The sequence below is a fragment of the Schistocerca cancellata genome, chromosome 9 (genome assembly GCF_023864275.1).
Source record: "Schistocerca cancellata isolate TAMUIC-IGC-003103 chromosome 9, iqSchCanc2.1, whole genome shotgun sequence".
Lineage (NCBI taxonomy): Eukaryota > Metazoa > Arthropoda > Insecta > Orthoptera > Acrididae > Schistocerca > Schistocerca cancellata.
In genome coordinates this window covers 436,748,771-436,820,859 of record NC_064634.1, presented here as the reverse complement: position 1 = coordinate 436,820,859, position 72,089 = coordinate 436,748,771, and the positions used below count along the sequence as shown (strand labels likewise).

Sequence of the window (72,089 nt, the reverse complement as noted above, 5' to 3'; positions counted from 1 at the left end):
GGAAGCCAGTGTGGGGGGTAAAAATCGTAGAGGGAGGCCAAGAGATGAATACACTAAACAGATTCAGAAGGATGTTGGTTGCAGTAGGTACTGGAAGATGAAGAAGCTTGCACAGGATAGAGTAGCATGGAGAGCTGCATCAAACCAGTCTCAGGACTGAAGACCACAACAACAACATGATCACAAGGATAAACTCCTCTTTTGGGTTACTAAATTCAATAGATCTTCAGGGAATATTTTTAATATCTTTTTTGTTTATTAAATTTGAATAAAGTCTATAAAGGCTTGAAGCTATAAATTTTAATATATCAATAAATCTTATTTTCACATTTTCTGTTTTTACTAAAACAAATATACCCATTTTCATTGTTTGGTATTAAATCTGTCTTTTTCATCATAACCAAGTATTTTTTACAAGTAAATGAGAAATATATTTCGATAAATTATGTAAATAAACTAGTACAAAAGTTGGATGTTTTATTTGTAAATTACAGTTATTACACAATGAACTTAAATATTTTTCTGTTAAATTACCATGCTGACAAATATTTTTATTACTTTATGTGTAATGTTTTCTACATAAAGAACAAATTTTAGATTTGGTATGTCTTGCTTTTTCTTCGGAATTTTTTAGTATACATATATATGAGCCTTTCTCTGGAAAATCTCTTTGTTATTTTATTTATGTAAAAGTTTATTTACGAGACATAGGCTCATTATAAATATGGTCTAAAAATTCCTTTTTGATATTTATGCAGTTATTTAAAGATTCTTATTAAAATTAATTAAATATAAATATTCATTAATGTATTAATTAAACAATGATTAAGCGATTGTCTAACTTTTCTCTATTAGTAAAATTTAATGAAGGTAAACCACAAATACATTTTGATTCTCTATGCTTTGATATCTGAGTTGAAACAAGTTTAAATAAATCTTCTACCCAGAACAGTGTGAGTTAACCCCTTCTTTGAAATATAACAAATTAATGTTTCCTTTTTAGATTTTGTTATTTCTTCTATACCTGATAATTTTCATCAAAGGAATAAACATTAATAGTTATATCAATTATAGACTCAATTTTTGAAATATCAATTGAAACAGGAATGAAAATGTTAGGTACATTTTCTTCAAGCTCTTGTTCTATCTCAACTTTACGTTTTTTTCGATCTACAAAATTTAATACTGAAGCTATAGAGTAGAGAAAGCATTTTTGGTTGTTTGTTTAATATTAGTGTTTGTCTTTTATTTTTCTGGTAGTTGAACATAAGAGGAAGTACATAATGGAACATATCTATCAATAGATAATTGTTTTCCAATAATTCTCTTTAATGTCCACCCTGATCTATGTGTCTGACAATTAGAAATTTGTGTTACAATATTTTGTTTATTAAAATTTTTAGATGCATATTTTTCTACAGTAACCCTGTAATTATGATTTTATGCCTCAGTTACATAACTTTATTGCTGGTCTGCATTCTCTACTCTCAGTAAAATAAAAATATATTTCTAGCCACTATAAACTTCTAATTTTTTTCACTACTTTTAAAATTTTTGGTTTCGATGCATTTAAGGAAAGATTAGGCTCAATTTAGTTTATCTTATTGTTTAAATTTTAGTTTGTAATATTTTTAATGCTTCATTAACTAAATATCGATTAACTGTTTTCTGTTTTTTGTTTCCCCAAATATATATTACTAGAAAAAGGAAATATTTGCTTTAATTATTTAGATTTATCAGTTTTTAAAAATCCCCATTTTCGATATTAGGATAAAGAAATTAGTTCCAATTTATTTTATTCTTCTCTGATTGATGATGATGTACATATATCACAAAGTTATGCCACAGAAATCCTTTTAAAATTGAAGAAACCGGTATAAATTTTTATATAGTTTGTGTATACTATATTTGGGGAGCTAATTTGCAAGATAAAAAAATGTAATGGATGCTTCAAAAAATAAAAAACGAGTTTATATTTTTTATTATATCTATAATTTTAGTTTCTTTTTTAAATGCATTAGTTTTATATTTTTAGAGTCAATACTTTTTAAATTATTTTGTCCATGAGATATTTAACTGATTTTCAGTCACTTTCAGTTATATTTATAATTTAAATTTATAATCGAACTGATTTTCAAATCATTTCATTTTTAGTTAAATTTCATCTCATTAAAAAGAAAAACAGACTATGAAGACTGTACAGTGATTATCACATGTTAAATACTTGCATCATACCAGACAGCTACCCCATACCCAATGTTAAAGATTGTACAAATGCACTAGCTGGAGCAACTATAGTTGGTGGTATGGACTTCACGTACACTTACTATCCAATTCCAGTGTAACCACAGGATGGAACAAAGACAGTGATAATAATGTCTTTTAACCTGATCAGATTCCTACAAAAGCCCTTTGGGCTTAAAAATTGGCGCATTCTTAGCTACAATTTGTAGACGAAGCATTGCATGTACAATCTTTTTGTTTTGCCTATCATGGCACTGTACTGCTGTTTCCACAAAGCGCTGTGAACAGGGTGGCTGGACTTTTTATGTAGTAGGCATCTGCCTCTTAATGAGAAAGGGCACTGTAACACATGCAGTGCAGACAGCAAGTTTGGCAGCTCACATCACTGGTCGGTGTCCACTGAGGAGGACTCCAGAAACGAAGCATATCTTTGAACCGGTAAAGGTCTAGTGCTTTTTTGGCACACACTATACAGATACCTCCTCTTGTTGTAACTCTAGACATTAATCAGCCAGCAATCGTTTGTTAGGCTATGAAAACTGATTGTGGCTTATCGACTAAATCTTGTTTAGTATGTCACACAACCAAAGTCGATTGCTACTTTCACGAACCAGCAGGCGAATTTTCTGAAACATCACACGGTTTTTCATTTGTCCAATTGACCTGGTGGACCCACTGCTATTTCCACTGCAACAACAGCAAGGGCACTCTTTGCTACAGTGGTCTACCAATTTGGCTGCAGGTGTATATGTTACGACAGATCAAGGACGACAGTTCGAATCTGCCCTACTTCCTGAACTCACTAAATTATGTGGATCACAACATCTTCACACCATTAGTTATCACCCAGCCAGCAACTAGATTGTAGAGCACTGGCTAAGGATGCACAAAGGTCCGCTTATGTGCCATAACACGACTGGACAGCAGCACTATCACAAGTGCTGCTTGGCCTCCACACTGTCGTCTAGCAAGGCATCGACATGTCAGTAGCTGAGTGGTCAATAGAGAGCCACTGAGGATTACATCAAAGCTTTTCGCATCGCAACAGTCCCTCTCCACACCCAATCCGCCGTTCCTACTGCAACAAGCTATCAGTTAAATCTGCAAGCTTCATCCTACACTGGCATCCAGCCAAGGAGCAGCCAACATTTTCATTAATAAAGGTTTAAAAAAGAGCTCACATATTAATGTCAGACATTGTCCACTCATTATTACTACCTCCATACTCTGGCCCTTACCTCGTTTAGAAGCGTAACAAAAATTCTAAGCTAGTGTTATACAACAGTAAACTTACGACAGTGTCACTTGAAAGGGTCACGCCAGCTTACCTGTTACTTGTCGACTACACACCAAACTGGCACCCTCCATCCCAAACGCGACGAGCGAGTTCAACTAGCCGACCATTTCAGGGATGCATACACAATCAGCGTACCATTTGCATCTATTTGACTACTCTCAATTCACAGTTAAGTGGCTGGCAGAGGCTTAACCGATCCACTTTCGAATTAGAGGAATCAGAGCTCACACAGAAATATTTAACTGTTCGTTTTTCTCGAGCGCTGTTCGAGAGTTAAACCGCACATCTAACGTTCATCTCTCGGACCGCATGTGGGAAGAATGAACACTTAAATCTTTCTGTACAAGCTCTGACTTCTCTTATTTTATCATTTCTCCCAATGTAGGTGGGCGCCAACAAGATATTTTGGCATTCTGAAGTTGATGATTGAAATTTCTTGAAAAAATCCTGCCATAACGGATAACTCCTTTGCTTTTATGACTATCACCCCAACTCGTGTAACATATCTGTGTGACACTCTCTCCCCTATTTTCCGATAGTACAAAATGAGTAGTCCTTCTTCGAATTTTTTTGATTTCCTCCATCCATTCTATCTGATGCAGTTCTGTAGCACACAGTAATACGTTACAAGAAGATGGACAAGCATACAGTAAGCAGTCTCTTTAGTAGAGTTGTTTCTTTTCCTAAGAGTACTGGCAATAAATCGCACTCTTTTGATAGCTTCCCTCACAACGTTATCTATGTGATTTTTCCAATGTATGTTATTCGTAATTGTAATCCCTAAGTATTTAACCAAATTTACAGCATTTGGACTCATGTGATTTATCGAGTAACCGAAATTTAGCGGATTCCTTTTAGTATTCATGTGAATGACTTCACATTTGCCATTGTTTAGAGTCAATTGCCCCTTTCGCACCTTACAGATATGTTGACTAAACCATTTTTCAATTGCTTTTGATCATCTGGTAAGTTAATAAGATGGTAAATTACAGCATCACCTGCAAACAATCAAGATGGCTGCTCAAACTGTTTCCTAAATCGTTTATATACACTGAAGAGCCAAAGAAACTGGTATACCTGTCTAATATCATGAACGGCCACTGCGAGCAAACAGAAATGCCACAACATTACATGGTATGGACTCGAACAATGTCTTAAGTAGTGCTGCAGGGAAGTGATACCATGAATTCTGCAGGTCTGTCCATAAATCCGTAAGAGTACGTGGGGGTGAATATCTCTTCATAACAGCACATTGCAAGGCATCCCAGATATGCTCAATAATGTTCATGTCTGGTGAGTTTGGTGGCCAGCAGAAGTGTTTAAACTCAGAAGAGTGTTCCTGGAGCCACTCTGCAGCATTTCTGGACGTGTGGGGTGTCACACTGTCCTGCTGGAATTGCCCAAGTCCGTCGGAATGCACAATGGACATGAATGGATGTAGGTGATCAGACAAGATGCTTGTGTACATGTCACTTGTCAGAGTCATATCTAGATGTATCAGGGGTCCCATATCACTCCAACTGCACACACCCCACACCATTACAGAGTCTCCCCCAGCTTGAATAATCCCCTGCTGACATGCAGGGTCCATGGATTCATGAGGTTGTCTCCATACCCGTACACGTCGATTCGCTCGATACAATTTGAAACGAGACTCGTTCGACCAGGCAACATGTCTCCAGTCATCAATAGCCCAATGTCAGTGTTGATGGACCAGGCGAGGCATAAAGCTTTGTGTCATGCAGTCATCAAAGGTACACGGGTGGGCCTGCCCGAAAGATCATATCGATGACGTTTCGCTGAATGGTTAGCATGCTGACACTTGTTGATGGCCCACCACTGAAATCTGCAGCAATTTGCAGAAGGTTTGCACTTATGTCCCGTTGGTCCCGTTCTTGCAGGAACCTTTTCCGGTCGCAGCTATGTCGGAGGTTTGATGTTATACCGGAATCCTTATATTCACGGTACACTCGTGAAATGGTCGTACGGGGAAATCCCCACATCGTCGCCACCTCGGAGATGCTGTGTCCCATCACCCATACGCCAGCTACCATACCACGTTTAAACTCACTTAAATCTTGATAACCTGCCATTGAAGCAGCAGTAAACGGTCTAACAACTGCGCCAGACACTTGTTGTCTTATAAAGGCGTTGCTGACCGCAGTGCCGTGTTCTGCCTGTTTTCGTATCTCTGTATTTGAATACGCATGCCTATACCAGTTTCTTTGGCGTTTCAGTATATATTAGGGACAGTAGAGGGCCTGGAACACGCCGTTCGGGAATACAAGATATTACTCAAATTTTACTCGATGACTTTCTGTTAATTACTACGAACTGTGGCGTATTGCTAATACATATAAGAGGTGCTCAATAAGTACTGCAACACTTCTTTTTCTGGAAGTAATTTGGGTTTATTCAAGATTCCAGAACACTATATTAATCCCCACTCTTTTGGCTACAAATCCTATTTTGCAACTAATCTCCATCCAGTGCGACCATCTTACGCCACCTTAGGACCAACATCTTGATGCATCAGTAACCTGCTCTCCACAGAGTGCATCCTTCATTGAGCAAAATGGATGGAAGTTGGAAGGTGCGATATCTGGGCTGTAGGGTGGATCAGGAAGAACAGTACAATGAAGATTTGTGAGCTCCTCTCCGCTGTATAGACTTGTGTGAGGCCTTGTCATGCTGAAGGAGAAATTCTTTTGCATTTTTGTGGTAATGAACACGCTGAAGTCGTTTCTTCAACGTCCTTAGTGTTGCACAATACTTAATTCTTGCACACTGAGGGAAAAGCGTCATGAAATTTGCACCCAGTGAAATTCGCACCCAGTGAATTCCCACCCAGAAAAGGTCGAGGAAAGGCCCTCTAATCTCCCCGTCCGATCTCCGCCCGGCTGGTAGAATCGCCGTCCGGCAGGTATGGGAGCTGAAGACCTTATTTTACGGCAACGTGTGGCCCAAATAGTGTTGTTAGTAACATTGCTGCAACGCATCAATGCCCAAGCCATATCCGTCTCAGTTTTTGTCTGTATGTGTTTGTCTTTCACTCTCAGCCTTGTCTCCTCGTCCTCAGCTGACAGTGCTGCAGTGTCTAGTCACTTGAAACAGCATTATTTCGTTCTTGGAGGTTAGGTTCGTCTAAAGGATTACACAAACCACTGCTCCAAGAATACAGAAGCAGCTACAGGTATGTAAAATTGGGCATACGAGACAACAAATAAGAAATCCGTGAAGGTGATAAATACATCTACAACTTGAGCTAAAGAAACAGAAAGTAATGTATACAAAGAGCGAATTCTGTAAGAGGACGTTCTCATTGCTAAGTTTTAGATGATTTGCAGTACTGAACAGAAATTTTATTCCACATCTGTTATTAAGAGGGCTGAACGTTTTTGAAGCTTCAGCACGCGTTATAAATGGGCATCAATTTTTTTAACTGTTATTTTTTTATTGCGACGGCTGTATACATTTCTTGTCATGCCCCATAATTCTGGCCAACTCGTGTCTACTACTTTAATAAATTCTTTGGTGAATAGTTATTTAGTGTTGGTTGACTAGTTTCGGACTTTGCCCGTTTTCACAACCCACTTCTTACAAAGAACAAAATCTGTTTGTTACAAGTAGATGCCTTGATTGTAGATAATAAAGGTGTCATAAATAATATGGTTCATTTGATAACTACTTACGTATTTTGTATTTAGGATGTGTTTGGTGCGGACAGTTCTATTTATGTCACAACACTTGAATGTATCTCAGATCTGCATTCGAAGATGTCACAATTGTATTTACACCTTACTGTACCGTACTATATATATATATATATATATATATATATATATAATTGTGGTACCTTCATTACCCAGCATGATGTGATCCACATGACAACGATATTTTATATACAGTCCAGAACTTGTTCCCATTGGATTACATTTGCTTATTGATTGCAGGCATTACCGCAATTTTGGCAGAAACATACTCGACACCAAGATCGTTTATAACGTAGTCAAGACATGACAATATAACTATTCTGGTGGTTAAAAAATAAATGCAATGAATATAACAAACCCTACGTTGGACAGATGCGCTTTAAATGGACCTGGACGTGAAATGATTGAAATTTTCGAAAACATATTTTTGTCACCATCTGAAAGACAAATTTCTCACGTTTCAAAAAACGTATTTTTATCTACTTTTCAATTGTTGATTTGGTCTTAAACAGGCGTTGAATATCACCAAAAACATTTCTTGCCTGCTACGGTCATGGAAACAATAAAGCCAATATACAGGGACCTTGCAGATACAAAATTATTTAGCAGATGTCTACATGGCCATGTACCAAACCCTAAAGAGATTTTTAACAGCTGCATGTGGCAAAGAGTACCAAAAACAGTATCTGTTTGATTGACAGTACTCAGGTGTAATGGGTGCTGTCATCTGTTTCAGTGATGGTGTAACTAGCAAGACAGAACTAATGGACAAACTAGTCATCCAGCCAGAAAATAATACGATAATGGTGTTGAATGCAAAAGATTGTTGGCAAGTAGCTGAAGCTTAATGGGTTGCAAAATTCAGCACTAAAAATCCAGAGTCAGGAAAAGATTCCTGAAAAAGTCTACAGAGGATGAAGAAGCATCTTGCTGACAAGAATAATGCTGCTGCAATGTTCTAAAAGAGTGAGAACAGTCTTTTCTCATTTTCTCGAAACTACATTTTCAGGTCATTAGGTGAATATATACCTTCACAATGATTTGAGCTATGTTCACCAAATTCCTCCAAAGTGAACCATCTATTGTATAGAATGTCGTATTTCTTAAACTATAACAGATAATTAATTAGCTTTCCTTGTACAGCATTCAGTGTTGTTACAAAACTGCAACTTTCTTCGCATTGTAGATCAAGAGTAACACATGATGAAACTGAGGCATAGATATGCAGCCTGTTGAACTATGGGTATTCTTAAAACGAGATATACAGGATGCATAACAGAAGCGTAAGTAACATTTCAATTTTCAGCACATACACTCAATTCTCGAACGAATTGCTTTTAAATGGTATATTCGAAATCGGATTTCAGCATTCTGGAAAAGAGATGTTCCCAGTTTTGGAAGCAGTTCACCTGCTTTGTTCTTGCTAATTTTTTTCCTTGTACAATACAAATGTAGGAGAACTCCACTCAGATCCATTATCTTGCTTTCATTCATTACGTGGCCATAGTGTGGCTCATGTGAACGCATTTGGCGCAGAAATGTTTTGTCACAAACATTGCCAGGCAACAGTGACCAGCAATGTTGCCATACATCTGACTGCAATTCGTGTGGCTGTGATATTACGAGACAACACTGCTAGCCTATATTGTCAGCAATAGCCAATTTTTACAGTCTGTGTAAATGCACTTTTTACATGTTGTACAAGTGAGGGGGACTAACGATGAAAGAATAAGATTCGTGATGCCACGTTACTTATTAAGAGAAGTGATCATTTTTTCTGTTAGATTATTTTTACTTAGTACTATATGCTCAGAGACCACAACCGAAAACAGAAAACCAATTTACAGACACAGAATTTAAAGACATAATCATTTCTACTTCACAAAGAATAGTTTAGACTAAACATAAAGTAAAATATGGTCCACAGCCATGGATCAGCGTACAGAACATGTAATGTATCTAACTAAAAGTCCAGGGTTAGGCGTGAATATAGGTGAAATTAGCCATACACGGCTTCTTGTTTCAGCCCTCATGCAGGATGCATTCATCTTCGCACACTATGCGACAATGCATGTTATGTAATTTACATTACATATACATGATATACCATCTGTAGTTATGAGCCATACTTTATTTTATGTTTATTTTAAAGTATGCTTTTGACAGGTAGAAGAGATACGATTTTTAAATTATACATTTGTAATTTTATATATGTGTTTTACATTGTTTCTGGAGATGAACAACATTGGCCAATATAGGCCATATGTGCAAATTTTGTGATAGTGTCAGAGAGAAAATAAAAAAAATATCAAACAGTCAGTCATGGTACTCCATACATGAAATGTTGTTTCTTATAGGAAGTGATAACGTTGAGGCTATGGATTTTTCGCAATAAACGGACTCCCATCACACTTTATGCAGGCTCTGGACTGGCTCAATGACAAGAGCAAACTGTCATTTTGGCGTGTTTAAAATCTTCTCTATTTTTTCATATTTTTCATTTTTTTGTATTTAAGTTAATATGAGTATTTACATTTTGTACATTCTTTTCATAGATATCGTCCAACACTAACATATGCCTTCATTCAAATTTTTGATATATGAGATTGCTTTCAAATAAACCGTGATGTGACCATCGTCCTCATACTTTTCTACTATTTTTTCCAGCCTTCCATCAAGTTTCGAGTAAGTTGTTTTCTTTAGTTTACCTTCCATACTTGTTTCTTCGTTTTCTCTGTATTCACAAGTAAGTCCCATGCCATTCACTTTCCTCCCGAGTTATTTCTTCATGTGGAAATAGTAGCCATGCACTTGAGCCGACGGGATCACAACTTTTAACGCAGAAATCGCAGCTGATTCGAAATCAACGGTGACATTATTAGGTTTCCATTCTGGTGCATTATCCACAACATTGCAGAAAAGACATATATATGTTTCTTTTCTTTTGTTTGGTAAGAATGCAAAAATCACTGGATAGACGTTTGTTTCGTACTTCCCAAGTCTGCATGAATTGTATATATTTGCGAAAATTGCTTGCTACAGCATTTGAAGATTCCATCCATAAAAAAGTATTGTTTAGTCTTTAGAGTCTCTCTTCTTGCCTTTCATCAAAAAATCTATGATCCTGTCTCCAAAGCTGTCATCACTTAAGAGAAAACTGCTGGCATCATTCGTGGTTAGTAACTCTGCTTGAAGATCAACTTCTTGTCATGTTTCTGGCTCTTTCTGATTGTGGTGTGATTTGGCCCAGTGTGTGTATAACATCCTCTTCATTGCTGGCTGTTCTGGGATTTCGGTAACAAGATCATATCCTCGATTGTGCAAGTCACCTAACTCTTTGGTATATATTTTAGAAATCGAAGTCTCTTCCTCTCGTAATCTTTTCTTCGCCTGACTCAACATCTTTCTTACTTCCAAGCGAGTGTCATCCGGTGGCCCACATTGATGCTCGTTTGAACTAAGCATGATACAGTCTTGGGTCTTAAGCATTCCTTGGCAATATGTTGTTCTATGTTTCGAACAGCGCCATATCACAGTCCCAACTGCTTTGGTTCTCTTTACGATGTACGAAACCATCATAGTGGGCACATGTTTTACCGAGGGTGGAGTTGTTGACAGTTCCATATCTAACATTTAAACACACAGATGCACCAGGCGAACGAGTTGAACCCTCTGAAAGCTAGACTCACACTGAAAGTGATTAGTCAAGCGGTCAGTCACTTGAGTGGACGAGGACGTCCCGAGTGATGGTAGGCTGTGCCACAAAGCTATCGTTGCCAGTGGATGACAACTCCCAGGGGTGCAAGTAGGTTGTGTGTGAAATCCTAGGGGACTTAACTAAAAATGGTTCAAATGGCTCTGAGCACTATGGGACTTAACATCTATGGTCATCAGTCCCCTAGAACTTAGAACTACTTAAACCTAACTAACCTAAGGACAGCACACAACACCCAGCCATCATGAGGCAGAGAAAATCCTTGACCCCGCCGGGAATCGAACCCGGGAACCCGGGCGTGGGAAGCGAGAACGCTACCGCACGACCACGAGATGCGGGCGGACTTAACTGCTAAGGTCATCAGTCCCTAAGCTTACACACTACTTAACCTAAATTATCCTAAGGACAAACACACACACCCATGTCCGAGGGAGGACTCGAACCTCCGCCGGGACCAGCCGCACAGTCCATGACTGCAGTGCGAGTAGGTTCTGCCCTTGAACACGTAGCTCCCAGCAAAACTGGGTGCGAATTTCATAGGTCTCTGGCTGGGTGCGATTTTCACATATCCGAGGTAGGACATCAAACAGAATTATTCCTTTAGAGTCCCAGAAGACTGTCACCAGACTGCACCGATTGAGGGCGCGGCTTTGAACCTTTTCTTTAGAGGATAGGTGATGTAGTGACACTCCATGAATTGCCATTTTGTTACTGGTTCGAACTGATGAATCCATGTTTCATTGCCACAAAAAATTGTCATGATCAGTCCTGTAACACGTAAGCAACTCCACACAGATGGTCATTCACTGTTCTTTATGGTCTTCTGTTAGACAGTGATGAACCCAGTGGGAACACACCTTTGAGCACATCAACTGGTGAACGAGTGTTCCAGCACTACCAAAAGGGACGTCCATTTGAGCAGCGAGGTGTTTGATTGTGATTCATTGATCACCTCAAGTGAGAATAGCCTAAACTTCCGGCTTTGCAGGAGTCAAAGTTGTGTGTGGCCGACCGGCCTAGGATATCGGACAGGTTTGTGCGACCTTGTTGCGATCATTATGGAGGTGTCGCCCAACGATAACCGTGCTTTTGTTCACTGCCATGTCTCCGTAGACATTCTGTAAGTGCTTATGAGTATCTGCGATACTCTGGATTTCCGCCAACGCACCTCTGCTACAGACGCTATTTTCAAGGCTATGTATAGTGCCAACTCCTATCGGAACTTCATGAAACTATGGGGACTGATGCGAAAATATTCCACAATGCCTCACAACAAATTACGCACTTTTTCAACCGAAACTGGCCGAGAAAAAAAGTGTTACGTTACTTATTGAACGCCCCTCGCAGGTATAGACCTCCACCACTGTATAACTACACTATTGATGAGAAATTTCTGGAAACAGTATTTACTGTAAAACATCTAGAAGTAACTATCCAGAACGATCTTAAGTGCAACGATCACATAAAACAAATAGTAGGAAAATCAGTTGGCAAACGGACGCATAGGAAGAATCTTAACGAAATTTAACTCACCCACAAAAGAAGTGCCTTACAAGGTGCTGTTCGTCCAATTCTTGCGATTGTTCATCAATCTAGAATCCTTACCAAGTAGTAATGAGATCAGAGATAGAAGATCCAACGAAGATCGGCACGTTTATCACGGGACCGTTCGAACGGTGGAGAGCGTAATAGAGAAAAGTCTAGTGGCAGACGTAACGAGAGGAGCGTTGTACTTCACGAAGGGGTTTACTACTGAAATTTCGAGAGAGTACTTTCCAAGAAGAGTCCGATAATATATTGCTTCCTTTCATACACATCTCGCTAGAGGACCATATCGAGAAACGAAATTTGAGGTAACACAGAGTCTTACCGACAATCATTCTTCCGGCTTACCATTCCTTAGTGGAATAGGAGGGAGGGAAGAGGGGGAATCAGACACTGGTACGAGAGGTACACTACGCCATACACCGTCAGGTGGATTAGGGAATCTTGATGTAAATATAGATGTAGATCTGGACCGGAGGACTTGCCTTTATCAAGTGATATAACCTGCTTCGCTACACCAAGATTATCTGCTTCTAAAGTTACTCACGTTGGCAGCTGTCCTTGATTTTAATTCTGGAACATTTACTTCTTCTTTGGTAAAGGAATATCGGAAGAAACATCGAAAAACAGTGTTTAGTAGCTCCGCTTTACTGGAATTATCATTGGTAACATTACCAATCCTGTCACACAGAAAAGGTATTGATGTAGCTTGCCACTGATGTACTATAACTACGACCAGAATTTCGTTGGATTTTCTGTCAGATTTCGAAACAGAGTTTCGTTGCGAAAACTGTTAAAAGAATCTCGCATTGAAGTTCGCGCGAAATTTCGAGCTTTAGTAAAACATCACCAGTCTTGGATATTTTGCTTTCTTTTAAATTTGGCATGCTTTTTTCGTTGCTTCACAACAGTGTTTTAGGCTCTTTGATTCATATAACATGGATGGTCAGTACTGTCTCTTAACAATTTATTTGGTAGAAATCTTTCTATTGCTGTCGATTCTATTTCTCTGAATTTGAGCCCAGCTGGTCTATGTCTACATAGTCTGTGTGGAACGAGTGGAGACCATCTCTTAGAAAGATATCACCTGAATTTATATATATATTACCTACCTTTGGTGGATCTGAATGTTATGGTATTGAGTCTTGCTACAACAACCTTGTGGTCACTAATTCCTGTATCTGTCATGATGCTCTCTACTTGCTCACGATTGGGCCTATTCGTTGCTAATAGGTCAAGTATGTTTTCGCTTTGAGTGGGCTCATAAACTAATATTGTTCAAAATTATTTTCGGGGAAAGCGATCAGTACAAAGTGCCCCCAGCATCACCACATAAGTACACTAACTAGGAATAATGATCACCACTGCCAGTCTATATGAGAGTCAGACGTTGGGTTTGACACCAGTTCCCTACATTGCTGATGCTCAACTCTACTGTGGCAAGAGGGAGGGAGGGCATGTGGAAGTAGAAAATCAACAAGTGCTTCAAGAGTAGAATGTTCTCTTAGGTTCACTTAGTGAATTGCTGTTCTTTCCAAGTCACACCACACAGTTTGGTTAGTCTTTGGTACCACTTATGATCATTTGTGTTTCTTCTGCACATTGAGGCTATGTAATTATTTGCAAGTTGTAAATAAATTGTCTTCTTACTCATCGGTGCTGAGTTCATGTTATTTATTTTGATTAACTTACCCCACAGACACAGAAACACACACACAAATGTATATATATATATATATATATATATATATATATATATATATATATATATATATATAAAACAAAACTGGTACTGTGGTTATTATATAATGTTTCATTTAACTTACAGTCTCCCAAAGAAATAATATCAATCATCTTCAAGAACTATCAGATTCAACCACTGCACAAAATTCTATTGCATTATGTATGTGTACTAATTATGTTACTGAATTTCCTGATAACCGATACTTCACCAAATAATATTCTCAGTATACACAAACACCTTCTTTCAGTATTTTCATATTAATGAATTGATTAATATTTCATTCTTCTTTATGATACCCAAATAGCACTCACAGGGTATTAATCACAGATTTTGATGAGTCTTGGGTATGTTGCAAAGGGACATATACTGAGTGTGCTTCCTTTGTCAGTAATAGAGCAACAAATCAGGGATTTCATTCAGGTACAGCTCACTCTGTATCAGGGTTCTGTTCAATAATTTTATTTAAGAATTTATATAGGTAATTTATTGTTCTTAAAAACAAAATTTCTTTATGTTATGATTTTTATCATACATCTGACTGAGTAATTATTCTTCTGAAGGCAGTATTTTTCATTAAGTGTGTGTAGTCTCTACGGATTTGTGTTTTGCTTGCTTCTACAATAAACAGCATCCAGAATTCTCTGTAACAAACTATACAAAAATATGTAGACAGTTTGATGCAATGATTGGTTTATTAATGAAATTCATATGTGAAGATGACATTTTTGAATAATTTTTTCTGACATATACTATTTAATGGTAGTCTGTACAATAACAGTGGGGGAAAAAACAAGTATATTGGCAGGATATGAACCTGTACCACTTGTGTAGTATTCCTGAATCTTAGCCGCTGTCCAACACCCACTACATCAAAATATGACTGACATTATGGGTGTAGCAGGTATGCACAAAACTCCAATGTCGATGTTCTTGGAAACAATGGGACACTGCATGGAGAGGCGCTATCCGTGTACTCAGGGTAGTTGTCTGTACAGAATACATGATTAACAGATCAGATTGTCGCCTTGTGAGTCTATTTTAGCACTTACACTGAAAAAACAAAAGAATAAGTGTGTTTAAATAACCTCCAAATCTGTCTGACATGTAATTTTCCTCATGATCAACTAATGATCACTGTTTCCTCCCAAAAATATTGTACTCCATTAACTGGGTTAAATATTACTGCTGTAAGCAATGGTTTTGTCTCTTCTCTCCTAAACATGCAGAAATAAAAAAAAAATGAGAACAACATTAATTGGAACTCAGCTACTGAATATGGCAAGATGTATCCAGTTTACTCCAAAGATAATGCATTCCTATTATAAATCAGATTCCCATGCTCCACCAACTAATACACCCAATCAAACTCAAACCCAGAACTTGGTTGCCCTAAAAAAATTTGTTCTCATCCTGAGTATGAATCTGGCACAGTGTTATTTGAACTTTTTTAAGAGGCTTCATTGTGTATTATGGCCATCTGTTGGTCATACACTAATCAGATTTTATGCAGTGGGCGTTCATTAGCATCCATGACGTGTACTTCAACATTATTCATCGTTTCTCCATCCAGACAAGCTGGGAGAACTTTGTTTTACTCATAAACCTCTATAACATTATAACAAAACTTTCACATTAATTCATAATAATATTATAATTATGTAAAAATCACAATAAAAGTAATTCAAATAACAAAATTTTCCTTGTAGTCAACCTACTGCTGTTAGCTGACACTTTGACAAACTGTCTCTATATAAGGTAGTGTCACACATTTCCTACATGACACATCCTTATTTTAGCTGTCATGCAGTTGCAGTATAAAAGTATGAGGAAGTCCACTTGGAATTCCCATACTTGCTGTTTAAGGCATATAAGACATCCAGGGAAACTTGTGTTTTGGTAACAATGTGATTAACCTGTTTGGTGCAAGATAGTTTGGTTTCCAGGTGAAACCCTAGTACCTTTGCTGATGTTCAGCGAACATTAAATCTAAATGGTCTCAAGGTTTTTGTATTTGTTGGGTACATTCATTATTTACATCTACAGGAAACCATCTAAGATTTTCTAGCCTGATATAATTCTGTTCTGGTCACCATATTTTACATAAATCTGAGGTCAAATGCGACCATATAATCTATTCCAGATCTATTACTTCATGTGAAAACTCCTGTGTTTGTCATAACCTAAATTCTGTGGAACAAAAATTGATTCTTATGTTAAAGAACACACACTTTCTGCCAATACATAAATTTTTTTGAAAGTTTCATAATACTGGTAGATCCATTTTACTTGTTTTTACTTTAACAACTTTCTTTAAGTGGTTCAAGTTTCCCTATTTGGTTTGTCTTCTAGAAATTATTCTCAGTTTCACTAACATCTATTGGACTGCAGTAGCATCTCCCATTCACAGTGACATTATAGGTTTTGTAGGAGATAGTTTCCATTAACTAATCCTGTAAAATATAATATCAGAACACTGCCTACCTTAATTTTGACACTTACTTAGAAGAGTCTTTTGAGTAATTGACGAGTTTCTATCGAAGCAGGAGGACACAATGTAGGGATTCCAACTGTTGATTTCACTTAAAAAGTGTTTAATTGTTGTTAATTGATTGAAATATCAATAAATGTCTATTAATAACTTTTTAATACTCTTTCTACACAAAATCCACTTTCAGTTTCATAGTCCTTTCATCAAATGGAATCATGTGATATGTATTACGAAAGAATTCTGTTTGACTATTGTTTTGGTATTTTTCTAGTGATTTTTGGTTTTGTCTGTTTTAATCCTCCCACCCTGGTTCAATCAGCATGCTATAAACGTGGTTTGTTCCTAGTGTCATTTGAATGTATTGAACATCTGTATAATTAGCGACCAACGTAATTTACATTTACACTGCACTTAATTTGATTTATACAACATGTTGTAATTCTGATTTCGGGTTTGCCTGACACCATGGAAATAATGTCATGACCTCTAGAGTACAAGCAGCAGCCTAAACTGAAAGAGAGTACTTTTGGCAGGGGCACTTGTGCAGTTGGCGAAACAGTCTTGACAGATGTAGACAAGTGTTAGCTGACACTTTGACAAACAACAAAGTGTGTATGTTTCCAAGATGGTGCTGTGTTGTTTTATCAAGGGTGAATGACTCATAGAGGTAGCAGTACATCAGTTTCATGTCATTATTTATCAACACAACAAAAATAAATCAAGATCATTTGGAGTATTTGTTGGTTATTTGTAAAGTTATAAAATCATCTCTCAAATGACAATAAGGTAAGGATATTAGTTAAGTCTGGTTTCATTTAGTTTATTTCTTGTCCATAGAAGATATTTCACAGTTATATTAGAGATGTCACGTTTACAGTTTTATACAGAAATAAAACAAATATCTCAGAAATTTGTCATTGACACGGAAAACCTATTTTTCTGTATGATATATGCTAATAGCCTGCATTAATATGTGCAACAGTTTTACATACTAAAGGAAAGTCTACAAAGTTATATTTGTACCATACTGCTGAAAATACTAATACATTTTGACAAAATGAAAACTAATTTTTTAGATCATATATTTTTACCATACTGCAGAAAATACTTAGACATATATACACAGAGGACGCTCATTTAAATCATATTTGCGTCAATACACTTATTCTATATGTTCTATTCAGTATTTTCAGCGACCACTTCGTTTTCTGTTTTCCTTCTTTCAGGAAACTTGTTTCCACATGAAAAAGGAAGCTTTTCACTCCATTTCCAACTTTACATTTACATCTGTCCTTTGGATTTGCCTGCAAGTACTTCTTCACCTTATACCAACATCTAGAGATGATATGTTCCTTGAGTTTTTTTAAAGTGCTCATTTTCTTTATGCTCTGTATGCTAAGTGGCAGTCTGTTATAAAATACGTTTTCTGCATTTATAGGGTCCCTGTCTGTCATTTCCAATATATCACTGTAATACTTTCTCTTTAAAAGAACTTTCAAAACATGTTTGAGAAGTATGAAGTCAGAAATAATTGTGAAGAAGAAGAAAGTTTCGTTGTTAGGTAATTCATATGGTAGAAGTGGTGACCAACTGCTGCAGGATGAACTAGGGTCAGGTGATAGAGTATGTAGGTTCACTTGTTTTTATCCCAGTGCAAATCTGGGTCAGGTGATAGAGTATGTAGGTTCACTTTGTAAAGACTTCACAAAGTAAGACACCAATGTAATAGTGCATGGTGCAGGCAACAGCATAGACAGGGACCCTAATAATTCAACTCAGCTGACCAGGTAAAGACAGCCTCAGCAAAGAGACATACTTGTGTTGGCCTTGTATCTGTTCTGAGTCGCCATGACCAGCCTCATTTAAACTCTTCTATGAGGAGACTTGATTTAGAGGAGGGGCAGCTGCTTGAATCAGGGATGAGGTCTTATATCAGTGTCATTCCTGTTGACTGTATCAAAAGGTGGGGCTATAATAGGCTCGCCCTTCAGCTAGCAGGAAAGGAAGGGAAAACCGTATGAACTAATAGCAAATAACTGAAGAGGGGGCACTATTACAAGTGGTAAAGTACCAGTAGTTACAAGTGGCAGACCAGTAGTTTTTAGGGTAGGGAGGGCAGAAACAAAATATGTTCAGAGACAGGCTGAAAATGACATTCACATTGATAAAACAGGCACCCAATTCATGCAGACAGCCTGTGATTGATATTGGAGATATTCAAAAATTGCCAGAAAAATTAGGCCGATCCAGCTGTAATTCAGCCAGTGCACAAAATCAGTGATTCTTATTGCATCAGAATATCGAAGGACTAAGGGGTAAGCTTAATGAGTTGCTTATTTGTGTTGAAAAATTAGAGTTGAACAAACTACTTGATATACTCTGCCTCTCTGAATATTGTGTGGCCACTGGTATAGATATGTTAAATGTTACAGGATTCAAGTTAGGTTTTTACTGTAGAAAATGTATGGAAAAAAGAAGATGTGCCACATTTTTCAGATACAGTTTTGATTTCAAGAGTATTGATATTAACAAATTTTGCTCAGAGCAGCACTTAGAATCTCATGCAACTGAAGTGATATTTCACAATAAGTCTTTTATAATGATAAATATATACGGTGCACTCTCAGGAAACTTTAAACACCTCATAAAAAAGTCTGGAAGCTCTGTTCTCCCATCTGAGCTCTGTTGTCGCATCTTATACTAAAAAGCAAGGAAATAGTGGTTTCTGGTTATTTTTGGTGTGAATTTATTGAAAAACTCTGTCAGTGAACAATTATTGCAATCAGTAAGATTGTCATTCAGTTTGGTTCCTACTGTGAACTTTACAGATGCTCTGAGACTCTTATTCATAATATATTTGTAGACAAATCTAGAAGGAAATGTCATATCACAAAACCAATAGTAAATGGATTGTGTGATCACGACATTCAACATCTTGTGTTAAATGTTGAAACTTCTCATGATAAAAAATCTATTAAATCTGAAGTTCCAAATTAGCATGGACATCATAATTCCCACAGAAAAACTTCATCTCGAAACCTGCCAGAAAATCTGAAGAGATTCTGATCAGACGTAAAGTGTGCTAGTGATAAGACACAGTCAATGCCTTCTCTGACAGATAGCAATGGAAATACTATCGACGACAGTGCACCAAAGACGACGAACTAAGTTAATCATTGGCTTCTTCTACCAACCCCCAGAATCTGATGATATAGTTGCTGAACAGTTCAGAGAAAATTTGAGTCTCGTAACAAATAAATACCCCATTCATACGGTTATAGTTGGTGGGGACTTCAACCTTCCCTCGATATGTTGGCAAAAATACTTGTTCAAAACCGGTGGTAGGCAGAAAACATCTTCTGAGATTGTCCTAAATGCTTTCTCCGGAAATTATTTTGAGCAGTTAGTCCACGAACCCACGCAAATTGTAAATGGTTGCGAAAACACACTTCACCTCTTAGCCACAAGCAATCCAGAGCTAATAGAGAGTATCATGACTGATACAGCGATTAGTGATCACAAGGTCGTTATAGCTAGGCTCAATACCGTTTCTTCCAAATCCACCAGAAACAAACGCAAAATAATTTTATTTAAAAACGCTGATAAAGTGTCACCAGAAGCCTTCCTAAGAGACAATCTCCATTCCTTCCGAACTGACTATGCAAATGTAGACGAGATGTGGCTCAAATTCAAAGATATAGTAGCAACAGCAATTGAGAGATTCATACCTCATAAATTGGTAAGAGATGGAACTGATCCCCCATGGTACACAAAACAGGTCTGAACGCTGTTGCAGAGGCAACGGAAAAAGCATGCGAAGTTCAGAAGGACACGAAATCCCGAGGATTGGCTAAAATTTACAGACGCGCGAAATTTGTCACGGACTTCAATGCGAGATGCCTTTAATAGGTTCCACAACGAAACATTGTCTCAAAATTTGGTAGAAAATCCGAAGAAATTCTGGTCATATGTAAAGTACACAAGCGGCAAGACGCAGTCAATAACTTCGCTGCGCAATGCCGATGGTACTGTTACCGACGACTGTGCCGCTAAAGCGGAGTTATTGAACGCAGTTTTCCGAAATTCCTTCACCAGAGAAGACGAATGGAATATTCCATAATTTGAAACGCGAACAGCTGCTAGCATGAGTTTCTTAGAAGTAGATACCTTAGGGGTTGCGAAGCAACTCGAATCGCTTGATACAGGCAAGTCTTCAGGTCCAGATTGTATACCAATTAGGTTCCTTTCAGATTACGCTGATACAATAGCTCCCTACTTAGCAATCATATACAACCGCTCGCTCACCTGCAGATTGGAAAATTGCGCCGGTCGTACCAGTGTTTAAGAAGGGTAGTAGGAGTAATCCATCGAACTACAGACCTATATCATTGACGTCAGTTTGCATTAGGGTTTTGGAGCATATACTGTATTCAAACATTATGCATCACCTCGAAGGGAACGATCTATTGATACGTAATCAGCATGGTTTCAGAAAACATCGCTCTTGTACAACGCAGCTAGCTCTTTATTCGCACGAAGTAATGGCCGCTATCGACAGGGGATCTCAAGTTGATTCCGTATTTCTAGATTTCCAGAAAACTTTTGACACCGTTCGTCACAAGCGACTTCTAATCAAGCTTCGGACCTATGAGGTATCGTCTCAGTTGTGCTACTGGCTTCGTGATTCCCTGTCAGGAAGGTTGCAGTTCGTAGTAATAGATGGCAAATCATCGAGTAAAACTGAAGTGATATCAGGTGTTCCCCAGGGAAGCGTCCTGGGACCTCTGCTGTTCCTGATCTATATAAATGACCTGGGTGACAATCTGAGCAGTTCTCTTAGGTTGTTCGCAGATAATGCTGTAATTTACCATCTAGTAAGGTCATCCGAAGACCAGTATCAGTTGCAAAGCGATTTAGAAAAGATTGCTGTATGGTGTGGTAGGTGGCAGTTGGCGCTAAATAACGAAAAGTGTGAGGTGATCCACATGAGTTCCAAAAGAAATCCGTTGGAATTCGATTACTCGATAAATAGTACAATTCTCAAGGCTGTCAATTCATCTAAGTACCTGGGTGTTAAAATTACGAACAACTTCGGTTGGAAAGACCACATAGATAATATTGTGGGGAAGGCGAGCCAAAGGTTGCGTTTCATTGGCAGGACACTTAGAAGATGCAACAAGTCCACTAAAGAGACAGCTTACGCTACACTCGTTCGTCCTCTGTTAGAATATTGCTGTACGGTGTGGGATCCTTACCAGGTGGGATTGACGGAGGACATCGAAAGGGTGCAAAAAAGGGCAGCTCGTTTTGTATTATCACGTAATAGGGGAAAGAGTGTGGCAGATATGATACGCGAGTTGGAATGGAAGTCATTAAAGCAAAGACGTTTTTCGTCGCGGGGAGATCTATTTACGAAATTTCAGTCACCAACTTTCTCTTCCGAATGCGAAAATATTTTGTTGAGCCCAACCTACATAGATAGGAATGATCATCTAAATAAAATAAGAGAAATCAGAGCTCGAACAGAAAGGTTTAGGTGTTCGTTTTTCCTGCGCGCTGTTCGGGAGTAGAATGGTAGGTAGATGGTATGATTGTGGTTCGATGAATCCTCTGCCAAGCAATTAAATGTGAATTGCAGAGTAATCATGTAGATGTAGATGTAGATGTGAAGTAAATACTCCAGAACTTAAACCGAGAACAGTTGTCAACATGAGTAATTTAAAAGTAGATATTCTCAGAGTAGTGAAGCAACTTAAATCACTTAATAAAAGAAAGTCTTCTGGTCCAGACTGTGTACCAAATACGTTCATTTGATGTGATAGCTTCATACTTAACAACCATCTACAACTGCTCGCTTGTTGAAAGATCTTTATACAAACACTGAAAAGTTGCAGGTCACTCCAATATTGAAGAAAGGTAGCAGGAGTAATTCACGAAATTACAGCCCCACATCATTAACGTCGATATCCAGTTATATTTTGGAACATATATTGTGTTTGAACATTATCAATTACCTCAAAGAGAACGGTCTATTGATACACAGTGAACACGAATTCAGAAAACATCCCTTTTATGAAACACAGTTAACTCTTTACTCACACGAAGCGTTGAGGGCTGTTGACAAGGGATTTCAAATTGATTCCGTATTTCTAGATTCCCAAAAGGCCTTTGACACTGTACCATGCAAGTGGCTCGTAGCGAAATTGCATGCTTATGAAATATCATCTCAGTTATGTGATTGGATTCATTATTTCCTGTGAGAGAGGCCACAGTTTGTAGTAACTGACAGAAAGTCATCGAGTAAAGCAGAAGTGATTTCTGGCGTTCGTGAAGGTAGTGTTATAGGCCCTCTGCTGTTCCTTATCTATATTAACGATTTAGGAGATAATCTGAGCAGCTGTCTTAGGTTGTTTGCAGACGATGTTATCGTTTACTGTCTAGTAAACTCCTCAGAAAATAAAAACAAATTGAAAAACAATATAGAAAAGATATCTAAATGGTGCAAAAATTGGCAATTGACGCTAAATGACGAAAAGTGTGAGGTCATCCATATGAGTGCTAAAAGGAATCCATTAAACTTCAGTTACACAATAAATCAGTCTAATCTGGAGACCATAAATTCAACTAAATTCCAATTACAAACAATTTAAATTGGAAAGAATACACAGGAAATGCTGTGAGGAAGGCCAACCAAAGACTGTGTTTTATTGTCAGAACACTTTCAAAATATAACAGGTCTACTAAAGAGACTGCCTACACTACACTTGTCCATCCTCTTTAGGAGTACTGAAGTATGGTCTGGGATCCTTACCAGATGTTGTTAATGTAGTACATTGAGAAAGTCCAAAGAAGAGTAGCACGTTTTGTATATTGCGAAATAGGGGAGAGAGTGTCATGGTGATGATACAGGATTTGTGATGGACGCCATTAAAATGAAAGAATTTTTTCGTTGCAGCAGAATTTTCTCACGAAACTTTCATCACCAACTTTCTCCTCCGAATGTGCCGACGGCGACCTACATAGGGAGAAACGATCATCATAATGAATTAAGGGGAATCAGAGCTCGCACAGAAAGATGAAAGTGTTCGTTTTCCCGTGCACTATTCGAGAGTGGAACAATGGTCCCGTGAACCCTTCGCCAGGCACTTAAGTTTGATTTGCAGAGTATCCGTGTAGATGCAGTAGACGTAGATGACTACAGGAGGGTAATAAATCACTAAAAAATTGAAAATTTTAGGAGAGTTCTCACAGACATTAACTGGAGAGACGTTTACAGAATTTCTCAGTGAAATGGAAAGTGCAAAGCATTCATCAATTCCTCATTACTTCTTCTTTTGAAAATTGTTTTTCCCTAAAGGTAACTCAAATCAAACAGAACCCTCGAAATAAACGATGGATTACACAAGGAATAAAGATATCATGTGGGACAAAAAGGAAACGGTATCTATCATCTAGGAACATATCTGATGTTAGCATTGTAATGAATCACAAAGAATACTGCAAAATACTGAAAGTAATCCAGAAATAGAAGCAGCTTTATTATGAAAAAAGATAATTACATCCAGCAACAAAACTACATGGCATATAGTGAAGATAGTGAGAGGTGGAGCCAAAAAGGAAGAGGAACAGATAGCGCTAAAACTAAATGAGACATTGGTAACAAGTGCATGTAGTGTTGCAAACCTCCTAAACAAGTACTTTGTTTCTGGTACTGACAGCTTGAGGTTATCAAATTCAGTAAACAGTGTAATAGGGTATCTCAGACCAGTATTTACAACTTCAGTGAAATGAAATGACACTCACATCTCCCAAAAAAGCAGTATTCCCCATAAAATCCTTATAATCGAAGTATTATAGTGGTTATGATAACATATCAATGATGTTAATCAAAGAGTGATCACGCAAATTAAGTTCTATCTTAAGTTATTTGTGTAATCAATCTCTTATCAGCAGAACATTTCCAGACTGGCTAAAATATGTACGTTGAAGTTAAGCCTCTTTATAAGGAGGGGTAAAGAGATACCATGAAATCGACCAATTTCACTTTTACCAGATTTTTCAAAAGTATTTGAAAGTGTCTGCTTAAGTATATGGTGGCACATAATATATCGTCCAATTCACAGTTTGGGTTTCTTGAGGCCTATGATACTTAGAAAGCTATTTACATGTACAATGGAAATGTACTTCATTCATTGGTTGACAAATTAGGGGCTACTGGCATTTTCTGTGTCCTGTCAAAAGCCTCTGAGTATATGAATTACAGAATTCTCTTAAGTAAATTAGAATATTACGGTGTCACTGGCAGTGATGGAAATGGTTTGGATCATATCTAACTACCAGCAAATAAAGAGTGCCATTGCGAAATACCTGGGCAGTAAGCAGACAGTGTTCATCTGATTGGGAATTAATTACATGTGGTGTTCCTCAACATTCCAGATTGGGTCTGTTGCTTTTTCTTGTGTACATTAATGACCTCTTGTCTGTTACACTGCCAGATGCTAAGTTTGTTTTGTTTGCAGATGATACAAACATTGCAATAAGTAGCAAGTCAAGTACAGATTTAGAAATACCTGCTAATCAAATTTTCAGTGACATTAATAAATACTTTAAAGCTAATTGACTGTCATTATACTTTCAAGGGATCCAAAATATGCAATTCAAAAATTGTAAGAGATTTACTTCATGTATGTGCATAATATATAAATACATGCAGATCGAAAAGGTTGACAGTGTTAAATTTGTGGGATTACAAGTTGATAATAAATTCAGTTGGGAAGGGCATATCACAGAATTGCTGAAGCGCCTAAACAACTCTGTATTTCCAGTGAGAATGATGTCAGATGTAGGAGATATAATATAAAAAAACTTGCATACTTTACTTACTTTCGTTCTATTGTTCCAGGGTAATTTGTTAAACTGGGGAAAAGTTTGCAGCTTGCAAAATCATGTAGTATGACTCATTTGTGGTGTAAATTTAAGAATATCATGTAGAAACCTGTTCAATGAATTTTGTTTCCTAACCACTATATTTATTCCTTAATGAAATTTGTTGCAAGTAATATATGTTTATTCCAACCAGTAGCTCAATGCATAGCATCAAACTATGAATGAGAATAATCTAAATGAAGTCCTAAAATCACTTACCTTAGTCCAAAAAGGGGTCCAATATTCAGGAATATACATTTTCAGAAAATTGCCAGTAACCATTAAAAATAGTTTCAGATAAAGCACAGCTTAAACATTGTTTGAAAGACTTTTTAATAGGCAACTCCTTCTACTGTATAGATCAATATCTTAACAAGGATTGATAGACCAGCTTAAATAAAAATGTCTGTTAGATATGAGTTTTGACAGCACTTGGTCACAACAGTAAAGATTAGGTATCCTGTGTATGATAAATTAATTAAAAGTGCATTGCATAACTGTGTCTCATTCTGACAGTGTATTAATTCTGTAAATATTTGCAGTTTCAGTTTACTGTAATTCAAAATTGTTAAGGCTTTTGTGGCCACTTGTTGACAAACTGCCTATTGGCTTCTGTCTCGGGTTCTTCGGCCGACGTTCATCTAATGATTTTTCTGACGTTTCGCCAGCACGAGTGGCTGGCATTGTCAAAGCTTCACCCACCATTGCCGGTGGTGAACAGGAGGCGAGCTCGCGGCCGCAGACTATATGTATCTGGCGCGCCAACGTCCGAGGGCTTCTCCGCGGTCATTGCTCTTGCTACCTGCGACGGTCGTTCGCTGCAGTACGGGAAGCCAGGATCCGTTTACATTAAGGCTTTCCTCTTTCTTGTTGAAACTGTTCGCGTGTTTTTGGATTTCTACAGCTTCTCTGAACAAGCGCGTGTGATAGTGCTTGTCTACAGCCAGAACTTCCGTGTCGGCGAATTTTATTACGTGGTCGGTCTCATTCAGTGCGTGCTCTGCCACGGCCGATTTCTCCACCTGCCCCAACCTGCAATATCGCTTATGCTCTTTGATCCTGGTGTTAATTGATCGTCCAGTCATTCCGACATAAACTTTTCCGCATGTGCATGGTATACAGTATATTCCCGACATTGCAAGTGGGTCTCTTTTCTCCTTCGCCGATCTAAGACACTCTTTGATCTTCCTTGTCGGTTTGAAAATCGTCTTTACGCCGTGTTTGCACGATATACGGCCGATTCTGTCCGTCACTCTGGGAATGTATGGCAGAAAGGCCATACCCGACATTTCTTTTTCTGGTTCCTTACTCCGCCGAGTGTTTGGCTCTGTTACACTTCTAATGTAATTTGTGGAGTACCCATTGCTCTTCAGAACAGTTTCCAGGTGTTGCATTTCTCGTTTGAGGTGTTGAGGCTCACATATTAGTCCTGCTCTCGTTACGAGCGTACTAATCATGCCTCTTTTCTGGCTCGGGTGGTGGTTTGACAGTTTGTGCAGGTATCGGTCCGTGTGTGTCGGTTTTCGATACATGCTGTGTCCCAAGTTTTCGCCGTCCCTTGTGACCAGCACATCTAGAAATGGCAGTTTCTTGTCCTTTTCTACTTCCATGGTAAATGTTATGTTGGCATGGAGCCTGTCACGTGTCTCAGGAATTCACCGAGCTGTTCTTCACCATGGCTCCACACCACGAAAGTATCATCGACGTACCTGTACCACACCTTAGGTTTGCAAGTCGCCGAGTCCAGTGCCTGTGCTTCGAATTGTTCCATGAAGAAGTTGGCCACCACTGGACTGAGAGGACTACCCATGGCGATGCCTTCCAGCTGTTCGTAGAAATCGCCATTCCACGTGAAATAGCTCGTGGTGAGACATGCATGGAAGAGCTTTTTGATGTCTTGCGGGAACATGGAACCGATGTGCTCCAGAGCGTCACTGAGTGGCACTTTCGTAAATAACGAAACAACATCAAAACTGACCAGGACGACGTTTGGCGCAAGTTTCAGTTTCTTCAGCTTCTCAATGAAATGTCCTGAGTCCTTAATGTATGTGTCGGTCTTCACCACGTGTGGCTGGAGCAGAGAGACCAAGTGTTTCGCCAGTTTATACGTTGGTGAGCCAGGAGCGCTAACGATCGGTCTCAGTGGAACGTTGTACTTATGGATCTTGGGTAATCCATACAGCCGAGGTGGTAGGGCTTCTGTGTTGCGCAGGTTTCTCTGTATGTCCGCCGGCAGAGAAGACGCCTTGATTAATCGATTCCTCTTCCGAGTGATACGCTGCGTCGGATCTGCGCTTAGTTTTCGGTACGTCGTCGGATCTAATAGGTCTCGGATCTTTTGCTCATAATCTTCGGTCTTCATTACGACGGTCGCATTCCCCTTATCGGCAGGCAGTACCAATATGCTCTTGTCGGCGTTGAGATTCTTAACGGCTTGTACCTCTTCTTTCTTCAGGTTGCAAGCTGGTGGTTTTGCTCGGCGCAGTATCCTGGCTGTTTCAGTGCGTATTTCCTCTGCCCTTTCACAAGGAAGGGTAATGGCTGCTTCGGTGTTGGCAATGATGTCCTCCATAGGTATAGTTCTCGGGATGATAGCGAAATTCCCTCCTTTTTGAAGAACAGACACTTCCTCTTCGGTCAATTGTCGTTCATTGAGGTTGACCACTGTGTGTGACATGTCGGGGATCGCCTTGTCGGTCTGTTTCCGGCATTTTACAAACTTTTTCTTTTGCCGCTCGGTGCAGCGCTCGAGTTCGTTCTGCATGCTCCTGTGAGTGATGCTGTCGATCTTGTCCCAGTCGTCTCGATGCATTCTGCCACACATTCCCAGAGTGACGGACAGAATCGGCCGTATATCGCGCAAACACGGCGTAAAGACGATTTTCAAACCGACAAGGAAGATCAAAGAGTGTCTTAGATCGGCGAAGGAGAAAAGAGACCCACTTGCAATGTCGGGAATATACCGTATACCATGCACATGCGGAAAAGTTTATGTCGGAATGACTGGACGATCAATTAACACCAGGATCAAAGAGCATAAGCGATATTGCAGGTTGGGACAGGTGGAGAAATCGGCCGTGGCAGAGCACGCACTGAATGAGACCGACCACGTAATAAAATTCGCCGACACGGAAGTTCTGGCTGTAGACAAGCACTATCACACGCGCTTGTTCAGAGAAGCTGTAGAAATCCAAAAACACGCGAACAGTTTCAACAAGAAAGAGGAAAGCCTTAATGTAAACGGATCCCGGCTTCCCGTACTGCAGCGAACGACCGTCGCAGGTAGCAAGAGGAGAACCGCACCGGAAATGACCGCGGAGAAGCCCTCGGACGTTGGCGCGCCAGGTACATATAGTCTGCGGCCGCGAGCTCGCCTCCAGTTCACCACCGGCAATGGAGGGTGAAGCTTTGACAATGCCAGCCACTCGTGCTGGCGAAACGTCAGAAAAATCATTAGATGAACGTCGGCCGAAGAACCCGAGACAGAAGCCAATAGGCAGTTTGTTACTGTAATTCATTCACTCATTTTGACAGTCTCCTGACAAATGATCAGGGTAGTGAGTATTATATTCAAATGCTTTGTGTTTATAATGTTATACTTTCTGACTTGTTAGACATCCACGAGAATCATCTCATTTTTGGGTCTTTGGAACGAAAAGGGAATATAATCTAATCTAACTGTGCACAAGACAGAACTTAAGAACAAGAAGCAGTCATAAAAAGTAGCCTGCTATTGTTTGGGGCATCTAACATAACGGCGACTGCTTCAAAGCAATATGTCAATCATAGAGGTAAAAGAAGAAGGGAGGAGTCATTACATCACAATCTTGAAGGCAATGTCCACTATCTTACTGACCCAAAACGTTCACCACATTGATACTTCCCCGTGATGTCACTCTGATGTCCCTGAGACCACTTTCGAGCGAGTTGGGTGCTTTTATTGTGTGGAGAAGTAGTTGTTTAATCAAAAACGCCAGCTTGAGTTGTTTATGTTTGTTCTAATCGGTCCAATCTCAATCTAAAATTGGAAGCAAAAATTTCAAGCAATATTTTCCTTCATATACATGAATTATTGTTGACTGTTTACTTTATTATAAGGGTATCATTTCTGTCAGTTGACTTTAGATTTGCCTTACATTGCCTCAGTGTCTGTTCTTTCGCTACTTTTCTGTGTTTTTCATTGACTTCAAAGTCAAACGCTCCTACATCCAAGCCACACAGTATCAACAGTCTCATTAGTGCACAACATATGGCTGTGTAACCACTGTTGGGACAGCATCTAATGCTCTAAATTCCTGTTGCCGAATCGTATTATTCATTTTTCGCATTTTCCCCCTCTTTAAAAAAGATTCTGACTAGAGCAGGCAGACAGCGGTCATGTGTGTATGAGTTTTGTGTGTCTAATTGTATAAATGTGTATCTGTGCTGTGCTTCCTTTCTGAAAAAGTCTTTGGCTGAAAATTATGTGAACTCTCTTTCTGTCATGCCTGCCTTGTGCCTGGCGTGTGAGTAGCAAGCTATCCATTTCACAGTATAATTAGTCCCTCATGAAGTTTTTTTGTAAATAATTCACTGCATTTCAAAAGGTACAATGATACACATACTTACAATACCAGAAGGAAAAAATGACATTGATTACTCCACATTAAGGTTGTGTGTAGCACAGACAGGGGTTTACAATGCTGAAACCAAAAGTTTGTATGCCTTACCCATTGATATAAAAAGCCTGATACACAAGAAAGCAAAATTTCAAATAAGACTGAAAACGTTTCTCTTTGATAACTCCTCCTATGCCACAGGCGATTATGTATTACTGTAACGTGTAAGTGGTTATTGGTAGGAATTACTATCACCTGCCTGTCTTTAATTAAGAAACGTAAAAACTTATAAATGATCAGCATGGAGGCATACTTGCAAAAAAAATTACTGTCAATGTATAATGAATCATTCCATATTATTACAATTTATCATGCAGATGATACATGGGACTTGAAACTAAGTAACTAACCAGTTGTGTATCACAAAGCATGGTATAGATTTATATACTTTGAAAACCTCAAAATGAAATTCAAAAATAAAATGAAGCAGATGATCAAAGTGGACCCATATTCCAATTGTGCTATGTTTGGTTATTCCTGAAAAACTGACAGAGTTACTGGCGAGAAATATATCGGTAAAATAATCAAACCGGTTACTATTGGAAAGGTAGTCCTGCATCTCACACAGATTAGGTTACCATTACTAAAACGTTAACTCACGTATGTGTTAAAACAAAATATCCATTTTAGGGGATCTTAAGCATTTGTGGTCATTCCTTTAATCACATTTATAGCATTCCAAAGTTCTGGAAGATGGTTAAAAGTTATATTGTTTCTTTTTACCCTGTGCATAGATTACTGGCCACACACTGAATGATGCATCATAGGTAAGATTTCAAAGTGGAAAGATGGGTAAACTACCATGAGACTAACGCACTGACAATCTAACAAAACAAGAAGTTTATTCTGCATGGAGGTATACCTCTATGCACTTCTGTTACTTTGACATTTCAATAATCATACATTTTGTTGGCTTGCACAAAATACCATAGAACGCCTTGCTTCTATCCTCATTGGACACGTTTATGGACTAGCAAATAACGCGTAGATAAGTTTTTTTTGCAAACGTGAACACTAAAAATGTTGTACATATGAGTTGAAAGCTGAAAATGTAATGAACAAGAAGTTGCACAGATTTCTGTAAGCAAACAAGCATTAGTTTCAGAGCTACAGTTTCATTTGATATCGATATAAATATACTAAAACTGGATTGCGAAAGCATGTCTTTCACACCACTTCCTTCTGTTTCTGGTTATTCGAATTATGGCAGCAAAAAAAAAGTTACGTTAACGACGCCGAATGTGTCGTATTAGTAGACTAAATACGCATTCAAGAGTAGAAAAGCGTTCGAAATTGCGTTCTGGGCACTATGTTATTCATGAAAGCTCTATGTATTTATGTGTATTGTAATATTATTGTGCTTTCCGTCGTATGAAAGCTGTGAGTACCTGTGGAAAGGCATTCACCTAGCTGTGTATTAAATGATCAACTTATGAGATGAGACCTATTCTTTGAAAGACATTTGTTTTATATATACTGTTATACTGTTCATAAGTAAGCCTTAATTGATTGTGAGAATTATTTGAATATATTTAGTGTTTACCAGATTTCTTATTCTATTCTTTCCCTTTATTTTCTTTTACCTCCATGTCATATTATTTTTATAAATGTCAAACAGCCTTTAATAGAGCAGAGAATACTGTGGCGTCCTGGTCGTAGACAGAAGACTGCTCCTTGCTTCATATGCAACTCATAGCCACCCCATTTATTAATGATTTCATTTGCAAATGCAATTTTTTTATTGTTGATTGTTAAAGGTCTCTTAGGTAATTATAAAATTCATACTGATTACGTAAAGGAATTCGAGTTGTTCTTTTCCAAGTAATAGAAGCCTTTGCATAATCAGAAACTAGCCTCCTTCTGACAACGATCAGGAGCCGACCAGAAGATGGACATCTTTGACCTCTTTCATGTTTCCTGTGGCAAAGCTGTGCCAAACTGGGAACATGACATTCTAGTACAAAACACAATACATATATAATTATCAGATCAAAATTGAAAAAATTGAAATACATTTCATTTAATTTTTTTCTTTTATCATATTAGAATATGTAAAATGATGATGTGAGTAAAATGTACAAATTACTAAATACTAAAAAGGTATATGTATATGTATGCATAATGTATAATGCAAACATTAGTAACAACTATACTTATATGAAATATGTAAAATGTATCTTGACAAAACCAACTGCATGGTAAACATTCTGAACGGCTAATAAATAAACATATAAGCATAAACATATAATGTTTACTATTTAAAACAGATATTGTGTACTCGTGGCAGAAATAATGAACCAGAAGCAGTGCTCTGCTAACCTTTATGTATACTTAAAATGGCGGCAGGCCCGGCCCATTCTGGCTTCAAAACAATGTACAGTGCATAGTCTAACATAACAGTCATGATACTTCGCCTCGATTTTGTTGCCTACTGCGCCAGCAGCCCGCAAACGGCCAGTAAGTTAAAAATCTTTGAGTTCGGCGCGATCGTGAAAGCGAAAGCGAATAGTATTTGTTTATATTGGTTTGTACAATGGTTTTATAAATGGGAGCGTAGCTTAGCGCAATAAATAGCAGCTTTTGGTAGCCTTGTCCAAATGACAGAATTCAAACTTTCATTTGGGTTTTGAGTTTTTCCATGGAGACACTTTTTCAAGAGCTCTTGTTGGCTAAGGTCTCTGAAAATGGGTTTCACAGCTAGCAGGATTTTTTCTGGAAATGAATGTTTGTGCTTATAGCTGGAAGATGTAGCTGGGTTGTTGAATTTGCACCAGCGTTCAGGTCCCCATGGGCAAAGGTTATGTTGTGGTTCCTCAACTGTTGAAATTTTATGAAAGAATATAGCCCAGATGGCTGTCCTCACTGCTTCTACATTGTTGGAGTTATTTCTAATGGCCATACCATAATAAGTCTGTATCCTGTCTATTTCAGCCTTTGTCAGGCCCCCTTTACCACCTAACTTTTTTTCCTTACATATCTTTAGAAGTCGTGATCCCATTCTTTTCTGTGTCCTATACATTCCAGTTTATTGATTTTGACTCTAGGCCCATAAGGTTTATCTTCTGCCACTTTCTGAAAAGCCTTACTGTCCCCGCCCCCAAGATAGTCTGTATAGAGGATACCTCTAGACTGCACAGACCTTTTGAAAATATTAGCAACACCAGCCACTTCCATGCCTCCACTAGAATCATCGTAGTCCTTTTTGCACACATGTTGTATAGTGGGATTTTTGCTACAGATGTCACAGAACTTAGTAATAATTTCAATATCCAGAACCTTCCCATTATCAAAAGAAGTTGCTGACACAATGCCATTTAGGGATGTATGCCCACGTTTCTGCCAACGGCCATCAAAACCAGCAGAAATTTACCTTGGATCAGATTTCGTATCATTCAGCTAAATTGCTTCTTTGGCTGCTTTCAGCATTGTAGATTCACTTACCTCAGCTAGAACTGCACCAGTAGTCTTGTTGTAAACATCAAACTTTCTTGGAGGTGGAGGAATGTTCATCACTGCACAAAGAACAGCACCTGCACTTCGCCCCTTTCCAATACATCTAAGTGCATACACTAATGTTATATTGTTTTCATACAATCTGCTTCTTGTTACATGGGATGACATTGTATTGGCAGCTACATTCCAAACATGTCAAAACTAAATTACAAACAATTCTCTTGGTTTTCACCACATCTTCGTACAAGGTAACGTTTCCACCACAGTTTTTACAATTTGTGTGTTTTTCGATAAGTTCACGTAATAACCTCATAGAGATCAGAATGTTTGTGTCAGTAACAACAGAAACACTGTTCACACCACATATTCCATTGTCACGCATTTGAGAGGCACTTGGAAAACCGGCAGCACCTAGAAGCTTCTTGCTTGAAGCACTGACACTCGCACTGACTTCACTTTCAATATTATTTTCTGCTCTCTGTTCAAAACTAGCAGTTTCGCGGTTTATTTTTACATATTTATTTCCACGAAACTTAGGCTTATATCCAAACTTCCTTATTCTGCCCATTGTGTTATAATGTTTGACAAAATCATTACATTTGTATCATCAAAACGTAAACAACTAGGATGAAGAAACTGACAAACGATAGTCGACAATGCAGACAGGCTGGCAAACATCAGAATAATAATTCTCTCTTGCAACCCAAATAAAGAGTATTTATATCTGTGGAACATAAATGATTGTTGTACTACAGTCAATGCTGACTACTGCGCAAGACACAGCAAAAATGGACGTGGCGCTGGTTACCATGCTTCACGAACAAATTAATACTCCGAATCTAATAATCAGATTTGTATGAAACAAACAGCATTTTGTAGCCAAATAATTGGAGCATAGATTAAGACTAAAAAAAATTTAGATTTCTTTGAGCCTGTTCGCGACTGTGTCCCCTTAATGCAGACAGTAACAAACTCATGTGGAATGCAGTTAACCACATTGTTTAACATTCTAAATACGCCACCTCAACTGACGATGAAGAGGAGACCGCCATAAAGGTTCAACAATCCGTCTAAAGGTGTAAAACACTCCTGTGGCACATAAGCAGCCAGTTCAACTCCCCATATATCAGTGTCTGATTTATCTGAATTGTCAACATAGACCTGCTTTGACAATGAAGTGGTAAAATTAAGTGCAGTTATTCCTGTTTAGAACAAGCGTGTGGAGTATCAGAATGTGCAGATCGCTAGACTTTGTACAAAACTGTTATGGGACAAGGAAAGTACCTATCATTTTAACTACAGACAGCAACAGAAACTGAATCAGAAGTATCACGTGAAGAAGGACAAACAAATTCTGAAGACTTCAAGATCCCAATATTTAAAAAAAAAAAAAGATGCCCTTGGCTTGTTGTTAAACCAGATTAGCATGCTATCTGCAAGATGTAAAGACAAACATAAGCTGTTTACTCTAAATTTATTACATTACAGCACTCAGGCATATAGGTTTTGTCAGAACGTTTTATATTTCCATCAGTGTGTGCATTACAGAGGTATGCAGAATGCATACAAATAAAATATGGGACAAGTAACAATATGTTCCACCTTTTAAAGCAGAATTACAGAATTTCTCCGATACTGATAAACTAGTGCATATGTCATTAGATGAAAAGTCTCTAATGGCAAATTTAACACATGATAGCACTTCAGACAGTGTTATTGGCTTTTAAGGACTTGGGATTTACACACACAATACATTTCTCCCACTGTTTGGCAGTTGCTTGTCCCACTTAGAATAGTATAAAGATGAAGGTTGTACTCGTGGCAACAGGCGACAATAACTAAAACGCAATAGGCCTATGGAACGACAAATGGGGTGTCGATTCCTTCTGCATGTAGAGGTACCTCTCTGTGCTTCTTATGTGTGAATCTAATATGTGATTATATTCCGTTGATATCAACGTGGTAAGTGTTTCTTCATGGATGTATTGTAAGTTGCCACTGGATGAGTTTTATCCCTATTTGCGTTTATTTTAGAATCATTTTTAGAAACATCTATGTCTTCTGATACTAAATAAACTCTTGAAGGCAAAATAATATTAATTCAGATATTTCGTAAATCACGTAGGAAAGGGATGCAAAACAAAGACTGTGCATACGACGCATGTGAAGTTCTCCTTTTTCACCGCTTTGAGTGCTAGTGTCGCTCCAGCTGTCAAACGGTAACAACTTTTACAGCAGTGAGTGTCTCGACTGATATTAGACTGTGGTACAGTGTATGTCTACAGTGCCAGCATCTTTAGTAGTGCCACCTCCCTTTATTTTTCACCTCCATTATGGCCATAAACAGTGTTAGATGTCTAGCGCCATCTCCACAAGAGATTAAATAGTTTTTAGTTTATGCAATGAGGGTACTACACAAAGTAACGGATTTAATGGTGAAGAAAACTATATATCACGCGTATTTCATAACACTTATAAGATATGAAATAATTTTTTGGGGTGCTGAAAAGACAAACCTCCTTCGAATCTTCAAACTACAAACAAAAATAATCAGAGCAATGACAGGAACGAATAGTAGACATTCTTGCAAACCACTTTTCGAAAGTCTGGACTTCATGACAATCCCTTCCATCTTCATATATGAAATACTTCTCTTTGAACAGAAAAACTCGCATCTGTTTGAAGGAAATACATTCACACATGCCTATGAAACTAGACATAAATTGAAATGTATGCTACCTTGTCACCAACTCACAGTATATGAACATACTCCATATTACATGGCTCTAAAAATCAGAAATAAGATAAGGTCAATATTTGAGGAAACCACATTGGAGACCATTGGCACATACCTAAAAAGCAAATGTTATTATAGTCTAGAAGAATTTCTAAATGAATAAAGAGCAAATATCATAGTTTAGAAGAATTTATAAATAGGAACAGGGAGTAAGGGTACAAGTAAAAATGATATACTTTCGAAGCCATATAGATACAAAGTATACATGGTCACTGTATATTCATTTTTATATATAGAATTATAGTTTGAATGGCAGTTTGTTTTCCGTTCAGTACAGCCATACTTCATATAGGTGTGTGAAGGCTATGGTAATGATTCAATGAGTTACGAAAAGATTTAAAATATAATGTTGTATTTATTATAATAAGCAATGTACGTATTTCATGTAATATGTAAAATACTGTAACAACTTAGGTTAAAGACTGACGAGTCACCAATGTTCTCAATCGAATGATTGTATAAAAACATGTTATGTGACAATAAAATATCTTATCTTGGAATGCTGAAGATTAGATGAGTAGATCACATAACTAATGAGGAGGTATTGAATAAATTGGGGAGAAGAGGAGTTTGTGGCACAACGTGACAAGAAGAAGGGACCGGTTAGTAGGTTATGTTCTGAGGCATCAAGGGATCACAAATTTAGCATTGGAGGGCAGCGTGGAGGGTAAAAATCGTAGAGGGAGACCAAGAGATGAATACACTAAGCAGATTCAGAAGGATGTAGGTTGCAGTAAGTACTGGGAGATAAAGAAGCTTGCACAGGATAGAGTAGCATGGAGAGCTGCATCAAACCAGTCTCAGGACTGAAGACCACAACAACAACAACATCTTATCTTATTTTATCTTAACACAAGTCTGCCAGTGGTGGTGTAGTGCTACATCTGTGGCACTGTGGCAGAGTAGGTTTTTCACTTGTTTTTTGCATAGATCACTAAGGTCTATGGTTTTTTGTGTGCATTAAGTAGTAATCTCTGGTAAATATGGCTGCGTTAAAGTTGTGGGAGGTGGGGAAAGCAGGTAATTTAAGAATTTACATGGTGTAGTTATATTTCTGTTAGACGTATGGATAAATAAACGAAATCAAATTTTATGGAAGAGATTCGTGTCACAAAGTCAATGTTTTTCTATTCAAGGTCGGTTGTTGAGACGTGTATATGGCATAACCTGTGTCACCCCATCCCGCAGTAATTATAAATATGTGAATGCAGAGGAAGAAAGTATGGAATTCAAGGATATAACAGACCGTGCAGCTCAGACTATGTTTTGGACTGAACTTTTCAGAGGTAATTTACTGTACTAGAATGAACTTCGTGGGTTCTGTGCCATGGTAGGCGCTAAACTTAACTCACTCATGACAGGGGCCGGCGTAACATTGGCACATATATTTAAGGAGCCAGCGACAATAAATTATCCTTTCGAGAAGGGCCCACTGAGTCCGAGGTTCCGCGGTGAACATGCCCTACGGAGGTATCCATCAGGTGAAGAACGCTGTATAGCGTGTAAACTCTGCGAGGCAATTTGCCCAGCACAGGTGAGACTTTTACTATTTACTTGTTTCATTGGTTGCTGAATCGTGAGGTAATTATCAGAAAGAATTCCATAGGCCATAATTAGCCTAGTGCACACACAGACTCACACCTTCCTATGTCCCTCAGACTTTTGGATTACTGACGTCAGTTCGAGCATTTTTTATGACAAGCAAAAATAACCTGGTTTACTATTAAATTTTTCCTCGGTGAGATTGTGTTTCATTCGAGCAGTATCAAAACTTTTAACCCATGAAGTTCTCCTGTACTTCAACTATTTCAGAACACAACGTAGCTAACTTTGCATTGCATTATATCTTATTAATGGAGATTACTAATAACCAGAAGTAGTGATTCATTGGTAAGACACTATTAGGTCAGAGTGTTTACTTAGTATGAGTTGTAGAAGTTAGTCCCTAAACATTTGTTACACAGAAGTCATTGTCAAATAGTGACATGGAGGAAATACCTATTCATTGAAAGTGTAACTTCACAAACTATAAAGAAGGTTGCTTTACATGTGATTATCATGAAACTGAGATTAAGGGTAATACATCAATTCATTTGGAGCTCTGAAAATAATAATATTCTATGGATCTTATGTATTCCCAAATGTGAATTACAGTATTAACTGTGAAAACGTAGTTTACACTCAGCATGCTGTCTGATGGGGGCAGCTGTAAATGGGAAATGCGTTTACAGTCACTCCCATCAGCCACTGTGCCAAATGTCAACTTTGTTTGCATGTACAATATGTCATTACATGTTAAAGAGGTAATTTCCATTGTAAACAATATTGTTCCATCTTGCAGCCATAATGATGTCATTTATAGTACAGAACACTTTAAGATATCCAATTGTTCAATTGGACTTCATATAGATGCTGAAATCAGCAGAGCAACATGCTTCCTCCTTTTTATGATAGAACTTGTGCTGTATTAGCAAATTTGTCATAGATTTTTTATTTGCTTTCAGAGTTTCTTAGCCTCAGTGGTGTTAAAGTTGACTTTTACAGCTGAAGTGCACTTAACGGTGTCGGTGGCTCTTCCATAGCGTGCTAAAGTTTGCAATTCCTTCTCATTATTCATAGGTAATCAGGTGATAGTATGCAATAGCCACTGAGAATCGATGAAGCTAATGACTTGTTTTGGCAGAAGATAAGAGTTGATTACTTTTGTGTTCAGTGTAGCATAAATTGACGATTATCGAGGTGTCTGTTGTGGATTGTGAAATTGCTTTCTGGTTTATGTATGTATTTGCTGTGTTGTATGTTGTTGTATGTTTCTTAGGCTATGTCAGGATGTTGTGGCGTATTGTTTTTTATTCCGTGTTATAGTTTGGTTGTGAGGTGGCAAAGCCAATAGATGTGACAGGCTGTGATAACCAACTGATCTTTAGCGTATCGTTCTGAAAAGTTTGAGTATTTGTGAAATGTCCCTATACCAAATGTTGTGGTTATGCAGGAACATAAGAGTACAGTTTAAATTTTATGGAATATTCTGTTTTACACATCATCCTGCAAGCAGGTGTGTAATTTGAAACACTCCACATCATGACATCATTTATCAATCATTGTTTTCTCATTGGTTCCTCCATCTTGTCTAATCATCTGTTGTTAATTTTCCACTGTTCAAACAGTTACGAATGGCAGCATGCAACATAAAAGCCACTGATGCAATAAGTGCACATTTACCAACTCCTACTTCTGGCAAACAGTAAGTTCTGTAACTTTCAGAATCCACACTAAACTGTAGGTAATCTGTAACTGGCTATAGTTTGTAAATTGAAAGTCGAGAAGAGGAAATTGTACCCTTCCTTATTAAACCACTATGTGTAAGATACTGAACCATTCAATACCAAGCTTCGGCTTTAACCTGTGATATCATCAAAGAGGCAAGCATAAGCAACTTGACTATGTCCAATATTGCAGCCATGTCACTTGTGCAACGGTAATGAAATCAGATTAATAGCAGTTTTATCATAATAAATATGACCTAAAGCACCTGAAAAGCAATAGTACCCAACACGATATAAACAGGAATTTTAAGGTTTTGGGTGGGCACTCCCTCCACATTTGAAATAAATTAAAAAATTCTTTAATCTCACATTATATAAATCCTCCAAAGAACATCATAGATTTGGTATTCTTATTTTCGCTTAACCTCTATAACAAAACTGGAATAAAGAGCATAGCTAACCACAGGGCAGTAATACTCTCAGGGAGGACTGGAGAACACATTACTGATGATTGATTCACTTCATATCTGTATGGCTAAAATGAAATTAATTCCTGCCAACTGTGAAATGAATGAAGATATTAGGAAGATAACATACCAGTTATGACAGAAGACTGGTATAGTTACATGCACTTAACTAACTACAGTACACAGCAATACCGAACAATTACAAAAATACCGTATTCACACTGAATCCAAATAACACTCCAGTATAAATTTACATTTGATATCATTAGCTTCAGTTTATGTGTATAGCTAAAATGAAATTCGCGATACCCACTAAACATGTATCAGTACATTCACAGTAAAATTCACATACTAAATAAACACATCTTAATAGTTTACATTTTAGATAGAACAATACGTGAAATAAAGAAAAGACAACCACTCACATAACAGACTGTGGGGTGCAATGATACACGTACGGCAATAGAAAACATTGTTGAGCAGCTTTTGAGCTGTGGCTCTTTTTTTTTTTTTTTTTTTTAGTAGAACATAAACACGTTCACACCCAGAAACACACTACTACAGTGACTGTGAATCGTAGTGAGTGTTTGGATGGCAGTGTAGTTCCATGTGTGAATTTGTGCTCTTTCTGGTCGATTACAGTGGTTCCCAACCCTCCTTAGACCATTACCCATGACTGCACTCATACATTAGGTAATAACCCTGCTCTCCTTAACACCCCTCCTCCTCCCCCCCCCCCCCCCACTCCCACCCCACCCAATGCCCATCACTGACTTTAGCACCTAACTAAACTGTAGAATGAATGACTTCTTGGAACACTTTTATTTTTAAAATGGTGAAAGACAAAGTATGTGTGTGTGTGTGTGTGTGGTGGAGGAGATTTTAGAATGAATGACAAAGGAATTCTTGGTATATTGCAAATGCTTCCCTCAGCTCTTCCTTAGATAAGAAAGCTAACTATCCGCAGTGAGGGTAGACACTTGTTACAAAACATACTTCCCCTGCATTACTCCTCTCCATTGCTGCAGTTGCTTCACCTGCACACTGCAACCACATTTAAAATCAGTCAAGTTAAAATGTGTGCACTGTACATACTGTTAGTAAATTACTTGATTGCTGCACTGCTTGCCTCTGAACTGGCAGAAATTAGAGGACTTCAGGCTGTTAATGCTTTGTCTGACCACAGCCACTAATAGCAGCAGTAATAATATCAATAATATTGAAACTGTGTATGGCACTATAGCAGCTGTGAGGTAGTTGCTGCTGTGTTGTGCTATCAGTTAATTCCTTTATCTGTTTCAAAGCAAGTGATGAAGCAATTTCTAGACTACTGCAGGTACTGTCTACCACTTCGAGGAGACATTTTCTTGAGACATTTTTCAATTGTTATATTTATTTTTCACTTTTATCATTAGCAATATACGGGACAAAGTACAACATTTGTATGTAGTGGGTGGACTATGTGAGGAATCTGTAACCTCCACTGCATTAATGCTACTAATTGAGAAAAATTAATTATTAGTAAGCTTATGTAATCACTATTTGAGTCTTACAAAACTGTAATAATAATGACAATGATCTTTTGATAATAATTTAGTTTTGTGACTGAAACAGAATCAAATCATTTAGTTTTTACCCCTCAGAAAATCTCATTTAACACCTCTGGGGGGGGGGGGTAATTACCCCAGGTTGGGAGCCACTGTACTAGAAGAGCCAGAACTGGAAAGCTAGTGAACACGGCATTCTGTTTGTGTGTGTGTATGCAATGCACACCAGTCTTCTATAGGTAAATGGTTTCATTTGGCTTACTTTACAAGTTGTTCTCTCTAGGAATTTTCATTATATGGCTTATTTCTTACCAAAAAAAAAAAAAAAAAAAAAATGCTGCAGTACGTAAATATCTGTAGCCTACTAAACAAAAACCAAAAATAAAGCATGATTCAGTATCAAACTAAACATCCCAAAAGTGAATACTATCAAATTAAATACCCATCCCACATTCCTTCCCCCAACCAACCACCTCCCCATCAATATGCAGGCACTGACAATCGTAGCAAACCTGTGTTTTGAGACAGACTGGTGCTTAGTGCAAAGGCTGGCCAGTTGCCGCAGCGCCAAGATTGCACTCTGTGTGACCAACACAATGCAACAGCATGCATTTCAGTGACACGGCTTGCCTCCCACGGCTCAAGGTCACAAACCATATTCTGTGTGGCCAGGTCTTAAGCTAATTTTTCTTCCAAAAATTCTGACACTTTGTCATTACTGGGACAATTTATGCGATGTTTGAGGATGTCAGTTTCCAGAGTCACATACAAGGAATTTTGTAACTTTTTTTTTGTTTTCTTCAAAGAGTTTTGCATCCAAAAGCAGTTTTACATTTTGTTGATTACTGCAGACCCACAGTACCAGCTAAAAGTAAAATATACCACTTTGGTCTTAGTGAACAAAAAAAAAAACCATGTATATATTCTTCCAAATGCTAACTTTGTCTTTTGCTGCTGGTAACATTTGAGTATATTCATCATTTCGGTAAAAATCGGTTACAAACTTTACAACTTCTTCAGCAATCATTTATTTACTTTTGAGTTAGGAATTGACAAAATAGCGATTTATGTTTTCAGTCTACATACTCATTAATGTTGAGTTATAACTTATCGTTCTTACATTAACAATATTGTATCAAAGTCTGCAGATTTCTCAATTTCAACATCTGCTTTATCCTCTTTACTGTCATAAACATCAACCTTATAATATATGCGGGGAACACTCCCCCCCCCCCCCCCCCCCTGCCGCCGAAGTATGCTTCACTTTTTCTAGCTGCAGTTTGCCACATGAAGTCTTGCTGTGATTTGAAATGGAATGAATGTTTAAGGGAGAACAGCTCAAATCATCCAAAGTTTTATTTGTGTCCTCATGCTTTGATGTTTTAGTGCGGACTCGTGAAATGTTGCCTCCGGGTCACCTGCATCGCTTTCATTTCCATCAGTGATTTCAGTTGTTCTTACAATATGTTGTAGAGTGTCTTTCTTTTCTTGGTTGTATATAGATTACCCTTGCATTAATTAGACAAAGTCAAGCTTACAGACCTCAAGGATTTTTTAATTGTGTGTCTGTATTTTGATATCACAGCAAGTTCTTTGATAGCTTTCAAAAACTTGTAAGTAATAGTATTTGTGAATCCATGTCTAGTAGTTCTTTCATCATCTTCTGGGAAGTTTGTATTGGACCATAGAATATCGACTCTTTCTGGTCTTCACTCATCTCTGAAAGTTTTTGAAGGGTTTTTATGAGGTGTGGATCGTCAAATGATAGTGTTTCAAGTAATTTTTCAACACTACATGAATTCGTAGTTTCCATTGTAATTATCTGAACACTACTTCATTTAAAACATACTTCATTACAAATATTGGGTTGGTGTGTAAGTTTGTAGTGTTTTTCCATAAGTTCAATAGACACAACAAATACACGTAACAGAGATTTAATGATTAATAATATATTCTCCTTCACTGCTTACAACAGCCTGCCGATGCTGGGGTAACTTTTCAAACCCGTCTGTAGAAATCACTTGGTTTTGAGGCGAAGAACCCATCGTGCCGTGCTTGGAGTGTATTTTCATTGTGGAAACCGTGAAGGTTGGTAAACAGAGCGGAACAAGTGAAAATCTGAGGATGGGTGATCATGTGAATAAGGTGGGAGCGGAATGACTACCAACCCAAATGCTGTATAGTGATTTTTGTCAGTCTAGTAGAATGCGGATAGGTGTTATCATGGAGTAGCATCTCTTCATACAATCTTCCTGGTCATCATTTTTGGATTGTTTCTTCAATATGTCTCAGTTGTTGACAGTAAATATGAGCCATGATGGTTACACATGGGGGGGAATCAATTTGTAGTACACCGTCACTATTCCACCAGATGCATAACATTATCTTTTGTGGATGCGTGCACTTCATTGTGCGGAGAGTTGCTGCTTTGTTTGGGCTCAGCCATTCCTTTCTTTTTCTTGTGTTAGCATAAAGATGTCATTTATCATCACCAGTAATGATGCAGGATAGGAATGTTCGATGTTGTTCACGAGTCAGTTGGTGATGATCACACAGAGATGCACAGTGGCCACCCACTGATTTTTGTGATTTTTGGCTTAGAGCATGCAGTACGTACACATGCAATTTTTGAACCTTCCTCATTGCATGCAAATGTCACACAACGGTATATGATCCCAGATCATCACATTTGCCAGATCGCGATCCACTTATGTGGATCTTTGCGGATTAATGTGCTTGAACAATCTTCATCAAATCCCAAAGGTCTTCCTGATTGTGGAGTTGCTAATGTCAAAGTGATCCTCCTTAAAACAAGTCCATGCTCTATCAGATGGCGTTATCACTGTAATGGTGCAGATTTTCCTGGTTGCTTCTGCTTACGTCACCCCACTATTGAACTCAAGCAAAAGAGTCTGATGGAAATGTTCAGGTTTCTCCACTTGGCACTCCATTTTCTAGCTTCCACAGTTCCACTCACTATCTCCAGTCAACAAAGCAATACAAAAATTCAAGAAGCGATAGAGAACTACAATTGAAAAATTACTGTCAGTAAATAAACTTTAGCAACGAGAATACCAATATTCAAAACAAAAATGCCACGAACTTATGCGCCAACTTAATATAATGATAAATGGTTGCATCACAGACAAACAGTCTCATAGGAAGACAAAGAGCAACTGAGGTCAACTGGACTGATTCTTGCATACTTTCCATGTCTATATAGGTTTCAAGCAAGCTCCTGCAGGCACAGAGAACATTTTCTTATCTATGGGTTCAGCAACACAGATAAATGCAATACATTATAGTCTTTCAGAAATTACTAGATAATTAGTAAAATGAAATAAATTTTTCACACTTACATTTAATTTGTCAGCCCATAATAATTATTTAAATATACTAATTTTGTACCCTTTCAGCAGAGGAAGTGGGTATTAGGCCTGGGTGAACTTACTTTGAATGACCCTTTTTTTATCACAGGAAAAAGTATTTTGGTTTCATATTTATTTGTGTGGCCATTCATAAAAACACACACACTTTTTTTTATTAGAAAGTCTACAAACTTGGGGAATTACTTAAGAGTAAAACTAGCTTCCCAGCAGGTTGCAGAAAAGCTATATAAGCTTTTTTCAACTTGTTTGTAATTTTTCCCAAAATGGGAAAGTGACATAGGTGGTCTGTTCAGAAAATTCCCTAACATTGTCCACAATTTTTTTTCTATACTTGTCTTTCACTTATTGAGCAAGGTCTCCTTCAAAATACTCTCCTCCACAATTGATACTCTGCTCTCAATGCCTTTTCCACTTCCGGAAACAGTATTGGTTCACTTGTTGCTGCATTGGATGAAGCGCCATCTGCAAATTTTCTTGTCTCTCATTTATTGTTGCAAATCTTTGTCCTTTCAATAGGGTTTTCAACTTTGGAAATAAAAAAAGTCAGCAGGGGCCAGGTCTGGAGAGTACGAAGGATGAGGCAGCTCACTAATTTCGCTTTTCGTGCAATAGTCGCATACCAACAGGGATGAATGTGTGGGAATGCTGATGTGATCCAAGAGCCACGAGCTATCTCACCACATTTCAGGCCATTTCCTTCTCACATTTTCTTACAGGTGTTGCAACACATCCTGATAGTCCCATCGACTAACAGTTTGTCCCTGTGGCACGAATTCATGATGAACTAATCATTCAGAGTTAAAGAAGACTATCAGCATGCCTTTCACATTTGACCTGATCTGAGGAGCTTTTGTTGGTGTTGGAGGACCTTTCCTGACCCATTGTGGAGGCTGAACCTTGGTCTCAACAGCGTAAACATAGACCCACATCTCATCAGCAGTTATGATTCTCTTAAGGTACATCTCTCTCATTTGTGAGACCCAAAAGCTCTTCAAAAACTGCAAGGAGAAGATCTTTTTGGCCTTTACTCATGAGCTGCGGGATGAACTTGGTTGTAACACTGCTTTACAAGATGCTGTGTCATGATTTTGTGACATGATCCAACTGAAATGTTACATTCTTCTACAATCTCTTGGACAGTCAGTCTTCAGTTGGCACACACAATTTCGTTGATGTGACATGAGCATCATCAGTAGACATCGAAAGGTGTCCTGAATGAACACCATCTTCAACTTCCATCTGGCTATTTTTAAACCTTGTGAACCATCCATAACACCGAGTATGGCTTAAGCACTCATCACCATAGGCTTCGTGCATCATTTGGGGTGTGTCTCTGCAAAGGTTTTCTCGAGTTTCCACGCAAAACTTAATGCAGATGAGTTGCTCCTCTAACTTTGCCATCTTGAAATTCACCAACTGTGCTACACTACATTCTACTCAATAAAGCACTGAATAATAACTAACAGAAATACAACAACGAAACTTCCGGTAGTTGTATACTAAATACAGGCGTGTGCAGGGATGCCAACCACATTTCGCTCCAATACACCATTGGCACGAAATCACGAATGTTCTGCAATTTTTTGAACAGAATCACACTTTAGGATTGTTTTGTAATTTTATTTGTGACTTTACTGCATGAATAATTATGTGACTCGTAACTATATGCTCCTAATCTTCTGAAGAAATTTCAAATCAAAAGCACCTCAAAGCTCTCAGTTATTATGAGTGTTTCTGTAGAAAAGTACCACTTTGCAAGTACATTCTCACAGAGCCAAATTGTCAAAACATCACTACGCTGAAAATTCAGGACAAAAGACGAAAAAAAAATTGCAGAAGGTCTTACGTTTTTTGGAAATCTGAGACGGGGGGGGGGGGGGGGGGGGGGGGTTAGAAGTCCTAGAATTCAACATGATCTGATAAATAGTTGTTGGTGTGCCAGTCGGACAATGAATGGACATCATTTAATTCCAATATGACAGACATAGAGGAATTGTGGACAAAGTTTAAACTAATTGTAAATCACATTGTGGAGGAGTGTGATCCAAGTAAGGGAACAAGGATGGAATAGACTAACCGTGGTTTTAATAACAAAATTCAGAAAGTGCTAAATAAGCAGTGACTATTGCACTTTTGGTTCAAAGCAGAATGTACCTATAATGACAGGTAAAAGGTAGTAGAAATAAGTGCATCTGTAAAAAGATGCAGAAAAAATAAAACTATTACCACTGCCATACCTTAGCAAAAGAGCCTGCTGAACCAGAGAAAATGCTGGTCCTACGTAAAATCACTAAGCGGGTTGAAGTCTCTTATCCAGTCACTCGTAGACCAATCTGGTGTGGCAGTAGAGGACAGTAAAAGGAAAAATGTAGTTCAAAATTCCACATTTAGGGAGTCATTCATGAAGAAGGATCATACAATCATGCCGTCATTTGACTATCGCACAGGGTCCCATATGGAGGGCATAGTAATAGGCATCCTTGACACAGAGGAACACAATGAAAAGAATTTGAAAACAAGTAAATCTCCAGGTCTCGAGGAAATTCCAGTTTAGTTTACACACAGCACTTTAAGGCGTTGGTCTCTTATTCAGCTTACATTTTCACGAATCTCGCCCAACACCAAGTCCCAAAGTGACTGGAAAAAAAGTGCAAGTGATTCCTGTATGTAAGAAAAGTAAAATAAAGAACCTTGAACATATGCTGAGTTTGAATATAATTAAGTAGTTCAAATTCCACATTTAGGGAGTCATTCATGAAGAAGGATCATACAATCATGCCGTCATTTGACTATCGCACAGGGTCCATATGGAGGGCATAGTAATAGGCATCCCTTGACACAGAGGAACAAATGAAAGAATTTGAAAACAAGTAAATCTCCAGGTCTGGAGGAAATTCCAGTTTAGTTTACACACAGCACTTTAAGGCGTTGGTCCTTATTCACGTTACATTTATCACAAATCTCGCCCAACACCAAGTCCAAAGTGACTGGAAAAAAAGTGCAAGTGATTCCTGAATGTAAGAAAAGTAAAATAAAGAACCTTGAACATATGCTGAGTTTGAATATAATTAAGTTTGTTGGGAGGGAAAAGCTTCAGTCCACCAGTGAGCATAGATTTAAAAATCACTGCTTGTGCAAAACTCAGCTTGACCTTTTATCACGTGATATCCTGTGAACTATGGATGGAGGGCAACAGGCAGATTCCAAATTCCTAGATTTCAGAAAACGATTTGACACCGTGTCCTGCTGCAGACTGCTAATGAAGTTACGAATATACGGAATAAGTTCCAGATATGTGAGTAGCTCAAACACTTCCTAAGTCATAGAACTTGTACGTTGTCCTCACTGTTAGTGTTCATTAGGGACAAGGGTATCAGCAGAAGTGCCCCAGGCAAGTGTGATATGACCTGTCTTATTCTTTATATTCATAAATTATCCAACAGACAGAGTGAGTATCAATTTATGGCTGTTTGCTGATGATGCTGAGGTGTAAAGGAAGATGTGATTGAGTGACTATAGGATTATGCAAGTTCATTTGGACAAAATTTGTACTTGATATGATGATGGCAGCATGCTCTAAAATGTAGAAAAATGTAAGTTAATACAGATGAGTAGGAAAAGCAATCCTGTAATGTTAGAACACCAGCATTGGTATGGTGAAATGGCCAGATTGATTAAATGTCTAGGTGTGACATTGCAAAGCAACATGAGATAGAATGAGCACGTAAGACAGGTAGTAGGGATGACAAATGGTAGACTGTATCGGTATCACAGAGGTACTTCAGGAACTCGAATGGGAATTCTAGAGGGAAAGCAAGATTCTTTTCAAGAAAAGCTATTGAGAAAATTTAAACAGTCTGCATTTGAAACTGACTGCAAAATTATATCTGTTGTATAAGGACCCTGAATATATGAGAAGCTAGGGCTTGTAAGTACGACAATCATTTTTTTTCCATCACTCTATTTGCAAGTGGAACAGGATAGGAAATGACTATTAGTGATACAAGGTACCCTCCATCATGCACCATACGTTGTGTACCGCATGTAGTATGTAGATGTATGTTGTGTAGTATGTATGTATGTAGATGTGGAATGAGTAAGCTGTATTCATAAAACCTGTAAGAAATTCATAATGCAATGGACCAATTTTTATAAGCAGAAAAAGAAATGCCTAGCAGCAGTCTTTGAATTCCTGTTTCTAATCACAAACAGTTTAACAGTTGATCAGGAGAATTAAAGGGAGATTAGAACTTTACTGTGATTTGGGCATAATTCCTACTTGTTGTGTAGCATTTCTATACTACCATTGTTCATGAGATATGGCTCGAAGTAATCTATTGAGGAACCTGAGTGTTTCAGTCTGACAAACTCATGTTATTGACATTTATGTTTTTAAAAAGAAAAAGATTTTTGCAATCTGTATTTATAGACTCTTCCAAAAAATTGGATTTCTTTGATACACCCTGCTGTCACTGATCCATCAGTCATAAGCTGCAATACTGTGGGAATTAATAAATACCACGGCAGATTGAATTCCCACATACATGTCCAGTTGCGGTGTCCTGTAATTGGATGAGGTCTAAAAACTACTTGTGAATATACAGTATTTCATTCACTTTCCTAATAATAATTAACAGGAAACTTATTTGCATGTTCCGTAGATCATAATCGCAACTTTTCCATACAGTAAGTAACAACTCGGTTTTAGTTATTAGTATAACTGTAAAACATCTTCTCACTATAAATATGGTAATATGCTGACCATTTACAGTGCATGATTTCCAGTGTTATTTTCATACATGCATTCAAATTGATTTACAGTTAACTACATTCAATCTAGCTCTCTCTCTCTCTCTCTCCTCTCTCTCTCTCTCTCTCTCTCTCTCTCTCTCTCTCTCTCTCTCCCCCCCCCCCCCACACTCTCTCTCTTTCTCTCTCTCTCTCTCTCTCTCTCTCTCTCTCTCCCTCTCCCTCTCCACACCACCACCTCCCCATTGTTCTTACCTTAAAACTGCAGCTCCACATCATGGCTGCAACTTTGTCCTGAGTGGACAATATCAGCCAGTAGTAAATGAATGACAAATTTCATAATTCTCATGTCAGGTGATGTAAGAACTGGAAGAATTTAATAAATCTAAAATGAAATGACATCATTATGAAGGCCACTTTCTGTAGTGGCCAAAATATTTGTTCATTTTAAAACATGACTCTCAGAAATTCCAATTAGCAGACTATTTGGAGGACCTGCAAACTGAAGCTTTCAGACACTCTTGGATCATAATAAGTGGAACATTACTGCTGAAAGGTATAGGTCTGTGTTGCGAGTCCCAGCTTAACCTATCAGGAATTTCTAAATAGGTTCATTTACAAATTACAGTAATAGGTGATTCAATTACACAAAAAACTTAAATTGTTTATTTGCTAGTTTGCTCAGGACACAGTTGCAGCCATGAATGTGGAGCTGCAGTTTAAGGTAAGAACAATGGGGAGGTGGTGGTGTGGACAGGGAGAGATAGAGGGGGAGGGGAAGAGAGAGAGAAAGAGAGAGAGCTAGTTCTTTATATTTCACTTATGCAGATGTTGTTATTTATTGTATAATTCCTTACTAAAATTTTATGTTCAAGGCTATCACTATTGAAGCAGAGGAACGAGAAGATGGAAGTCGCCGAACAACACGCTATGATATTGACATGACAAAATGTATATATTGTGGATTCTGCCAGGAAGCTTGTCCTGTTGATGCCATAGTGGAGGTTTGTTCAGATATAAAAGTATCCCTCATACGAATTTTAGATTCATTATAAGCCTGCATTGTTTTGATAGTTCCATTTTAAAAGTCACTGGTTCTGTGTGTTGCACAACTGAAGCATTTACAAACAAATGAATGTTATCTAGCAGAATGGCATATCACAGTTTGTGAGAACATCTGTGCAGTTTGCTCTAGGGTAACTAAAGAGAAGGTTACAGTGTACCTGGCTCTTCCATTTTTTGCTGCAGTTGGTAACTGTGTGATGAGTGATGGGAGGTGAATGATCACTAGACCACGGATTTTTAGGTCGTAAAAAAGTGTGTTTTAGGCACCTAAAATAGGCTCCTTATGTAGTTCATTTAGGCTATATAAAGCCTAAAACAGGCTCTAATAAAAATGATGCAGAGAAAATAAAAATAAATTAAAATACAGTGTTGACAGTATGAACATCTTATTAGTCATTAAAACAAGGAGAATGAATATTTACACAGTTACAGAGCACAGCAATCTACAACATTAATGTTGAACGTAACTCCAAATATTTTTGAGTTCCTGCAAGATAAAGATCTCTGTAAAAAAAGATGTGGCAATGGTTTAATTAATACATTCGTAGTTTCACATATTCTGACCATAGTTGGCTTCACAATAAATAACCAAAATCTTTTCTAGGTTTTCTAGTGAAAAACTGTGGCGCTTGTCAGTCAGAATCAATTTATACGCTGAAAAAGAACGTTTTACATCAACAGATGTGACAGGGGCATACTTCATTTTCGGTACATGTTTGACAGGAATGCTGCAGTCAGGAGTGCTGGATTTTCCACTATGTCGGCAGCTGCACACAATTCCTTCAGGCCAGTGTTCTTCTGCAAAACCGTTTGCATTTTTGCCCGCACTTTTTCCACTACTCCACCTGGGGCTTCATTAATTTTCATTTTGACTTCTTCAAGCAAAGAAATATTGTCGTAGATAGGTCTCCCTGAGCCTTCTAAATGTGAAATTATTCTTGCCATAAATGTGTAGTGGGCCCTAATATAAGATAAGTCCCATTTTAAAGAAGAATCTTTGAGTAACTCCATCGCTGCAGTTACGGATGCAGCATCCTCCAGTATATTTTCAACCACCTTCTGGACAGCTGAGAGATGCGTAGTATAGTATTCTGCTGCTATCAGCCACGTGCCCCAGCGGGTGACAACAGGCTTAGGGGGCAATGGGACATCTGGAAGCTGTTCTTTGAATGCCTGTATTCTTGATGGTGCCTTAACAAAAATTTTCTTCACCATAGATATTACTTACTTACTTTAGGAAATTGTAGCCTTACTTGCTCTGCTATGCGGTTGAGCACATGCACTACACAAGTTACGTGCAGCATCAGTGCGTAGAATACTTTTAATAGTTGAAATGCTCTAATCATACACTCCTGGAAATGGAAAAAAGAACACATTGACACCGGTGTGTCAGACCCACCATACTTGCTCCGGACACTGCGAGAGGGCTGTACAAGCAATGATCACACGCACGGCACAGCGGACACACCAGGAACTGCGGTGTTGGCCGTCGAATGGCGCTAGCTGCACAGCATTTGTGCACCGCCGCCATCAGTGTCAGCCAGTTTGCCGTGGCATACGGAGCTCCATCGCAGTTTTTAACACTGGTAGCATGCCGCGACAGCGTGGACGTGAACCATATGTGCAGTTGACGGACTTTGAGCGAGGGCGTATAGTGGGCATGCGGGAGGCCAGGTGGACGTACCGCCGAATTGCTCAACACGTGGGGCGTGAGGTCTCCACAGTACATCGATGTTGTCGCCAGTGGTCGGCGGAAGGTGCACGTGCCCGTCGGCCTGGGACCGGACCGCAGTGACGCACGGATGCACGCCAAGACCGTAGGATCCTACGCAGTGCTGTAGGGGACCGCACCGCCACTTCCCAGCAAATTAGGGACACTGTTGTTCCTGGGGTATCGGCGAGGACCATTCGCAACCGTCTCCATGAAGCTGGGCTACGGTCCCGCACACCGTTAGGCCGTCTTCCGCTCATGCCCCAACATTGTGCAGCCCGCCTCCAGTGGTGTCGCGACAGGCGTGAATGGAGGGACGAATGGAGACGTGTCGTCTTCAGCGATGAGAGTCGCTTCTGCCTTGGTGCCAATGATGGTCGTATGCGTGTTTGGCGCCGTGCAGGTGAGCGCCACAATCAGGACTGCATACGACCGAGGCACACAGGGCCAACACCCGGCATCATGGTGTGGGGAGCGATCTCCTACACTGGCCGTACACCACTGGTGATCGTCGAGGGTACACTGAATAGTGCACGGTACATCCAAACCGTCATCGAACCCATCGTTCTACCATTCCTAGACCGGCAAGGGAACTTGCTGTTCCAACAGGACAATGCACGTTTGCATGTATCCCGTGCCACCCAACGTGCTCTAGAAGGTGTAAGTCAACTACCCTGGCCAGCAAGATCTCCGGATCTGTCCCCCATTGAGCATGTTTGGGACTGGATGAAGCGTCGTCTCACGCGGTCTGCACGTCCAGCACGAACGCTGGTCCAACTGAGGCGCCAGGTGGAAATGGCATGGCAAGCCGTTCCACAGGACTACATCGAGCATCTCTACGATCGTCTCCATGGGAGAATAGCAGCCTGCATTGCTGCGAAAGGTGGATATACACTGTACTAGTGCCGACATTGTGTATGCTCTGTTGCCTGTGTCTATGTGCCTGTGGTTCTGTCAGTGTGATCATGTGATGTATCTGACCCCAGGAATGTGTCAATAAAGTTTCCCCTTCCTGGGACAATGATTTCACAGTGTTCTTATTTCAATTTCCAGGAGTGTATATGCAGCAGCATCAGTGACGGCCAGAAGCACCTTATTCTCATCCACTCCTTTTGGGTATAGCACCTTAAGCCCATTGTTCACCAACTATGCTATTGTTTGTTGGTTAGTTTTTGCAGGCTGTTTTGAGTAAATCAAATGAGCCCTGGATGGAGCATTTGGATCTAGCTTGCCCATAATCAAGTTTGCAATGTAACGGCCAAGACTGTCAGTAGTTTCATCCACAGAAATCCATACACAAGATTCTCCAACATTTTCTCCGATTCTGTGCAATGCAGCATTGTAAGCTGAATCCACATAATTCTTACGTAAAGTTGACTCTGCAGGAATAGACTGATGGCAGTACTTCTCAAGAAAACCTCTGAAAATAGGGTTTTCTAGTTTCCGAAAGGGGATGTTTGCTGCCACAAGTGCATGACACAAACCACTGCAGAACTTGTTTTTTTCGGAGGATTCACCAGATTTATTGGTTAAAGGAGTTTGCTTCAATTTTGACTTTCGTTCAACATTAGCTTTATGTGCGATTCCATCTGCATGCTGAGTTTAGTGAGATTTCTTAACACTCGAAACCTAATACGAGAGAAAAGGGAAATGCAGTTTAGAATCACATATATAAAGAGTATTTTGTATTACTGAAGGATAGCGATAAAAAAGAATCCTAAGTGACAGGAAAATAAGAAGTCTAAGAAAAACATCAACTAAGCTCCTTGTGGCATGCTTGGTAGAAAATAATTTTCCCATCTGTTGTATAATGCGGAAAATCTTGCAGCCACTGCCTTATATGAGTAGACTTTGAACTAGCTGTTTTCGGCATGGCGTAGTATTCTCACACAGAAACTAGAATTTATTTTGCACTTAGAACGTCAGTAACATAACACTTAACACGTCGGTCGCTACACAATGTACTGATTTGTTTTCGCTGGGAAAAAGTGAACGATGACTTTTTCTTCCTCCTGCGGTGCACTGGAGCCGTAGGGGTAGTACCGTACTCACTGCTGGACATATGGTACCTGACAGATGGCCGCCCCTTCTGAACAAACGAATGGAATCTACCGGTGCTTCAGATGAAAACATCTCACTACTGGCAAATTATTTTTCGAACCGGAAAATTCACGTATAATACCTTTCACGAAACAGAGTAGTTTGATAAGACTGCCTGTAGACAGCAGCGAGAAAATGCGCGAAGGGCAGTAATTTAGCTATAGAGGGCGTCTACGATTAACATTGTGATTTTTTAATCCGTGCTCAGCTTAAGGCCTATGAAACCGTTTCTTTGTGAAAACACACAGCTGGCCAGAATCCTATGAACGAAATATTTTCAAATATAACATTTAGTACTCCCACGTTTCATTCTAATGTGTAACTCAAATCTTTGACCGGTTCCCATTCGCTCACCGAAGTTGAGCACTGTCCCGCTCGGCACGTACTTGGATGGATGACCATTCAACTGTGCCGACTGCTGTTGGTAGTAAGGCAAGCAAAGGAATTGTAAATAGTCTGTAACGACCTTCGCCTTCTACGAGACGTAAAGCCCTAAGTTTACTTCATTTTTCTAATCTTTGAAAACACAAGAACCCTGTCAGATTAACGAAATAGTGACTTTTTAGGATTTTGATGCCGAAATAGGCAAAATTAGGCGTCAACGTCGAAATACACAATTTTAAGTCCTATAGAACTAACGGTATTCAGTTTAGTTAGTCATGAAACGCATAAGTACCAACTTGTATGCAAATTGGAGCTTAGGAAAAAAATAGGTTTTAATCTAAAGATCTGTGATCATATTTTTTACATATGAATAATAAAACACCTATAAAGAGTATTTGGTATTAACGGGGTTAGCGATATAAAAAAATAAAAAAGACCAAAGTGTTAGGCAAATATGAAGCATGAGCGCATATCAACTAACCACCTTGCTGCACGCTGGGCAGAAAATATTTTTTCCATCTGTCGTATAGTGTGGAAAAACTTGGAGCCACTGTCTTATATGATGAAATAGGCACTTTTTAGGATATTAAAGCCGTAATAGGCAAAAATAGGTACTAACGTCGAAATAGGCTTTTTTAGGTCCTATAGAATTAACGCTATTAAGTGTAAATAGTCATGAAACGCATAAGTACAAATTTTTATGCAAAAATGAACTCAGGAACAAAATAGGTTTTTACCTAAAATCCGCAATCTGATGATCACATTTGTTTTTGACACAGAGAGCAGGAAGGAAACTAAATATGGTGACACTAACCTGTAGTGAAGCCTGGGGTTAGGTTGGAATGTGACAATTGAGCTACAAATGGACGAAGCCAACGAATGTGACTGGAAGAAACGTAGACGTGCTGTCAGAATGACCTAAAGTGATTCTCAAAGCTGAAGTTAGGTTGGAATATGACAATTTGGTTGAGAGTTGGCAAAGCCGATGAATGTGAAGAAAGGAAACTATATGTACCAACAGACTGACCTGTAGCAAGCTCAAGACTTATGTTAAAGTGAAAACAGACAATTTCAATGCAAGTTGGCTAAGTTAACAAATCTTAATGCAAAAAATATAATTGCTGCAATAGATTTATATGTAGCATATATATTCATCTTTGCAATGACTGCTTCTGTGTTTTTATTTCTGATTTTACCGAAAATTCTGATGATACATTAAATTCTAATTAACGAAATAAAATAATACCTAAATTCATCTGCAAACCATAGGAAACTGACAGTCATTTTAATTGACTACTGACAACCAGCTCACCATTTGTCAGTTTCATTTTCCATCATTCATTGTGCAGTTATCAACACAGTGAGTTGCTTTTTAATCATTGGCTTCCTATCTTTAATTTACCTGCCTTGTAAATGAGAGACTCCATTCTACATCTTAAAGATTTAGTGGGGCTTGCAGGTTTCATAACATTTACAAAACTGTTGTGGTTTCCACACCTAAAGGCAATGTCCCTGAAATCATGGAACAATCTTAGTGTTTTAACCACAGGTTGGGGAGAGGACAGAATACATCTGCCCCAGTTTTATAAAGTAGTCATGTGATAAGGCTAGATTATGGGTACATAATGTGTGGACCAGCAACAGCTACTTACCTCAAGATCATAGATGCTATCAACCATGACACCAGGCTGGTCACATGTCTACAGGACTAACCCTATAACCAGTTTTTGTACTGAGGCTTGGGTGCTAACCTTGCTAGCTGGTAGCAGTTCATGGTGCATGAGGCATATAAGATTGTCATTGTACCAGCCTACTACACCATTGCTCGTTGTATAATGGAATAATTTTTTTGCAAATTGTCAGTGATCATCAAGCCCATTTGGAAACCATGTGAAGAATGGGATGAAAGAATTTGGTGTGCAGCAAACACCTTCAAAAATTGAAGTTTGATAATCAACTACTACACTGGTTACTGAAAAGACCCATGGTAATTTTAAATTTAATGAGATGCAGGAGTGACTGCACTCCTGCACATGTTTTATGAAATTTTAAATAAGAACCACAACTGTATTATCATATACACAGGCGAGACTATGCAATGAAACTCCCTTGAGTGCTCTGGTTTGCACTGATCGTATCTTCAAAATGTGACTACCTAAGGTATTTACTGTGTGTGGTGAAGAATTATATATGATTTTGAGGGCACTGATGCAGATTAAATGTGTTCAAACTGAGACTCCCTGAATGCCCTTCTTGCTCTGCAATACTTGTACCCACCAGATTCAGTAATCCAGAATATTCAGGTTGTCCTTTTGTGCCTATAAAGGCTGGGGAAGGATGTTTCATTCTGCTGTGTACCAGAGCACAAGAGAATATGGTAAACAAATCAGCATATATAGCTACCATGGAGAGATGGTGTGTCAATTATGTAGTTGTGTGTGGTGTCCCCAACTTCCTGTCACCACACTTTTGAGGTAGTCATGTAAGGGTGTGTAGAAGAATGACTGGAAGTGACAGACAATAAGCTGCAGGTAAGAAATGTCAAAAACATGGCCATGACATACCTATTTTTGGCCACACAGATGAGATGAGGTCTTTTCAGTCTTCTTCACATAGAGCAGAGCCCTATGGTGAATTGCTTCTTGCTCTGGTGAGAGAACTGTCCAGTTTGTAATGCATATGGTGTACAGATCAGTGTGCCACATTGTGATTGACTGTATTTCATATTCCAACTATAGAGCAGCAGCTGATTTGCCTGCAGATTTCCCCTGTATTTAAGCTGACAATGAGGCAAATGGGGTGCTACTTTTACAATTCTGTAAAATGTCCCCTTATTACATAAAATAGTAGAGAGGATTTTTTAATGTGTTACCTGAGTGCCTGGTTCATTACATTTTGTAAGTGATCAATCAGCTATTTACCACTGTCACTATTTTAGCTTTCACTCTTGTGTTATCCATCCATGTTTAAAGAAAAGTGTGAGAACAATTATCAGGTTGCATGACAATGTGAATGTGAGTGAGATTGGGGGAGAGTGTTTGCAATATTAAGCAAGATTGAATTTTACCTCTTGCTAAATATTTGGACATTTTAACCAAATAGGGGGAAATCTACAATGGAATAACAGCATGTAGTTTTGTCATATGAAGACATGATGGATACCGTGGCTGTTGTTTGAAGACAAATGTTGATGGTGTTGGGACAGCAACCAGCCACAAATTTACTTTCAGTTCCTTTATTCAAAGAGTACCATTACTGGTTTCGAAGTATTGTGATTCATCCTCAGACGGTTTACATGCTTTCTTTATGGCATGTGGTGTGTTTTTTATAGATTAATTGTCCTAAAATATAAAATATTTTACGACAATTAATCTAAAAAAAACACACCACCCGTCATAAAGAAAGCGTGTAAATCGTCTGAGGATGAATCACGGTGATTCGAAACCAGTAACAGTACCCTTTGAATAAAGGAACTAAAAGTAAATTTGTGGCTGGTTGCTGTCCCAACACCATCAACATTTGAATAACAGCATTATCAAAGAGATTGGTAGCTACTCATGACACAGAAGTTCAGTCACAGACAAGCACAATGGAAAAATACTGCTTAACATTCAGCTTACAAAGTCTATAATGTGGTACAAGTTGAGGCAGACTCTGGTTGTCTGTAGCCCTGTACTAATAGTGTATAAGTTATGCTGGAGACCTGGCGGTGATTCGAATGTGAGAAGGCCTGTAATCAGTGAAATTGACATTCAAGCTGCCTGTAAGATTTTGAAATCGTGGCTAGCACACCATCCAGACTGGGACCTGAGAGCTTGAGGGCATATATATTTACCAGACCCATATGAGGATATCTGCACACTATTTTCCACAGTTATTAACTGTGCAAGTGAATTTTCAGCATCATCTTATGCCCTGAAGTTCAGTGGCCCTAGATTCTTGGAACAGTGAAAGCATTAGTCTCACATGTGCTACTTACTAATATAATAATGGGTTAGCTCATCCAGGCTGAAGGTAGAAGGTTCCTGCTGAGGGACAAGCTTCCATATCACTTGGTAAACCTCTGGAACACATCACGAAAGGAAATATGCCTGGAGTTGAATAACACCAGTGTTGTGTTCTGCCACAAGGGGAAGCACAGGCATACTGCATGCAAAATCCAGTCCCTGTTGTTGCTGTCAGACACTGGGAATGGTGTAAGTATGGACTTTGATGAGTTCAGTGGGGCTACCTCCTGGTAGCTCAGGAGCTGCTTCAAGGGTTGCTCCATCTGTTTAAAAACTTAGGCAGTGTTGCTATTGCATCTGGCTGTGCTGTTTTAAAAAGTCTGCCCCTGCAGGGCCCATAACGTAAACTTTTTCTCTACAGTACTATAGACACAAAGTCCTTGACACCCCATCACCAATTTCCTCTGATCTGCAGCAAATAATGAACACTTCTTTGGATACTCTTAGGTTGTTAATGCACTAGATATAAATAGAAATGAAAAATGTATCAGCCTATTCATGAAAAACGCCACATTGTGCATTAAAATATTAGAGTTGTAGTTCTAGATAATAAATATTCACCAGAAGACCGCTGCATTTACTCAGACCTTTCAGTCATTAGTAATACTTTTAGTATCAGTAAACATTTAGAGTCTTCTAGGTAAGACCATTTCATTTGAATCCTAGCAACTTCCCTAAATTAATCACATGGTGAGCATGGCAGTTGGAATCTGTCTGTGGAGGAGTCACAGGGCGAGACAGCAATGAAGTAGTGTCGCGGAATGATATGCTATGAAAAAGTACGATGTCAACTGGTTGGTCCACTCTGCTTTGTAGCTAGTTACATTTCCTTTCCGTAGTTTGCTTTGAAATTCGTTGACATGTTTGGCAGTAATGATACCCTTTTACTGCTGGTCATGGCAGAGCAGTCAAACATGTCATCCATACCAATACCTGACAGAGATACAAGAAGTACTTGTTGTGTCCTGTTTCGGTCACTTATGTTTTAATGATTTAATAAACAGAAATTTTAACAAAGTTATTCTACTGCTAATCTGATCTGTAGAATACACATCTTGCTCCCAGAAGGTTATAAAAATAATTTTCCATATTGTAAACTGAGAACTATACTTAGTTACTCACAATGAATAAAATTAATAGCTCATCAGAAATTGATAACTTCAGATTTCTGCGAATGGCTGCCTCCTATGCTGCTCAACGGTATTCCATTACCATACCAGAAAACAGTTAAGAACTTGGATGTAACTTTGGATGAGCATCTCACCTGGGAAGAGAATACAGTTGCTGTGTGCCAGAAGACATCCATCCAGTTGTCTCTATGCTCTCAGAAAGTATTCCATAGGATGTGAAGCGCCAGCTCGTGCGAGCTCTCATTCTACCGAACCTCCACTATTGTCATGTAATTCAACAAGGCATGAGTAGTGGAAACAAAAGACGGTTAGAACTAACCATGAATACCTGTGTGCATTACACCTGCAAGATTCGCTGATATGATCATGTCCGTGCTTCATACTCCCACCTAGGGTGGCTGCGGCCAGACAAATTGCATGACTATCACACACTGTCTACTTCACCGGCTCCTTGTCGCTCTAGCACCCCAGTACCTTGCTTCAGACATTAAACACCTTTCATGCCATCATAATTGAAACACGAGGTCACTGTTATTTGGTACCCTAAGTGTGCCCACTCAGAAAAGAAAAACATTTGCAAACTCCTTGTCTATTGCCGCTGTTCGTCTCTGGAACAAACTGCCCCTTATCTTGCGCAAAATTCAATCCCCTGCTGCTTTGAAGAAGTGGTTGAAGCATTTCCTACTGTCATCCTCGTAACGTTTTTCACAAAATTAATGTACAAGGCCAGTCCTCCCCTGTCCAATAGCAAAGCTAGTGTTCCGATCTTGCTCCTCTCTCTTCTTCCTCTTCATCTATCTCCAATAGCCGCGTAATCTTCTTTTCCTTTATATTTCCTTAACTGTGTTTGCTCATGTCTCTATTCCTCTCCTCCGTTCACCATCAGTTTCCCTCGTACCCCCTGCTGTTAGCACTGCTATCTAAAATATGTCTCTATCATAATGTCTAATTATAACAGTACTTATCATCTGTGAATATAACTGTATGTGTGTGTAATTTTCCTGAGTGTACCTTTGTAATAGTTTATTTCACTTTTTGTACTAGATGTAGTTTAACATGCCTATTAAAACATATGAAAGCAGAATAAGTAGAGTGCCTGGTTAGATGTAGGCCTAAGAGAGGTCCTGATGGCCCTAATCTTGGCAGGTTAAATGAATCAACAAATAAATAAATAAATCAATAAATGTTTATAGTAAGATAAATGGAAAAAAGTGACAACTTTGAGAATCATTTGTAAAATTTCAGTGCATTTTGTTAAAGTTGTCAGAATAACTAATGGAAATTTCTAAACATTGAGACTGTGTAGGCATATTTTGTAGCAAATAAAAATATTACATTAGTATGTTGAGTTTAAGCAGAAATGAGGAATACCACAATCTCTACGATACCATTTGCATGTTGTTCAGACAAAGATGAGTGTTAGCATCCTACTTAGTAGTCTGTTACCATTGCCACTTTCACCTGTTTTTGCATGTTCTATTTAAATTGTTCATCTATCTATGTAAACAACACCAATAAAACTGAAGAGCCATTTTTTGCCCAAGCTGTAACCATCTCTGAAGATGAATGTTCATGCTGACAAGGGAACCTCCCCATCGAACCCCCCTCAGATTTAGTTATAAATTGGCACAGTGGATAGGGCTTGAAAAACTGAACTCGGATCAATCGAGAAAACAGGAAGATGTTGTGTGGAACTATGAAAAAAAAGAAGCAAAATATACAAACTGAGTAGTCCATGTGCAAGATAGGCAACATCCAGGATAGTGTGAGCTCATGAGTGCCGTGGTCTCGTGGTAAGCGTGAGCAGCTGCGTGACGAGAGGTCCTTGGTTCAAGTCTTCCGTTGAGTGAAAATTTTACTTTCTTTATTTTCGCGAAGTTATGATCTGTCTGTTCATTCATTGACGTCTCTGTTCACTGTAATAAGTTTAGTGTCTGTGTTTTGCGACCGCACCGCAAACCCCTGCGATTAGTAGACGAAACGACGTGCCTCTCCAATGGGAACCGAAAACATTTGATCGCAATGTCATAGGTCAACCGATTCCTCCACAGGAAAACACGTCTGATATATTCTATACAACACTGGTGACGGTATGTGCGTCACATGAGAGGAATATGTTGTTGACCCACCTAACTTGTACACTTGACGAATGGGTAAAAAGAATCTCCTACCTTGCCCAATTTAGGTTTTCTTGTAGATGTGATAATCACTCCAAAAAAGTGATGAAAACATAAGAGTTTGTCACATAAACTACAACAAATTAATGCAACAGTTTCACAGTCGCACAGTTTTCCCTGTGCTCTGTCAAAACATATGTTTTTAACGTTTTCAAATTTTTCCGTGTGTAGACCGTCAAATCCTGCATATGTCCAAGCAAATCTGAACATGTCCTGGAATTTTGGAGAGCCAAGTTGATTATGTGTGAGTGCCTGAACTTTGATAATTGTCTGAAAATAAAAAATTAAAATTTTCACTCGAGGGAAGACTTGAACCAAGGACCTCTCGTTGCACAGCTACTCACGCTAACCACGGAACCACGGCGCTTCTAAGGTTACACTCTCCTGGGTGTTGCATATCTTGCCCATGGACTATTCAGTTTGTGTATTTTGCTTATTTTTTCATAGTTCCACACAACTTCTTCCTGTTTTCTCGATTGATCTGAGTTCAGTGTTTTCTCGATTGATCTGAGTTCAGTTTTTAAAGGCCTATCCACTGTGCCAACTTATAACTAAATCTGATTGGGGTGCGATGGGGAGGTTCCCTTGTGAGAAGTTTCTCATGTGCTGTCAGTTCCAAATATGCATCTGCTGTAGAATGCATCACAAATGTACTTTCCAGGTTTCAACATAGTTTATTTTAGAATTTTATGCTAAATACTGAAACAATTATGTTAAAAAATTTAGTTGTTTGTTATTTTCTAGTGACCACCTTTATACCACGTAGTCTTCTGATTTCACATGTGCATCACCATGGAGCCCTCAGTTGTGTGATGCTGCATTGCAAACTCTATGGAGCTACTAGTAGCCGATATCAGATTTCTATGATGTGCTTTTATGTTTCTGTCACTAACAGTTATGACCGTATTATATAGTACCTGATTTTCTATTTTAATTTTTGTATAAACCCAGGAGCAGTAATAATTATCGATTTTATGCAAATTGTTATAGAAAATTTGGTTATGTTTCTTCTTAATTCCTTACTGTCTTTTACACTGAGATGACAAGTCATGGTATACCTCCTAATATTGTGTCCAATCTTGTTTTGCCCAGCATAATACAGCAGCTCAATGTGGTGGGGACTCAACAAGTTGTTGGAAGTCCCCTGCAAAATACACTACTGGCCATTAAAACTGCTACACCAAGAAGAAATGCAGATGATAAATGGGCATTCATTGGACAAATATATTATGCTAGAACTGACACGTGATTACATTTTCACACGATTTGGGTGCATAGATCCTGAGAAATCAGTACCCAGAACAACCACCTCTGGCCTTAATAACGGCCTTGATACGCTTGGGCATTGAGTCAAACAGAGCTTGGATGGCGTGTACAAGTACAGCTGCCCATGCAGCTTCAACACAATACCACAGTTCATCAAGAGTAGTGACTGGCGTATTGTGACGAGCCAGTTGCTCGGCCACCATTGACCAGACGTTTTCAATTGGTGAGAGACCTGAAGAATGTGCTGGCCAGGGCAGCAGTCAAACTTTTTTTTGTGTCCAGAAAGGCCCGTACAGGACCTGCAACATGTGGTCGTGCATTATCCTGCTGAAATGTAAGGATTGAATGAAGGGTAGAGCCACGGGTCGTAACACATCTGAAATGTAACATCCGCTGTTCAAAGTGCTGTCGATGTGAACAAGAGGTGACAGAGACGTGTAACCATTGCCACTCCATATCGTCAAGCCGGGTTATACGCCAATATGGCAATGACAAATACACGCTTCCAATGTGCTTTCACTGCGATGTCGCCAAACATGGATGCAATCAGCATCATGCTGTAAACAGAACCTGGATTCATCCGAAAAAATGTTTTGCCATTCATGCACCCAGGTTCGTAGTTGAGTACACCATCGCAGGAGCTCCTGTCTGTGATTCAGCGTCAAGGGTAACCACAGCCATGGTCTCCGAGCTGATATCTTGCTGCTGCAAATGTCGTCGAACTGTTCATGCAGATGGTTGTTGTCTTGCCAACGTCCCCATCTGTTGACTCAGGGATCGAGACGTGGCTGCACAATCCGTTACAGCCATGCGGATAAGATGCCTGTCATCTTGACTGCTAGTGATACGAGGTCGTTGGGATCCAGCACGGCGTTCCGTATTACCCTTCCTGAACCCACTGATTCCATATTCTGCTAACAGTCATTGGATCTCGACCAATGCAAGCAGCTATGTCGCGATATGTAATCGCAGTAGGCTACAATACAACGTTTATCAAAGTTGGAAACGTGATGGTACGCATTTCTCCTCCTTACACGAGGCATCACAACGTTTCACCAGGCAACACCAGTCAATTGCTGCTTGTGTATGAGAAATCGGTTGGAAACTTTCCTCATGTCAGCACGTTGTAGGTGTCGCCACCGGCGCCAGCGTTGAGCGAATGCTCTGAAAAGCTAATCATTTGCATATCACAGCATCTTCTTGCTGTCGGTTAAATTTTGCGTCTGTAGCACGTCATCTTTGTGGTGTAGCAATTTTAATGGCCAGTAGTGTATGTAGCCAATCTGCCTGTATAGCCATCTATAATTGTGAAAGTGTAGCCCATTCATAATTTTGTGCATGAACTGACCTCAGTTATGTCCAGTGGCATTCATGTTGGACCACCTTGGTGCCCAAATTATTTAAATTGTACAGAATGTTCTTCAAACTAATCACGAACAATTGTGGCCTAGAGACATGGTGCATTGTCATCCGTAAAAATTCTATCATGTGGGAACTTGAAGTCCATGAATGGATGCAAATGGCCTCAACGGTGCCAAACATAACCATGTCCAGTCAACAGTCAGTTCAGTTGGATCAATGGATCCAGTTCATCCTATGTAAACATAGTCCATGCCAATTCTTAGCCACCATCAGCTTGCACAGTGCCTTGTTGACAACTTAGATCCATGGCTTCGTAGGATCTGCGCCACATTCAAACCCTGCCATCAGCTCTTACCAAGTAAAATCAAGACTCATCTGACCAGGCCATGGAATTCCAGCTGTGTACGGTCCAACCAGTATGGCCATGATCCCAGGAGATGCTCTGCAGGCAGTGTCATGCCCATTAATGCCATATTTCACTGTACTGTCCTAATGGATTTGTTACTTATACATCACACATTGATTTGTATGGATATTCCATGCAGTGTTGCCTGTCTGTTACTATTGACAACTCTTTGCGAACTCTGTTGCTCTTGGTCATTAAGTGAAGCTGTCAGCCACTGTATCACTACTATGAGAAGTAGTGCCTGAAATTTGATATTCTTGGCACACTCTTGACACTATGGAGCTCAGAATATTGAATATCCTAAAAATTGCTGAAATTTAATTGCCCATGCATCCAGTTCCAACTACCATTCTCAATTCCAAGGCTGTAAATTTCCATCACATTGGAAACCTAATGACAGTTCTGCCAATGCATACTCTTTTATATCTTGTGTAAGCTATACTATCATCGTGTGTATATGCGCATATTGCTATTCCATGACTTTTGTAGGTTGTTTCTTAACTGCCCAAATTATCAAAATATGGTATCTTTATGTTCCAGGGCCCAAATTTTGAGTTCTCTACAGAAACTCACGAGGAATTGTTGTACAACAAGGAAAAACTGTTGAACAATGGTGATAAGTGGGAATCTGAAATTGCGGCAAATATCCAGGCGGATCACTTGTACCGATAAGCAGCTATTTGTAATGTGTATTATATTAAGTAGGCAAAAAATTAAGAAATTTGTGTTATTACACTTGTTGATGTGTGTATATCAGTTGTTGATGAAGAAGAAATAAATTGCTGTTTGTGACAGCCATTATTTATAGCAATTCAACTATGACCTATAACTACTAGTGTCTCCACTTAGCATTCACAATAAAAAATTACAGAAGTCGCTCTCTGTGTTACAGTTCAATTTCCCTCAGTTTTGTGCCCTCATCACGTAATCATTGCATGTGTGATGCTGCACTAGACTCCTTGATGGACCTACTTTGTGTTGGCTAAAATGTTTAGAGTTTTAATTAAGAGATATGTGGCCTGTTTGCTTTTCACAACCATCCATTCCATCAGTCCAGAATTTACTTTTAATAATCCGGCTTCTTTAACATAAGGTTTGTCCATTTTGACGTGAGGATCATATTTCATAATTGCTGGAAATTTGTTTTTCTTTTCATCTGCTACAGAACAGGAAGTGACATGAGAGGAAACAAGCACGTAAAGTCAGTTGTAAGGAAGGTTAATGGTGGACTTGGTTTATGGATAGAATTCTAAGAAAGGGTAGCCCATCAATAAAGGAGACTGCACACAGAAAAGTTTTGGGACTCGTCTTGAGAGCTGGTAGTGTTTGGGAGCCCCACCGGGTCACATTAAAGGAACACATTGAAGCCATTTTAAGGCATGCTGATAGATTTGTTACCAGTGCAAGTATTGTGAAAACTGTCCATAGATTTATTTGGAATCCATAAAGAGAAGAAGGTATCTTTTTTGTGAAATACTATTGAGTAAGTTCAGAAACTGAAAAATGATCCAGCTACCACCAACATACATTTGGTTAAAGGACTGTGTATTTGATCCTGTACCTCAGGTACGGATTTTCGTGAATTTAAATTTATTTATGAGAGTATAATTTTATGGAAGAAAGCCTACACCACATTGCCAGCAAGAAAAGAAAACATACCGTATTTACTCGAATCTAAGCCGTACTTTTTTCCGTTTTTTTTTTTTTTTTTTAATCCAAAAAACCGCCTGCAGCTTAGAATCGAGTGCAAAGTAAGCGGAAGTTCTGAAAAATGTTGGTAGGTGCCGCCACAACTAACTTCTGCCGTCGAAAATATGTAGCGCTGCACAGGCATTCTTTGCAGGCACAAAGACAAATACTGGCGCCAAAACCTCCGCATCAGTAAAGAAATATAAAAAAAAAAGGTGGAAGACGAGCCTTCTTCTCCGCCCCGAGTTTTGACCACTGCATTTTATACATTATCCAACGAAGTAAATAGAAATTCCGTATTGTTCATTTTTGAATGTAGCAGCATTTCAGTGTACTACGAAAATCGGACTGGCAAGACTGTTTGGGATGTTTGTCAATATGGCCAACTCTAGGTTCTGAATTTTTTCAACCTGTGAGAAGAGATGGTTGCTAATAGGAACTTTCATGAATTGTGAATCACATACAGTATTCTCTTCGCCATAAGAATAACATGAATATAAACATTTTGCCATGTATTCTTTCCTGTTTGCTGCTATCTCATTTAAATCCTGTCTGCCTAATAAACTACGAAACTAGGGTGATACAACAGCAAACGCGGAAGAATATACGTATCGTGTCATGTTTATATTCGTATTATTCTTATGCCTAATAGTGATACAGTCAGAAATGAAGCACGGCAATTGACTAGATTTTTAAATCTAAGATGTCTCTAATTTCTGTCCAGAATTTAAAGTACTAAAGAGGCGTCTGCAAAGATTTTCAAACGGAGAAAAATTTTCGCTGAACTCTCGGTCAGAACGTCTTCTATCAAAAGCAGTCTATTATTTGGTTCTTGTTGATCATTATCAAAGAAAGCAGCAGTGTAAGTTACAACAAATAGCAGTCTCTTGCCATTGTTTTGCTAATGAAATGATTCCTCTCTCTTTTTTTTAATTGTAAGCGGCGGTAGCGCGCACAGAAGCAAGCCATGCCGCGAGCGGGGGACAGGCCGTAAACACATTTTTCAGGTGCGGCTTAGATTCGAGTAAATACGGTATGTATTTACAAAATTAGAAAGAAGGTATTGGATCTTTCACTCTTCTAGCATAAAATGATTCTGTAAGAAATTTCTTTACTCATGTGAGTTTGATTTCATTCTCATACAATAGTTGGCTGCAGGGCATGATGTCATTGGAAAGCAGTGAGCTTAGTGATGCAAAATTGGGTTATTGTTAATTTTCAGTTTAAAGAAATATAACAATCACCACCACAATCAGACTTCATTATAAACATTAACTGCAGGCTCGATTCACCAGTATTGAAATGGAAAAAAGAAGTGTGCCCTCACTGAATTGGTTACTTCCAGCTAATTTACAGACCAAGAATTTAACACAATAAACAGCATTAGTGCAGGAATGTAGGGTTTTGTACTATGCTGCCCAAATAAAGAGGGAAAAGTGCAGTTAACATTATTTTCTAAAAATGCAAATTACAGGAACAACGAAACCTTACATTACTGAGGCTCAAAGAAGGGTACACATTTCTATTATTTTAACAAAAAAGTATCTTTCACAGACATTTATTATACAAAGATGAAATTGATTACCTGCTTAAAATAGTGTGTTTTGCTGCACAGCCCCCTTGAATGACAGAGACAGTATCTTACCATAGTACATGGATGCACCATTCAACATCACTTCACTCAGGAGTTTGAAGAAGTGACATAAAAGTTACATAGCCATTGTAAAAGGAACATAAAGTAGTTTTGTTGAAACAGTTATTTTATTACAGAATAATAATTGTTCCCTGAAAGAAGTTCAGTAAATCACTATGGTTCCTATAGGGCTCATCACTCTTCATTGAATTCATGCTTGGCTATCATGAAGATCCAGCCTGTGCAGCACCTCATCCCTTTCTGTGCTGCATGTCTGTCCCCCTTCCTTTTTTTTTTTTCTCCTCTCTTGGAGAACATGTCTGTGATGTTTTTGCAAATGTGTTGTACATTTTCAGTAGCCGACATCACAATAGTTTCTCCACTGTCTTTTGTTCCTTTTTGTCTTTCTTCACTCCCCTTCTCCTATCCTTCCTCCACTTCGGCATTTGAGGTTCCTCTTTTTTTCTTCTTCCTACCTGCATGCTCCTGAAGGTCAGTCCACATGTCTGAAACGTAATGGGTGACAGGGTAACACACAATTCCCAGCCCCGGGTCGACAGATTCGGTTTGCATGTACCCCTTGGTACAGGCCAGGACCAGGAAGAGCTGATTGCGTGAGCAGCTACTTTCCCAAATCGCCAATTGGTCCCTCTGTTAGGTGTTCCTGAGGCGTGACCTGAGGTGTGAAAAATCTGATAAGTCGCCTAAGACAGATGTGCCCCCCTCTGAGGAGGTGGAAGGGGGGGGGAAGGGGGTGGCCTCCAGTTGGAAGTAGCACCCCATTGGAGATGCAGGCAATCATGGGGATTTTTCTCGCAGTGAGCCAATTATATTCTTCAGTCAACATCTACTAAACATAAACGGAATGATGCTCACAATTCAAAGACCCTCCCAGCTGCACCACAATTCCTTCTGGTTTCATGTACTGAAGATAGTCAGTTCTTCACCACAGTAAATCCGTTCATTACTCAGTGGCCTGTGAAATCCTGTTCTTGTTTATGCAATGGCACTTTGGTTTTGGAGGCTACTACTGATTCTAAAGCACGACAACTGCTTGAGATTTCACTCCTCCACAGCTACCCTGTTCGTGTTAAGGACCATCAAACACTGAATTCGTCCCATGGTGTTATTTACACTAGCGTGCTCAATAGTCTGATAGGGGTGTCATTGTAGTCCATCAGGTGATGAAAAAGGTAGATGCATATTTAGTGCCCGCAAAGCCCCCTTTCTCTCTCTTTTGATAGAGTGGTGCTTCCGTCAAAGATTAAAGCGGGCTATGAAGTTATCACAGTCAGACCATACATTCTGAACCCGATTTGCTGCTACCAGTGTCATCGTTACCACCACACTTGAATGTGCTGTTGACACTTGGCCAAATGTGTAACCTGTGGTAGAGATGCTCATTTGATTGTCTGCCTCCTTCTCCCCATAGTATCAATTGCAATGAAGATTGTGCAGTCCTTTCCTGAGATTGTTCCATGTATTTTGATGAGCAGACCATCCAGGAGATCCGGATGAAGGAAAAAATGCCTTACATGGTTACTCGCACGTTGTTGGCTAGTCGGAAAACCTGCATTCTACCATGTGGCATTTCCAGTACTGTTCTTGCTACAGCTCGCTCATGGAGGACATCGCCATGCAGACATGTCGTTGTAAAATTGTCCAGTGTCACGGTAGCATCCCCTATCCTCCTCCAGCTGTGTAAAAAGCCACCAAACTTTTGCCTCATGGGGTGGAGTCACCTGCTACACAACTGGCAGGCTGGAAAGGACACAAGAAATAGTCCCATGGAGACTTCTTATGTCCTTCCAGCCTACAAACATCTGAGTCTTCCCCTGACGACCAGAATGGCTCCAAGAAATCTAACAAAGGGATGTGGTCTTCTCCTTCACTGACTTGGTGATTCTCTTCAATGGTCTCGCCAAGTGATACCCTCATGTGGCCAACTTCCATGTCACTGGTGCGTACCACCAACCATTTTCCTGCCCTGGACTCTGCAGATTGACAGGGGGAATGCCATTGCCTCTGTCGATATCGTGGAGCATTATCCTCCATCCTCGAAGGCTGGCAGTCAGCATCCATCAAGGTGGCACCTCTCCATTTTTTTCCCTCCTCTCCTTTCCTTGTCATCGACTCACCTTCAGTGGAATGTTCCTGGCCTTCAATCCCACAGAGGATATACGGTTGCTCTTGGAATCACAGCATCCAGGAAACAAAATTACGTCCTCAGGACTGCTTTGAGCTCTTACATTTCTTTCCAGTCCACTTTGACCTTCCTCCCTCCTCCCGCCCCCCCCCCCCCTCCACTCCGCACCCTTCCAAGGAAGGCATTCCATCTCATGGGAGAGTCATGCTGCTCATCCTGGATTACATTCAGTCAAACCACCTCCTTGACTTCCTTGCTTCAACCTGTTGCAGTCCACACCTTCCTTCCCGGCGTCACCATTTCATTTTGTACTGTGTAGATCCCCCCATCATTCAGTGCCACCAGGGCAGATTTCTCCAGCTTATTGGGCAAATCCTCACCCCTTTTTGCTGCTTGGTGACTTTAATGTGCACTATCCCCTATGGGGCTCTCCCAGAACCTGTCAGAGAGGTGTCCATTTGGCTGACCTCAATCACTTTAACCTCATCTACCTTAACACAAGAGCACCCACATTCCTTCCAGACACCATGGACACTTATTCCCATTCAGACCTCTCCTTCTGCACTGCCCAACTTGCCCATCGTCTAGAGTGGTCTGTTCTCTCTGACTCATACTTGAGTGGCCATTTCCCATGTGCTATCAGATTCCTGACTCATACTCCACCTACATGCACACTAAAGTGGCAACTTTCTAAGGCCGACTGGAGGCTTTACTCCTCCTTGGCGACCTTTGATGAACAAAATTTCCCCGGTTGTGAAGACCAGGTAGAATATCTCACAAACGTCATCCTTACACTGCAGAACATTACATTCTTCGCACTTCCTCTTTACCTTACCTTGTCCCAGTCCCTTGGTGAACTGAGGCATGCCACATCACCATTCGCACGCGGAGATGTGCTCTCTGCATTTTTAACCATAATCCTACAATGGCAAACTGCATTTACTATAAAGATTTGCATGCACGGTATCATCGCATTCTTCGGGATAGCGAAAAAGCTTGCTAGATTTTATTTACTA

General features: G+C 39.1%; 1 protein-coding gene across 1 annotated transcript; it reads left to right on the top strand.

Moving 5' to 3' along the window:
- Positions 1–37,508: 37,508 nt before the first annotated feature.
- LOC126100915 (NADH dehydrogenase [ubiquinone] iron-sulfur protein 8, mitochondrial) lies at positions 37,509–66,481 on the top strand. The gene is made up of 5 exons (XM_049911582.1): positions 37,509–37,599; positions 37,716–37,865; positions 37,941–38,113; positions 50,873–51,001; positions 66,146–66,481. Exons 1-5 carry the CDS (start codon positions 37,563–37,565, stop codon positions 66,275–66,277), a joined length of 621 nt encoding a protein of 206 aa, XP_049767539.1. The 5' UTR covers positions 37,509–37,562; the 3' UTR covers positions 66,278–66,481.
- Positions 66,482–72,089: the final 5,608 nt, after the last annotated feature.

Excerpts from the sequence above, each read along its gene's own strand:
- LOC126100915 (XM_049911582.1), top strand. The coding sequence starts at position 37,563 with ATGGCTGCGTTAAAGTTGTGGGAGGTGGGGAAAGCAG. Across the intron at positions 38,114-50,872 it reads AGGCAATTTGCCCAGCACAG|GCTATCACTATTGAAGCAGA; the intron begins GTGAGACTTTTA and ends TTTATGTTCAAG. Across the intron at positions 51,002-66,145 it reads CTGTTGATGCCATAGTGGAG|GGCCCAAATTTTGAGTTCTC; the intron begins GTTTGTTCAGAT and ends TTTATGTTCCAG.